General features: G+C 37.3%; 1 long non-coding RNA gene across 1 annotated transcript, besides 1 other annotated feature; it reads right to left on the bottom strand.

Annotated features, from left to right (window-relative positions):
- Window positions 1-19,527: 19,527 nt before the first annotated feature.
- On the bottom strand, window positions 19,528-30,977 carry LOC105369880 (uncharacterized). Its single transcript, XR_945160.2, has 3 exons — window positions 30,709-30,977; window positions 29,619-29,741; window positions 19,528-19,820 (listed from the first exon to the last, which is right to left on the bottom strand). It is a non-coding gene; the product is annotated as an uncharacterized LOC105369880 (long non-coding RNA).
- Window positions 37,540-38,739: an enhancer, noted in NCBI's record as "BRD4-independent group 4 enhancer chr12:87815167-87816366 (GRCh37/hg19 assembly coordinates)". NCBI's record gives its function as "activates an origin of replication core promoter dependent on BRD2, P300/CBP, MED14 and CDK7 cofactors, and independent of BRD4, by STARR-seq in HCT116 cells {active_cell/tissue: HCT116}" and the evidence as "EXISTENCE:reporter gene assay evidence [ECO:0000049][PMID:35650434]".

The raw sequence follows: 58,772 nt of genomic DNA, 5'->3' as shown, positions 1-58,772 counted from the left end.
TGATATGGTTTGGCTGTGTCCCACCCAAAATCTCATTTTGAATTGTAATCCCCATAATCACCAGGTGTCAAGGGGGAGACCAGGTGGAGGTAATGGAAACATGGGGGCAGTTTCTTGCATGCTCTTCTCATGATAGTCAATGAGTTCCCATGAGATTTGATGTCATTGTTTGGCAAGTTCCTCCTTCTGACAGTCTCTCTCCTGCCACCTTGTGAAGAAGTTGCCTGCCTTCCCTTTGCCTTCTGCCATGATTGGATTGTAAGTTTCCTGAGGCCTTCCCAGCCATATGGAACTGTGAGCCAATTAAACCTCTTTCCTTTATAAGTTACCCAGTCTTGGCAAGTTTTTTTATAGCAGTGTGAGAATGGACTAATACAGAGAATAACATCCTAAATTGCTACCATGGTTATAAGAATCAAAATAATCTAGCTCCTGCCTAATTCTTCTATATCAGTTTCTGCCAATCTCCTACTTACTTTCTCTTTTGGAGCCCCACTGGTGTTATTTTTTCCTTGAGCAGGACAAACTTATTTTCAGCTTAAGGCCTTTGAACATCCTGTTTAACTCTGCCTGCTATGCTGATATCCAGATTTCATTTGATTTTCTCCCTCACCTCATTCATGTCTCTTCTCAGAGTCCTTTTCCAGAATAACATTTATGATCACCTCACCTATAATGCACTCTGATGCCCTTATTTTATGCTTGCATTAGTCTGCATATTTTTGCTTTATAGTAAATATTTATACAAATAGTTGTTGAATGCCTGTTTTCTGTAGCTGGAAAAAGGGGGAAAAAGATTTCTATATCCTCAGAGCTAAAACAGTTCATATACCATCACATGCATTTTAAATCTTTCTTAGATTTATTCATATTTTTTCTTATTTTTATTTTTTAGCTTTTCTTTCTTTTTATTCTTATTATTCATTAGATTAATAGTTTTTTAAAATACTGGTTAGATTTTCTCTATAATAAATGACTAATTCAAGTCTGCCAAATGAATGAATCTGAGTCTTTCTTCTTGAGAATAACACAGGATATTCAAGACCTGAAAACAATTTCTATATCTGATTGTGTCAAATAATATATATATATAATTTGTTAGGCAAAATGAAGCTATTTTGATTATTGGTTATTATTACTAACTTCTATATAGAATATAACACATAGTCATATATTTCAAATATTTACATGCATGAAGATCATATGGGGAACAGTTATATAACAGATTCTTAGGCTCAAACTCCAGAAACAAACAACAAACAAAATAACAGTTGGGAGCCAAAATATCAGCATTTATCAGGAAATGTCCTTAGTGATTCTGATGTAGGTAATCCTCAAGTACAACCTGATTAGCACATATAGACTATGTATAGGGCATTACTTTTTATATAGCCAACTACTTCATCAGAGTAGTGTCTCTGCAATTTGCTTTTTACCTTGGAAACACATAAACCAATAAATGAAAGTATGAGGCTTATAAAATGTATTTTAACCAGATCTAATTAGTAGGAAATAGTAATTTCTTGACTTTTAAAAATCTGTAGTTGTATCTTCATGTAAAGTCTTGGATTTCTCTCATATTACTTAATGTTACAGAACTGCACCATCCAAAATGCTGTTAGCCACATGTGTCTAGTGGGTACTTGAGAGATGGCTGTTTCAAATTGAGATGAGCTGTAAGGGTAAATATATACATATTTATTTTAATGACAGCATAAAAAGGTAATATATATATCAACATGTAAAACATATATAACTGTAAATATTTTAAATATGAATTAAGTGGTAAAATGATGTTTTGGGTATTTTGGATAAAATAAAGTGTAGTGTTAAAATTAATTTTACCTATTTACTTTTTCAATGTGGCTCCTAGAAAATTTAAAAATAAATATAGAGCTCATATTGAACAGTGTTGTTCCAGACAATGAAAAGTTTTTATTGCTTTATATTTAGTTCAGGGAGACAGCAATTCTTTCTTTAACAATTTTAAAGAGTTTTTTTAATCCTTATAATGCTTAGGTTTTAGGTAAACTTGAAAATTTAAATCATAATTATCTCAACTTTTTCTCACTGTAGGTATACTTAAAAAAATTTTAAATTGATATGTAATAATATACATATATTCAGAGTACATGTGTTAATTTCATATGTACATATAATGTGGAAAGATCAGATCAGAGTAATTGGTATATCTATCACCTTAAATATCCTTCTTATCTTTATGCTATAAAACATTTAAATTATTCTCTTTTAGCTATTTTGAAATGTACAGTAGATTACTGTAAACTATAATCAACCAACTCATCTATTGAATACTAGGTCTTATTTCTTCTAAGTGTATATTTGTACCCATTAATTAATCTCTCTTTATTTTCCCTCTTCACTACACTTCCTGGCCTCTGGTAACTAACAACCTACTTTCTATCTTCATGAGATCCACTTTTTTATTTCTTAAGTGAATGAGAACATGCAATATTTGTGTTTTTGTGCTTGGCTTATTTCACTTAATATGATTCCCAGTTCCATCTATGCTGCTGCAAATGACAGGATTTTATTTTTCAATTCTTTGAAATAATATTTACATAATATTCCATTGTGTGTGTATACACCATATTTTCTTTATCCATTCATTCATTGATAGTTAATTTGATCCCATATTTTAGCTATTGTGAAGAGGCTTTGATTAAGACTATTTTACCTAATATAAGTATAGCTACTCATTCCATATTTTGATTTCTAACTGCATGGAATGTCATTTTGTGCTCCGTCACTTTCAGCCTGTGTGTCTTGATAGGTGAGGAGGGTTTCTTGTAGATAGCATATAGTTAGATCTTCTTTTCTTTTTTTTTTTTTTTTAAGACGAGTCTCTCTCGCCCAGCCTGGAGTGCAGTGGCACAATCTCGGCTCACTGCAAGCTCCGCCTGCCGGGTTCAAGCCATTCTCCTGCCTCAGCCTCCTGAGTAACTGGGACTACAGTTGCCCGCCACCATGCCCAGCTAATTTTTTTGTATTTTTAGTAGAGACAGGGTTTCACCATGTTAGCCAGGATGGTCTTGATCTCCTGACCTCGTGATCTGCCTGCCTCAGCCTCCCAAAGTGCTGGGATTACAGGCATGAGCCACCATGCCCGGCCAGTTAGATCTTATTTTCTTTATTCATTCAGCCTATGTATGCCCTTCAATGGGATAATCGAGCCCATTTTCATGCAATGTTATTATTGATAAGCAAGGACTTACTCCTGCCACTTTGTTCTTTGTTTTCTGATGTTTTGTAACTCTTCTTTTCTTACTTTCTTTCTTTGTAGTTAAGTGAGTTTCTCAAATAGTATGTTTTAATTGGTTTTTGCATTGTGGTTACCATGAAGCTTACAAAAAAACTTATAAGAAGTTATTTTAAAGAGATGACAAGTTGTCTTAGATCACAAAGAATAGAAACAACCCCCCAGATTTTTAAAACTCTACACTTTAACTTCATTCTCCCACATTTTGACCTTTAATTGTGTAAATTTGCATGTTGTTATATTGTCTATGCCTTAACATGTTGCAGTAGCTATTATTATTTTTGATAGAGTTATCCTTTGTGCTTCAAATAGAGTTATGAGTGGATTATACCCCTTGCTCTTGGTTGTTGCAGGAAGTCAGGGACCCCGAACAGAGCAACTGGCTGAAGCCATGGCAGAGGAACATAAATTGTAAAGATTTCATGGACATTTATCAGTTCCCCAAATTAATACTTTTATAATTTCTTATGCCTGTCTTTACTGCAATCTCTGAACATAAATTGTGAAGATTTCATGGACATTTATCAGTTCCCAAAATTAATACTCTTATAATTTCTTATGGCTGTCTTTACTTTAATCTCTTAATCCTGTTATCTTCATAAGCTGAGAATGTACGTCACCTCAGGACTACTATTGTACAAATTGATTGTAAAACGTGTATTTGAACAATATGAAATCAGTGCACCTTGAAAATGAACAGAATAACAGCGATTTTAGGGAACAAGGGAAGACAACCAAAGGTCTGACTGCCTGAGGGGTCGGGCAGAATAGACCCATATTTTTCTTATTGCAGACAGCCTGTAAATGGACGTGCAAGTAGGAGAGATATTGCTGAATTCTTTTCCCAGCAAGGAATATTAATAATTAATACCCTGGGGAAGGAATGCATTCCTGGGGGGAGGTCTATAAACGGCTGCTCTGGGAGTGTCTGTCTTATGCGGTTGAGATAAGGACTGAAATATGCCATGGTCTCCTGCAGTACCCTCAGGCTTATTACGGTGGGGAAAAGATTCCACCCTGGTAAATTTGAGGTCAGACCAGTTCTCTGCTCTTGAACCCTGTTTTCTGTTGTTTAAGATGTTTATCAAGACAATACGTGCACAGCCGAACATAGACCCTTATTAGTAATTCTAATTTTGCCCTTTGCCTTGTGATCTTTGCTTTGCCCTTTGCCCTGTGATCTTTATTGCCCTTAAAGCATGTGATCCTTGTGACCTACTCCCTGTTCATATACCCCCTCCAGTTTTAAAGTCCTTAATAAAAACCTGCTGGTTTTGCAGCTCAGGGGACATCATGGACCTCCTGATATGTGATGTCACCATCATAGGCCCAGCAGTAAAATTCCTCTCTTTGTACTCTTTCTGTTTATTTCTCAGACCGGCTGACACTTAGGGAAAATAGAAAGAACCTACATTGAAATATTGGGGGCTGGTTCTCCTGATACTTGGTCAACCCCCTCTTGAACATTAATAGTTGACTTGGACTATTAATTATCTTATCTTTTAAGGTAATTCTCCATATCTTGTAAGCAATCTTTTTTCTTTTTATTCTTTTTTTTCTCCTCTGTGCATTTTCAAATAACCTGTCTTTGGGCTTGCTGATTCTCCACTGTCTTATCCATTCTGCTATTGAAAGCCTCTAAGGAGGTTTTCAGTTCAGCAAATGTATTTCCCAATTCTAAGATTTCTGTTTGATTTTTCAATTATTTCAATCTTTTTGTTAATTTTCTCTGATAAATTTCTGGGTTGCTTTTCTGTACTATCTTGGAGATCATGGAATTTTCTTTAAACTGCTATTGTGAATTCCTGGTCAGAGAGCTCATGTATTATTGTCTTGTTAGGTTTAGTCACTGATTCCTTGCTTTCTCTGTTTGGAGAAGTCATGGTTCACTGTTTACTGTTGTTTCTTGTGGATGTATGTCTATGCCTTTGCATCAAAGAATTAGTTATTTATTCTGGTCCTTTCTGTCTGGCTTATGTTGGTTCTTCTTGGATATGTTTGCTTAGAGATTCTTTGTAATTTTTTTCTGTTAATTTCCTTTTTTTTTCTTTTTGCATGCTAGATAGCTGTCTCATTGATGGCCCTAGATGCTGCTTTAAACCTAGGTTTACCTTGGCTCTAGTAAATAATCAGAGTGCCTACTGCCCCAAAGGGGATATCTTGATAGTGTGGGAAGGCAGGCTAGGAGTTCATGCCTAAGGAACCCATGGAATAAATCTCCTACCAGCATGGTGTTGTTGAACAGTCACTCTGATATGGGGTCTACTTTAGCCAAGTTACAGAGCAGAGTTTCCAATGCAGGGAATGATAGTTCTGCCCCCTGCCTATGTATCTGGCTGTCCTCAGGAATATTTCTCCTTTCAGCCACTCCTGATACTTCCAATTGATTGTTCCTGGGACAGGTATCCTGCCAGGAAACCCAAACTGGTGGGGAAGCTGGTTGTCAACCTCAATCTCACTTTTTCCACTGTAGAAATCATGAGCTGGGAGGAAGTTTTCCATGTGCTTGTTGCCATTTAGACTTGGGGGAGAGGCATTGCAGATATGGAATTTCAATTTTCTTAATGTCTGCTCAAAGGTTTTTTTTTTACTTCTCTGTTGCCTTGGGAACTGTCTCATCCTCATATTTAAGTTCTGAGATATTGCTGGTGATAATCTCTCCACTCTATATCTGTATTTGGCTTTCTGTGGGGGGAGGGAAGTGGAGTCAGATTGCTTCTACAATGCCATTTTGGAACCAGAACAGCTTGTTTGTCCTATAGGTACACTTTTGTCATTGTTCTTTCAGTATCTGTGGAGTATCAACCTCTAGTAAAAAAAGTTATTTTTACACATAAGTAAAGTACTAAAATATATATTAAGGTATAATGGGAAGAACAGAATAAGTGATAAGAAATTTACATTAATAGTGCCAATTTTAACTTAAATATAACTCCAAATCACTAAAATTTGACTTCTACAATAATGAACTAAAGAAAAAACAGAAATATAACAAACATCTGCCCCAAATGTTAATAAGATACATTTTATAGAATATCCACAGATAAAATAAACCAAATATTTTGTTTTGTGTTTGGTTTACTCCAGATCTCAATAAAACTAGACATCAAAGTGTGATAGTTAAAAAAAATCAGTATTGATTATAATAATCATATTTTGTTTGAATAAATTAGTTATCATTCCATTATGCAACTACTTTAAACTAATTGTTTTATAAGATATTCCACAAAGGTCAAAAGATACTAATGATGTCCTGTGTAATTATCTACCTGTGAAACTGGCTCCCTGGCTAGGGTGGCACCTAAGAACAGTGTGTGATGCATGGTACTGGGTCAACAAATTGTTGAATAAATGAATTAATAAATGAAAGCATGGGTGGATAAGTGAATGTCTTTGATAGGTTAGATATATTAACCCATCAAGAATTAGGAGTCAAGAAATAGCTGGTTTGGGTGATTTCATGTTTTTATTTGTTTACCTAAGTGCTTCCAAAAACTTAGTCTCCTAAATAATTGTGACTGAAATAGACATTTGGTGTTTTGACCCTCTTAGCATCCACTTCCATTTTATTTTAGAGACACTTTCCTATGAGAAACCGATTCCATACATGTTATTTCATGTTGTTTATTTTTATTTTTCCCAGCTTTCTTGAGGTACAACTGACAAATAAATATTGTATGTACTTAAGATGTAAAAACATCATGTCTTGATATATGCTTATTCTGTGAAGTCAACACCACAATCAAGCTAATTAACATATCCATCACCTCATGTAATTTCCCTTTTTGTGTGTGCATGTTGTAAGAATAATTAAGATATAACCTCTTAGCAAATTTCAAGTATAAAATACAGTTTTATTAACTATCTTAATAAACAATTTAGTTACTATGCTGTTCATTAGGTCTTCAGAACTTATTCATCTTGTAACTGAAAGTTTGCACCCTTTAACATGTATTTCCCCATTTCACCTACCACCTGTCCCTGGTAATGACAATTCTACTCTTTCTATGAGTTCAAATTGTTTAGTTTCTACATATCAGTTAAGTCATGCAGTATTTGTCTCCGTGTGTCTGGATGTTTTCACTTAGCATGATATCCTCCTGGTTTATTCACGTTGTTGGAAATGACAGAATTTTCTTCTTTTTAAGGATGATTAATATTCCATTTGTGTGTGTGCGTGTGTGCGTGTGTGTGTGTGTGTATGTATTAGTCTGTCTTCACATTGCAGATAAAGACCTACCCAAGACTGGGAAGAGAAAAACGTTCCATGGAATTACAGTTCCACATAGCTGGGGAGGCCTCACAAACATGGCAGAAAGCAAGGAGGAGAAAGTCACAGCCAAACCATATCATTCTGCCCCTGGCACCTCCTAAATCTCATGTTCTCACATTTCAAAACCAATCATGCCTTCCCAACAGTCCTCCAAAGTCTTAACTCATTTCAGCATTAACTCAAAAGTCCACAGTCCAAAGTCTCATCTGAGACAAGGCAAGTTCCTTCTGCCTATGAGCCTGTACAATCAAAAGCAAGTTAGTTACTTCCTAGATACAGTGGGGGTACAGGTATTGGGTAAATACAGCCATTCCAAATGGGAGAAATTGGCCAAAACAAAGGGGCTACAGGCCCCATGCAAGTCTGAAAAATCAGCAGGACCGTCACATCTTAAAGCTCCAAAATGATCTCCTTTGACTACATGCCTCAAATCCAGGTCACGCTGATGCAAGAGGTGGGCTCCCATGGCCTTGGACAGTTCCACCCCTGTGACTTTGAAGGGTATAACCATCTCTCCTGGCTGCTTTCAGGGGTTGACATTGAGTATCTATGGCTTTTCCAGGTTCACGGTGCTAGCTGTCAGTGGATCTACCATTCTGGGGCCTGGATGATGGTGGCCCTCTTCTAATAGCTACACTAGGTGGTGCCCCAGTAGAGACTTGATGTGGTGGACCCAAGCCCATATTTCCCTCCTGCATTGCCCTAGCATGAGGGCTCCACCACTGCAGCAAACTTCTGCCTGGCCATCCAGGTATTTCCATACATCTTTTGAAATCTAGGTGGAAGTTCCAAAACCCCAATTCTTGACTTCTGTGCACTCGCACGCTTAACACCATGTGGAACCTGCCAAGGCTTTGGGCTTGCACCCTCTGTAGCCATGGCCCAAGCTCTACTTTGGCCCCTTTTAACCGCGGCTGGAGCAGCTGGGATGCAGGGCACCAAGTCCCTAGGCTGTACACAGTATGGGGACCCTGGGCTTCGCCCACAAAACCACTTTTTTCTCCTAGGCCTCCAGACCTGTGATGGGAGGGGCTGCCATGAAGACCCTTTGACATGCCATGGAGACATTTTTCCATTGTTTGGGGGGTTAACACTTATTTCCTCGTTACTTATGCAAATTTCTGCAGCCAGCTTGAATTTCTCCTCAGAAAATGGATTTTCTTTTCTATTGCATTGTCAGGCTGCAAATTTTCTGAACTTTTATGCTCTGTTTCCTTTATAAAACTGAATGCCTTTAACAGCACCCAAGTCACCACTTGAATGCTTTGGTGCTTAGAAATTTCTTCCACCAGATACCCTAAATCATCTCTCTCAAGTTCAAAGTTTCACAGATCTCTAGAGTAGGGGCAAAATGCCACCAGTCTCTTTGCTAAAACACAACAAGAGTAACCTTTGCTCCAGTTCCCAACAGTTCCTCATCTCCATCTGAGGCCTCCTCAGCCTGGACCTTATTATCCATGTCGCTATTAGCATTTTGGGCAAAGCCATTCAACAAGTCTTTAGGAAATTCCAAACTTCTGTACATTTTCCTGTCTTCTTATGAGCCCTCCAAACTGTTCCAAGCTCTGCCTGTTACCCAGTTCCAGAGTTACTTCCACATTTTCAGGTATCTTTTCAGCAACATCCCACTCTATTGGTACCAATTTACCATATTAGTCTGTTTTCACACTGTGGATAAAAACATACCCAAGACTGGGAAGAAAAATAGGTTTAATGGACTTACAGTTCCACATGGCTGGAGAGGCCTCACAATCATGGTGTGAGGCAAAAAGGAGCAAGTTACATCTTACATGGATGGTGGCAGGCAAAGAGAGCTTATGCAGGGAATCTCCCCTTTTTAAAACCATCAGATCCCATGTGACTTATTCACTATCATGAGAACAGCACAGGAAAGACCTGCCTCCATGATTCAATTACTTCCCACCAAGTTTCTCCCACAACACATGGGAATAAAGATGAGATGTGGGTGGGGACACAGTCAAATCATATCAGTGTGCATCTGTGTGTGTCTGTCTGTAAAATTCTATTATATATATTACATTTTCTTCATCCATCAATGAACACTTAGGTTGTCTCCATATCTTGGCTATTATAAATAATGCTGCAATGGTCATAGGACTGCAGATATCTCCTTGAGATACTGATTTCAATTACTTTGGGTCTATACCCAGAAGTGGGATTACTGAGTAACAAGGTAGTTTTAGTTTTTTGAGGACATTCATAATATTTTTTATAATGGCTGTACCAATTTACAATACCACCAACAGAAAAAGAGTTTCCTTTTTTTAACATCCTTGCCAATACTTATTATCATTAGGCTTTTTGGTAACAGCCATCCTAACAGGTGTGAAATATTTCATTGTGGTTTTTAGTTGTATTTTCCTGAGGAGTAGTGATGGTTCATTTACCTATTAGTCATTTATATGTCTTCCTTGGGAAAAATGTTTATTCAGGTGCTTTGTCCATTTCTATTCAGTCTATTCATTTTCTTACTATTGAGTTGTATAAGTTCCTTATATATTTTGGATATTAGCCCTCTATTGGAAACACCATTTGCAATTATTTTTCCATTCTGTAGGTTGTCTTTTTATCTTGTTATTTCCTTTGCTCAGCAGAGACTTTTTAGTTTGATATAATCCCACTTCTTTATCTTTGCTTTTGTTGCCTGTACTTTTGAAATCTTAGTTATAAAACTTTTGCCAAGACCAATGTCAAAAAGCTTTCCCTCTAGGTTTTCTTTTAGGATTCTTTACAGTTTCAGGCCTTATGTTTAAGTCTTTAATCCATTTTGAGTTTATTTTCGTGAATGGTATAAGGGTCCAATTTCCCTCTTCTGAATGTGAATATCCAATTTTTTCAATACCATTTATTGAAGAGACTATCTTTTCCTCACTTTTGTATTCTTTGCATCTTTGTCAAAGATCAATTGACCATATATGCATGGATTTATTTCCAGACTCTCAATTCTGTTCCATTGATCTATGTGTCTCTTCTTATGACAGTGCCATACAGTTTTGATTACTATAGCTTTGTAATATTATTTGAAATCAGGTAGTGTAATGTCTCCAGCTTTGTTCTTCTTGCTCAAGATTGCTTTGTCTATTCAGTGTCTTTGTGGTTCCATATAAATTTTAGAATTTTAAAAAATATTTCCATGAAGAATGTCATTGAAAATTTGATAGCGACTTCATAGAATTTTTAGATAACCTTGAGTACATTTTAAATTAGGTTTAGCCTACTTCAACTCCAGCTAGCTATAGGAATAGGTACATGGTCCCAGATAGGTCAACCAAAAGTTCAAGCTGATTATCACAGTTTTGAACAGTATTTTTCTTCCAGAACTGTAAGAAAATAATTTTTTTCATAATCCAGCATATAAACAGAATAAAGACAAAAACCACATGATTATCTCAATAGATGCAGAAAAGGCCTTTGACAAAATTCAACAGTCCTTCATGCTAAAAACTCTCAATAAATTAGGTATTGATGGGATGTATCTAAAAATAATAAGAGCTATTTATGACAAACCCACAGCCAATATCATACTGAGTGGGCAAAAACTGGAAGCATTCCCTTTGAAAACTGGCACAAGACAGGGATGCCCTCTCTCACCACTCCTATTCAATATAGTGTTGGAAGTTCTGGCCAGGGCAATCAGGCAGGAGAAAGAAATAAAGGGTATTCCATTAGGAAAAGAGGATGTCAAATTGTTTGCAGATGACATGATTGTATATTTAGAAAACCCCATCGTCTCAGCCCAAGAATATAATTTTTCTTTTACTTACTAAAGTGAGCCCTGCTTTATTCTTCAACATCCCAGTTATATAAACCAATATAATTATTTATGCTTAGGTTAACCTGAGATAAGTTTCTGTCACTTTTATCGTGAATGACCCTATTTAATTCTATGACAACACACACTTTGTGGGTCTATGTAGTGCTTCATTCATTCATTCGTTAAACATTTTTGAGCTCCTGCTAAGAATTAAATGTCTGGTTCTTCATGAGGTGCTAAATATACTAAAATGAATTATATTGGATCCCTGCTTTTGAAGAATGAAGGATGGAGGCATGCAGGGAAAAGGTTGGGGCTGTAATACAGAAAAAATATGCAAAATGTACAGGAACACAGAAAAAAATAGGAACTAACTTTGCATGACAGAAAGACGTCAAAGAGAAAGCATTTGAACTGTGTTTTTAATGAGAAGCTAAAGCTGTATTTCTCAGCTGCATTTTTTATTACTAAAGTTCCTTATATTTTCATGAGGATTCAGTGATGCTAGTTAATGTTGACCATATTTATTGAATAATTGGGCTTTTATTTTCTCTTCTCTATATCTCTATTACAGGATAATTAATTTACACTTAAGAAGAATTTCCCCAAAGTTGCATAATGCTCTACATTAGAAACATAGTGTATGACCTCGATAAATCTCAGACATCCATAAAGAAAAGGACAGCTTTTGGCAAGGATGCTCCATATTCCACTGCCCATATCTTTCCTTTTTATCCTCAGGTAACTTAAGTAGCAGACATGTCACCATTTGAATGGTGGTGTAGAAAGAAGCCAATTAAATTCAAAAAGCTCATAAGCTCATAGAGAAAGCAGGTTAGCATTCTGTACAACCAACAATTTTAATTGCCTTACATTGTATCTCAGTGGGTCAAATGCAAAACAAGAAAAAAAAAGAAAAAATGGAAAAAAAAAAAACAGCCACCCAATCCTTTGTTCTGCGTATTATCACTCAATACCTTAGCATGTTCAGAAGGGTACTCTTTGTGGAAGGGGACAGGCAAAGTCAAAGTTCATTACTCTTTGAGGAACAAGTCCCATGCTTTAATTAAAAGCAATTAAATAAAAAGCAAAAGAGAATTGTCTTACATTAGAGGAATATCACTGAGTTGACAATAAATCCCCACAATGCTAAAATATTTTTCCCAACTAGAAATATTATTTTGGAGTGTGGGCACTTTCTCACTCTGGATTTTAGTATACATACACACACCTGCATGCGTGCTCTTAAATACCCACACGTAATATAAGCAAATAAGCACAGTCCCAGGTATCCCCCTTCTTTCTATACATGCCATACAGAATAAGTAATTAAATTTTCTAGTTAATTAATTACATATATTACACATACACACATATACTTTTAATGCACAAATGGTAGTTTTATAAAATAATCAACTTTTTTTAAGAGGGGGTGAGGTTTACATAACAAATAATGGCATTTTGCTTTATCAGATTCAGAACTTCTTTCCATAGGACATATTGGAAAATCTTTGAACCTCAGAAAGAGTAAGCAATATGCTTTCAGGTGTACTGTTTTTACATGTGCAGCCAAGATGCAAACCCAGATTTGTCTGATGCCAAAGTCAACACTCTTTTTGCCACAAGAGATATAAAATAATCCAGTCTAGTCCGCAGGACTACTAATGAGAGTGATCTTTACCCAGAGGACTCATTTTAATATAAGGGTAAAAAATAATTTGAATTAGCAAATTAATTAGTTGTACTTAATGAATGGCAACTATCACAGATACTTTTTTCCCTAAGTATACCTATAACCATAATACCTATAACTCATACTAGCACTGTTATCTTTAACTTTTTGTTGAAATGGTTTTTCAAAGTAAATTTTAGCTTTAGTCTCATATCCTAGTGAATTTTGTGGTATTTTACTTATGGCTAAAATGAATTGCATTGTGTGAAATGTCCAAAGAGGCCATGGTCTTCTCGGCAGTGTTAAAAGTCTCAGAGTCACAATGCAAACAAAAGTGTATTTTTTTCTGGCAAAAATTTTACTCTCCAGGAATTTTGTATTGTCGGTATATCATGGGGTCTCTATTTATTTAACTTAACTAGGAAATAATGTCTATGAAAAATTAAAAATTAATATATTCATCATTAGAACCATCCAGAACTTCTTAAGCAGTGTAAAATCTAGTTGGGTATTTAAGAATACAAATAATTCATAGACTTTAAAGAAAATAATAGAAAATAGAGATGCTTGAGTCTATAATTTGATAAAAATTAGTTTATGGGTACTATCTTCCATGATATCTCTCTGGAGAATTCATCATCTCCTATAAATACTACACTAAGATCTTACACAGCTTGGTAAGTGCACATGAAAGTTACTGAATAATGCTTTCATGGGACTCCACTATCTTATGTTACTTTGTCCTAGACCTCTAGTTGCTTATATTTTAATATTGTAGTATCTATAATTAATCTCACTAGGTATACTTGCATTTTTAATAAATTAATAAATAAATCCATTCAATAATTCTCACACCAGGGTCCACATTGACAACTGCTACAAGGCAAAGGCCTGAGGAGATGGAAGTTACGCTAATATAAGTGAGACATAATCCAAGTAGGGGAAATAATCTTTTAACAAAATCATTAAAATATGGTAAGAGAGGGATAAAATAGATACGTGGAAAAGAGTGATTAGTGAGGCAATGTTAGGCAGGCTTCACGGAGAAAGTGATGTTTAAACTTGGACTTTGGGATGGTAAATGAGTTCATTGAGTAGAGGAAGTGAAAGTGGGCAATCCAGGTAAAGGGAAGAAAGTGTGAAAAGGCACAGATACTCTCCTGGAGCATGGAGTTTTATATAGCACATTAGAGATAAGTTTTTGGGTTTACACTACAATTGAGAGGGTGCATAAATATATTAAAGGATTTTAGAATAATCATACTTTTAGATATATAACTGAAAGCACTATAATGAATGAATGAGAGTAGAACATAAAGACAAGAAAATTATAGAAATAGTGTAGAAACAAGATCTTGAATACTACCTCAATTAAAGCAGTAACTAAATAGATGTCAAAGGGAGATTTACTGACAGAAAATAAAGGCAGCAAACTTTAGTTACTAATTAGATGTTTGCATTTTGGATGGTAAAGAAATGGTAGTCATGCTCTTTTGTGACTGGCTATCTTAATTCTTACATTCATTCATTCAATAAATATCTTTTGAGTATAATTGTACATCAGGTTCTGAAAAAATAGCTGAATAAGACCTGTTTTTATCATGCCTTGCAGGGAAAGGCAGACACAAACCGTCTAACGAAGAGGGATGTTTAAGGTGATCATAAACATTCAGGCATGACTATCCATTCTATTTAAATTTAGAGACTACTTCAGTCTCTTGAAATAATTTCTTATGTTACTTCATCATAGTGGTGTTTTTTTCTGGGGAGGATGCTTTCATTAATCGAACTTTGTGTTTCTTCTTGGAACTCAGTGACAATACATCACCATCACTATCCCAGAAATGTCTTCAGTTGCACATCACTGTTTACTGTCCTCATTTACTAGGCCTGCTGCAACAAATTACCTCCAACTGGGGGGCTTAAAACAACAGAATCCTATTTTCTCAAAATTTGGAGGCTAGAAGTCTGAGATCAAGGTATTGGCTAGAAGCAGGGTTGTTTCTTTCTGGAAGCTGACCAAGAAACCCTTCACACTCCCTTAACTTGGCTAACTTTAGTCAAGTTTCTTCCTGCCCTAAGGCCCAAGACTTTTCTTTTCTCAGAACATTTATTTTAAGAAAATACGTAATTGTAAATTCTTTCTCTACCACTTTGAGATGCAAATCTTTTTAAAACCTTTTCATTAATTTTATAACCTGGGAATGTTCTTCTCAAGAAACTGGGAGTCATTCCTTTGAAATATAATTAAGGAACATAGTGCTCCTATCTCCAGGCATCTGTGAGGTCTGTGAGCAGGTAGGAGCCTAATGTCTTATAAAGACATCAGTCATTGGATTCAAGCCCATCCTAATTCAGTATGATAACATCTTAATTACAGCTGCAAATGCCCTATTTCCAAAAAACATCACATTCACAGGTACCAGGGGTTAGGACTTCAACATATCTTTTTTGAGGGACACAAATCAACTCACGCATTTACAAAGAGTTTAAATGTGTTTATGGCAAAACAATTCATCCTTGAGTCTTCTCCTTAGGACTAGGCTTAAAAGAGTTTCATATATTTCCTTTAAATCCTTGGTGTGAAGGTCTACTAGCAGCACATGTTCAAGACTATTTATGTGCAAATATAACAGCGTCTCTTTTATTCTAGGTTTCTATGGTTAAATTTTCCTTCTTGCCATGCATTTGCTCTTTAGTAAATCATTCTTATATCCTCTTCCTCCTCTGACTCATTAACAGGGCAAGATTCTGGTAGTTGTTGGGTCATCCAGCTAGGGCTCATTCTTTCTTTTCACAGGAAGGTATCAAGGTTCCCATACTGGCCAATATCTCAATTGATGTAGGAAGCGTTAGAAAACAGTGGCTCATGCTCGCATAGGTCCCTAGTTTGGCACTGAATTTGCCCAACTCAGGAGATTATAGGGCCAGGCATGATGACTCACACCTGTAAGCCCAGCTCCTCAAGAGGCTGAGGTGGAAGGATCACTTGAGACCAGGAATTCAAGACCAACCTGGGCACATAGTGAGAACTTGTCTGGACGAAGAGAAAAATTAGCTGGATATCGTGGTGCATGTCTGTAGTCCCAGCTACTCAGGAGGCTAAAGCAGAAGGATTGCTTGAACCCAGGAGTTTGAGGCTGCATTGAGCTATTATTGTGCCACTGCACTCCAGTGTGGGCAATGGAGAGAGACCCTGCCTCAAAAACAATAACAACAAAACAAAACCTTTAAAATTAAGACACTGTCATAAAACATAAAAGTCTTTGGGCCAGGTGTGGTGACTCATGTCTATAATCTTAGCACTTTAGGAGGCCAAGGCAGCAGGATCACTTGAGGCCAGGAGTTTGAGACCAGCCTGGGTAACATAGCAAGACCCTGTTTCTAAAACAAAAACAAAAACAAAACAAAGTAGCCTGGCATGGTAGCACATACCTGTAGTCCTAGCTACTTGGAGGCGGGGGCAGGAGAATTGCTTGAGGCTAGGAGTTTGAGGCTACAGTGAGCTACGATCATGCCATTTCTTTGTATTCCATCTTGGGTGACAGAGCAAGACCTTGTCTCTAAAAAAAAGAAAAAAAAAAGAAAATTATAGGCTGTAGTTTTGCTAAGCCAATTCAGCATCTCTTTTCTCTCCTAAAATTTCTTCTCCACTCCTGACAATTTTTTTTTTAAGATTCACAAGTACTGGTACTATTATTGTCAGAGGTGTTCGAACCAAAGAGACTCCATTTTGAGTGAGGGCTAGGAAAATGAGGCTGAGACTCATTCTCAGCATTTCTGAGAATGATGGACTGCATTCTCAGAAAATTAGGTGTTCCTAACCTTTAGATGTTTACAGTTAAGGGAACAAATTAACAATGTTTACTAAACAGACCCAGATTTGGGAGTGTCCAGATATCCCAATATCTGGAGAACAAAGGCATTCCTAATTTTGCTTTAAAGATAATAGTATTGATTCTTGCAAAATATAGTAATTAAGAAAATTAATCCTTTATCACAAACCCTTGTAGCAGAGCACATCTCCCCATATATGAGTATTGTACCTAGGGTGGACGCATTCCACTTCTTACTTTCAGGAATGTCCTACTCTGTAGAGTAGCTGTTCTTTCACCATTTTACTTCTTAATAAACTTGCTTTTACTTTGCACTGCGGACTTGCCCTGAATTCTTTCTTGTGTGAGATCCAAGAACCCTCTCTTGGGATCTAGATTGGGATCCCTTTCCTGTAACATATTTTTGGCGACCATGAAGGGACTATAGTGAGGAAACCACCAACTTTGGGTAAGTGATGGGGCCCTGTAATGTATTTCCGGTGACCACAGAAGGGACTATAGTGCAGAAACCCTGACCAATGGCTACCTTTGGGTGAGTGGTGGGGTCCTGTAACATCTTTCTGGTGACCAAAGAAGCAATTACAGTGCAGAAACCCTGACCCAAAAGCTACCTTTGGGTAAGTGGTGGGGTCTTGTAATGCTACTGAGCTATTGGTAGTTAGAGTGGTGTTGGGGCTCAGAAAATGATACTGCAGATTGGAGGTCTCAGAAGCAAAGTTTCTTTCTGACCTTCTCTTGCCCTCCTGTCTCTTGCCCCTCATTCCTTCCTGGGTCAAGCCATAGAAACTAGAATTCCTCTTCACCAAGATGGATCATAGAAACCAGACCCCCTTTTCCCCAAAGCCAGCTGTAAAACCTAAAAATATTATTCTAAACTTCCCTAGATTTTCTATGTAACAGCTGCCCTTAAATTAATCAAGGCCTTTATTCCAGAGGAGTCCTGTCCCCTACCTAGGCGAAAGAAATGCTATAAAAAGTGACAACCAAATAGAGTGACTAGGGCATATGTTTCAATCATCAAGGTTTTTATTAAGCCATCTTTAGGGTATGTCCCAGAAAACACATGCCACAGACACATGTGTGACTGTTTTTCTAAAGATATTTTTCAGGAGGTTTAGTGTTTGCTCATTTTCTTAAAGTGGGGGAAGGCATACAGGTAGAGGAGCAGGTAGGTGGTAAAACAAATAGTTACATTCCTGGGAGACTTTATTTAGTCCCCAGTAAATACACATTTTACATGAGATAAAGTAAGTGTCTTAAGAGAAAAAGGTAGTAAAGGAAGAGTCGATTACGTAAACATCTCTGGGGAGGTGAAGGAATGAGTCTTGACTTTGTTCTGCATCTGGGAAGGTAAGCTTGTAATGGACATTTTCAGTGTGGAATTGAACAGGTTTTAGTTTTAGGAGCTAGACTTAGATTCTAGACCTAAAATTACCATTGAAATGTCCTCGTTTATGGGAGACCAACAAGGAATTTGCCTATAATTGATCTCTTGGGACAGTCCTTTGCAGATGGCCAAGATCGTTTTACCTTTCTGTGGAAATCTGGCTGATGCATAACGTTAGCAACAGCTCTTCACTTGGAAGAGGGTGTTGCAATGGCTCAGTGTCCAGGAGTAATCTTCTCTTTTGCAAAATAAGTGTGGGGGAATTCTGGTTTTTTTTTTCCTTTATGGGAGAATCAAAGAGGAATATTACTGAGCACACAGATCTTGTTGAGTTTTCCCACTCAATCTGCTTAGCTCAGACTCTTTTGTTCAATCACATATCTGCACAGTTGCCCCTGCTTCATAAAACCCAAAGTGTAAAAACTGAACAGTTTTCCCTGTATCTTTTGGGTCACTATTCTGAAGACTTTCATATCTTAGAAAGCTATTATCAAATAAATCTGCTATTCTTTTCTCTTGTTAACTGATCTTTTGTTAGAGAAGTGTTGACTGTCACCCTTTATGATAAAAGACATACCCCCTTTCCATTCCTACAAGGTCAAGATTTCTACATTTTATAGTACTCTTACCCTGTGGAAAAGAAAAGCATTTTATGTTTTCCTTTATCCTAGTTTAGGGATTATTTTTCAATATGTTGAAGAGCTACCTTGCAAACCTTCTCTGAATAGGGTCCCTTCTTTTACAGCAATGTCTACATTTTTCCTCCCAACCACCCTCTCTGTCCATTTCACAGTACACAGTGGCCTGAACACATGGGGGTGGGTAGGACAACCATTCCTAACATTTCTTGAGTTTTCCTGTGGCAAACTTCCTAAGGCAGCACCAAGGCCTTCTAGATCAAGGAATTTTTATATTATGTATTTAAATTTCTTAGAACACAAAAGCTATGTATAGTCCTTAATATTCTTTCATATCAAATATTCTTTCCTGAGTTTCCTCTGTTATATTAATGATGCTGCTAAGGTATAAAAGTAAGATAAGCTATGAACTGTAGAAGAAAAAGTACTTCTGATATTCTCTGACTAATATAAGGGGATATCATTGATTGATATGGGAAATAGGTTTGGAGGTGTAATTAGTTGTTTTAGGATGCAAATATCTGATTAGAGAGAAATATTCCACAGAGCATTCACCTTCCAATCTTCATAATGCCTATCAGCATATCCAGTTTGTCACCAAAATGTTACAGCCCAAGGAGTTTTTATTGCTCCCTGCACAAATAAAGCCAATTCATTGAGACAGTGTTTCATATAAGAGAAGGAGTTTAATTATTTCAAGGGGAGTGGAAGGATGGGAGATTTTTTTCAATTCTGCCTCTCTGAGAGCTTGGAGGCTAGGGTTTTTAAGGATAATTTGGAGGGCAGGGGGCTAGATGACAGGTGCTGCTGATTGGTTGGAGATGAAATTATAGGAATATCCAAACTGTCTTCATGTGCTGAGTCAGTTTCTGGGTGAGGTCACAGGACCAGTTGAGTGAGTTCCTTGGTATGAGTCACAAGTCTGGCTGGAGTCAGTTCATTTACCCAAATGAAAAAGCCTGAAAAATATCTCAAAGATCAGTCTTAGGTTTTGAAAATAGTGATGTTATCTATAGAAGCAATTAAGGAAACGATTAATCTTGTACCCACGGCTACATGAGTCTTGGGCAATAATAGAAAAGCAAGCTAGGGAACAATAGCTGGTTATTGTTTAACTATGCCTACATCTTAGTAGAATTGAGGCTTCTCCCATAATCTTAACCTTTGGCCTTTTGTCAGAGGCATTCCAACTAGAGATACTCCATCTTGAATGAGGGCTAGAAAATATAAGGCTGGGATTTGCTGGGCTGGGTTCCCAGGAGACTAGGCATTCCCAGCCTCTAGATGTTTATGGTTAAGGGAACTGAGCAATAATGTTTACTAAACAGACCCAGTCCCAGGAAAGTCCTGATACCCCAATATCTTGAGAACAAAAACATTCCTAATTTTGCTTTAAAGATAATATCAATTTTTGCAAAACATAGTAATTATAAAGTTAATCCTTTATCACAAACCCTTGTAGTAGAGCACATCTCCCTATGATATTTTTTTGTTATCCTATATATAAACAAGCATTGTACCTAGGGTGGGCACGTTCCTCCTCTTTTGAGAAAGCCCTGCTCTATCTATGGAGTAGCTAATCTTTCACCCTTCTACTTTCTTAATAAACTTGCTTTTGCTTTGCACTGTGGATCCACCCAGAATTCCTTCTTGAATGAGATTCAAGAATGCTCTCTTGGGGTCTGGATCAGGACCCCTTTCCAATAACACTTTCATTAGTCTTACAGAGGTGGTTTTAGTCCACAAGCAAAAAGGAAGTTAGTTTCAGGAAGGTATTACTATCATTAGTCTTTTAAAGTTAACAAAAGCAGTTAACTGGTGAGGTTAGAAGCAAGATGGAGTTAGCGATGTTAAATCTCTATCACAGTCATGATTTTTGTAAAAGTGATTTCAAAAGTGCACCTCAAACTCTAAAATTAAAACGATGCTTCTATGCTCTAGAAGAGGGATCAGTAGTCTATAGTCTGAGGACCAAACCCATGCTACCAACTGTTCTTATACGTGAAATTTTATTGAAATGCAGCCATATCTATTTACTTATGTTTTTTCTATGGCTGCTTTTTGCCTACATTGGCAGAGTTGGGTAGTTGCACCAAAGACCATTTTACTTGCAAAGCCTAAAATACTTTCTGGCTTTTCACAGAAAAGTTTGCTGACTCTTGCTCTAAACAAGGGTGTTCAATCTTCTGGCTTCCCTGAAGAAAAAATTGTCTTGGGCCACACATAAAATACACTAACACTAACAATAGCTGATGAGCTGAAAAAAATAAAAAATAAAAATAAAGGCAGTGGTGCATAATGTTTTAAGAAAGTTTACAAATTTGTGTTGGGCTATATTCAAAGCCATCCTGGGCTACATGCAGCCCACAGGCCATGGGTTGGACAAGCTTTCTCTAAACAAACTAGAGCCAGGTTATAGAGGTTATATATGTCTATTATTATTTATTCACATTGAACACTTTGCTTGAAATTTTTCTGCATTTTTCTTTGAATAAATCATTTAAGTTTAGTTGCTGAAATTCTACTTATCTTTTAAGATGTTACTCATGCTTTATTTCTTTTAGAAAGTTGTTCTTAGTACGTTTTTCTTAGGTATAACTGACCAACAACTGAGTTTGCTAAATATATCCCTCTATAGTTTTCTCAAGAACCAACATGTTTCTTATTTATCTTTATGCCATTAGTGCATATCCCAGTATCTGCCACATAGTAGAGCTTAAATATCTATTGATTACATGCAGGAATGAATGCAGTAAAGGAAATATAGACGACTAGTTTTCAATTTTTAGTGTTAAAAAGCTTTAAGTTACAAAATGTAAATGTAAATATAAATAATTACATGGAGTATACTCCATTCAAGTCTTCTCCTGTTTCCCTTTATTAAAATCAGAGGCTAAACAATAGGAAAGGCTATTAGCTATTGTTTTTTCTCTCTTCTGGCTTCATTTTCTTCCCCAATCTGAATCTTATCTGTACTCCAAGTTTGAGGAGAGGGAAATGTATTAGATATTTTTATGTTGTTATGCTGATTTTAACTACTTTTTGGCTGACTCTTGTTGGCCCTTATGCTCTCCATTGCATTGTGACAAGCATCCAAATTATTTCATACAGCATATTAGTGAGTTTTGCAGAGACACTCTCCCATGCTAAACTCAATAAAACACCAATACTTTGGCTATCTTTAATGACTGCACCCCATCTCCCATCTACCATCGCTCATAGGATTTACCCATTCCCCTTTTTCAGAAGTGCAGCTTTTTTAGATTTAATTCTCCCATATCTCTTAGCTACATACTTTTCTGCTTTCTACCTCTTAAGTAGCTCACATATTATTATAATGTCAAATGGAAGTGCAGCTTGTACAATGTTTTCCATCCTGACTCCACACCATATAACCACTGATAGCTTCAGGCAGCTTCTTAGGTTTATTTTATTTTTTTTTCTGAGGAGAAGAAAACATCAGACAGTTGATGACTGATAAATTACCAAACTCCAGGGAACTTATTTCAATTTCCTTTTAAAATTATCTCTCAATCATTTGAGATGCTTTCAACTTCAACTTTAGAGTGAAAGGAGAAGAAATAAAAGAGGAATGATTATCAGTCTTACTAACTTGCTTATATATATATGACCTGTCTGTTTTTCTCCTTAGCTTTTCCTTTACATTGTCAGTACTCTGAATCCTAATGATTCTATATATATATACACACATATATGTATATATATATATGTGTATATATATATGGATTATGGACTATACATTATCTTCTCTCTTTTATCAACAATCTTTTTCTTTTGACTTGCTCCTTCTCAAAATAATGTAACATACTTTAATTGCCTACATTTAAAAAATAAAGCAAAACAAAACAATCTCCCTTGAGAAACTCCATTACTTCTTCATATACTGGTTTACCTATCCCCTTCTAGCAACAGTAAGCACTCTTGACAAAGTAGGCTACTCTTGCTTTCTCCATTTTTTACCTCATACTCATTGCAATCTGTCACTTAACTGAAAGTGCTAAAATTACTCCATGCAATTGTAACTGATGTTAAATTTGAAGTACCTTGAAACATCAAGATAAATGCATATGGATAACCTGAAGTGAGGTACTAACCTAAAGTTAACATTGAAAAATTAAGTATGAGAGAAGGGCTTAGATGACTCTTAAAGTCCTCAAACACATGGGTATTATGAAAGGGTCTAAAGTTGAAGATTACAGAGGATCTGAAGTAAATGATTTATTTAGAGATAATTGTCACATTGATGTGATTAATGATGTCTGCCCCCATTCAAAAGAAAGGAGTAAGTTTCCTACTTCTTTATCTCAAACTAAGAAAAGCAAACTTGAAAATAGCTATTAGAGAATTTATGTGCCCACAGTGATTGGAAATGGGTTTGACTCCTACATAGTAAATCTAAAGAGGCAGAGAATAGCCTTAAGCTGAGAAACCTATCAATTTTGTTTTCTTAGATATTGTTAGAGAAAAGGGTATGAGAGAGAGAGAGAGAGAGAGAGATAGAGAAGAAAGACAAAGATAGATATACTGAGAAACTTAGACTCTATTCAATATGACTACCAAAGGAGAAAATAGGCATCAGTAAAGACAAGCTAAATATATCATCAAATTTTTAGGTAAACTAGAATATAAGAGTGGATAAACAAGAATAAATCAACTTAGAGGAACATATCTGGGACATAGGCTTTAACACCTTGGCAGATATTCCATGGGATACAGAGAATTTATGACTAGAATAGATGTTAGAAGAATGGAGTAAGTGGAGGCTAATGCTGAGCAAAAGTAAAAGATGTTTGGGTTGAAATGTCAGATAGTAGAAGAAATCATAATATGGTTTAGAAATATGGGCTAGCTGAAATAATTATATTATATGAGTCACCACAGCATTATGCTCCAGAAGAAGACCCAGAGGACACAACTTTCACCAAGATCACCAAAAACATGCTGGTGAAAAAGGTACTGGCAATTATATCATGAAGTTCACTGTTGCTTCATAGGTAAGTCAAGGCTGCCAGTAGGACAGGCAGCCTTAGAACCCAAAATTGGCTTATTAAATGGCACAATGGGGATGATGGGTCCCAAAAGAAATTGCTGTTATTGGTAGTGGTAGTATTTAACTATCCAAAGGCAGAGGGGTGATAATTTTTATAATGACTGTCAATGTCAAGGGATACTCAAGAAGTCTTGACCCACAGGTGGTTGTGTAGATAGTTAATGGAACGTGGCATCCCTAGGGACAAATAGCAGGGCAATTACCCAGTTTTCTATTTAATATCTACAATCAGAAGTCAAAAGTGAAGGAGCAATAGGTTGAGGACAATAACCCAGATATGAAGTCTCAATCTCTTGCTCAGTTTTCATGCCTGAGTCAATTTTAAAGTCTGTATACCACTGAAAAAGGAGATATCTAAGTTTACAGGAGGAACGATCCTATAATACAACAGCAAGTACATACTACAAAGATTCCTCTAGTACTTCCCCAGAGGAATCTATGGTCGTTTACTTTGTTGAGTGAGTGCTGGGGAAAGAGAAGTATCACAACATTTGAAAGACAATTAGACCCAGGTTGTTAGTTGACATTAATACTTGAAGATAAAAAGCATAATCATAACCTCCTGATTGGTGACATATGACAGCCATGTTGTAAATGGATTCCTGGCTAAAATTCAGCTTAGACCATCTCTGCAGTGTCAAGAGATCCAACAATTGATTATTTTGCCAATTTCCAATTCTATAATTGGAATGACACACTTGGCTATTGGATAACCACCATGTTGGATGCTTGGCTTCTCAGGTAAGAATGACCAAACTCTAGAAGGGTATTAAAAGAAAATCCTTAGCCAAATTAAATTTAACTGAGTTTAATTGAGCAAAGAACAGTTCACGAATTGGGCAGCCTCTCCAACCCATGTAGGCTGAGAGAGACTCCAGTGCAGCCATGTGGCAGAAGATTTATGGAGAGAAGGAAAATGATTTACAGAAAATAGAAGTGAGGTATACAAACAGCAGATGGGTTACAGCTTGGCATTTGCCTTATTTGGTTACAGTGTGAACAGCTGATTGGCCAAAACTCGGTGATTAGCAGAAGAATAGATTACAGTCTGTTACAACTATACTTAGATTATAGTTCACTATATAGAAGAAACCTTAAGGCCAAACTTAAAATACGTGAGGCAGCTTTAGGTTAAACTTAACATTTCCCCAATTTTGGTCATCCTCTAAATTTTGAGATTGACCAAAACTTTAGTTATTGATGTTACTATCACCATCGTAAATGTACTTATTGTGTCTCAAAATACTCTGTACTTATTTGGTCTCAAAACGCTCTGGAAAATAGCAGAACAGTGGGTTTTTTAAGGTGGAAACAAAGACTTCAGGTTATTCTTTTTTAACAATTATTGTACAGCATCCCTCCTTGTGTTGGAATATCCTATTTACAGGAGAAAAGCAAAAACTGGTCTGTTCTAGGATCTATCTGTTTCCTTAAAGTCTTAGTTTGACTATGTCACATATACCATAAATGATCCTATTTTAGTTTGGTCTGGTCTGTTGGGGTCTAGTGCATGAGCTCAGACAGAAACAAAGGCCTTCCACAATTTTGCTTAAAATTTCCCCCCTTTTGGTCAAGTTCTCACTTTGGTGAGCATATGGTCAAAACTTAGGGCCTTAGCAGCACTCTCAGTTACCACCATTTTGGGTTTCTGGTCTTAGCATGTCATTAATAGGTTATGGTGCCCACATGGTCACACATTTCTTTCAGGTCTTTCCATTCCAGGTGAAGATATACAGTTTGACATTCTGTAGATGGCTGCATGCAAACATTGTAGACTTTTGAGAGAATGCAGTGTACCAGAGAGACTACTATTATGACTATTGAGTTTGGAGTATGCTCCTTAGCCAAGGTACCCATGAACCCAACACACTAAAATCAAATAGATCAAATAATAAGTTAGGTAAAAGTCTACTGGCTTTATCCAACCAGTCTGTTTGCTAATTCCCTGCAATTGAATATAATACTGATGTATTTCTCCATGTGCAATGAGACATGCCAACAACTGCACAAATACATCTCTGTTTAGCCAGTAAGTAATCTAGAACAAGTCTATTATTTAGTATAACTTTCACAAGGTAATTTGAAGTCTGCTGTGTAACCATAGCCTTTATATTAAAATCTCCTACACAGCCTATCATGAGGAATTAAATTTTTAATCATTGCCTCATTTACTCCAAACCATGACATAAAGACCTAATAAATCATGTCCATCTAGAAGAACGAAGACCTCTTGGCAACCTTTGCTTTAACCCATGATGCATGTCAAGATGAGTGAGCCAATATTCTGTTTCAGACTGATTATGAGGCAACAGATATATTCTTAAGAATTTTCACATGCATTGACATTTTGTCTTCCACCTATCAGGGCAAAAGGTTGTCATGTATAAGGCTGGCTACAAAATTTTTCTTAAATAAAAGTATACCTCACAAATGCACATGAAAGACTTATTTTTCATTTCTATAGTTCATATAGGCTTAATTTTTTAAAAAAATAGAAAGATAAGTATCTCACGAGAGCAAAGATATCTTGATTCATGGTCTTGGGAAAAAAGTTGTCCATGTCAAGCGTGCCGTCTGCTTCTGGGGAGACTGGGGATAAACTTCCCTGATTAGCTTTACCTTAAGGTTTCCAATGGCTATACATTCAAGAGTGTGGAGGGAACCTTCTGAGTTGTAAGATTATGAACCCAAGGTTCAACGTTCCCAAGTTTTGCTTCAGTGTGGATGGCAAGGGCAATCTTTCTATGATGTTCTCAGAAGATTGAATCTTTGGGTTCTAGATTGTGAAGAAGTTGACTGTTCTCAGTCAGGAGACCATAAAAAGCTTTCTTAATCTGGTGAAAGTACACTTTGGTATATGAGCTAGTGTTACAACATCAGCCCTTTTGCATGGGAAAGCTTTCTTACAACCAGAAAACATGCACTGAACATGACAAAGGTTCAATTCAAATCCTTCTATAAATGTTTAAGTGGCACATTGGGTAGCAGAAATGTACCTGAAGTTTGATCGTCTTTCCAAGCATATGGGTTTGACAAACCAAACATTGGTCATAAACTATTACAGCAATTTAGAACAGTCACCACATCTATGAAGGTTAGAGCCTGTCTAACTCTCTCAAAACAGCCAGGAGACAAAACAGGAAAAGCAGGAAAGAAGGGGCCATATTGGTGAGGACTAAACTCTGATTTTTTATCTTGCCCAAATGCCAACCTAAGGGGTCTGGAGAGTCATGCCCTACAAAATCATAAATTCTCATCAGATTGGTTTTAATTGACCCTGTATGTCATGACTTACTTTCCAATCTGACTCTGGCATAATAAAGGAGAAAATCAAAATGTTTTACCCCAAATTATATTTCCTAGCTATACCTTGAAATTGCCCTGCAAAGTCTCTTGTGGGAAAAACCCACGTTCTATATCCCTTTTCCCCTTTGTTTTCCTTTCTTCTTTCCTTCCAAAACCCAGGAGATAATCAGCTATGAGCCAGGCACCCTTTTAGGTCTGATAAGAAACATTTTACAACCTACTCTCTCTCTGAAGTTCACTATCTGAGAGATTCCTCTGCACAATAAAACTTGGTCTCCACAATCCTTTACCTTAACCTAAACATTCCTTTTCATTGATCCCAGGTCTTCAGATAAGCTCAACCAATTGTCAATCAGAAAATGTTTAAATTTACCTATAGCCTGGAAGCCCCTGCTTTGAGTTGTCCCGCCTTTCTGAACTGAACCAATGTCTTCCTTCCTTCCTTCCTTCCTTCCTTCCTTCTTTCTTTTTTTTTCCCCAGCATCTCACTCTGTCACCCAGGCTGGAGTACAATGGTGCGATCTCGGCTTACTGCAATCTCTGCCTCCCAGGTTCAAGCACGATTATCCTGCCTCAGCCTCCCAAGTAGCTGGGATTACAGGCACCAGCCACCACACCCAGCTATTTTTTGTATTTTTAGTACAGACAGGGTTTCACCATGTTGGCCAGATTAGTCTCGAACTCCTGACCTTGTGATCCACCGCCTCGGCCTCCCAAAGTGCTGGGATTACAGGTGTGAGCCACCATGTCCTGCCGTATTTCTGAAATGTATTTGATTGATGTCTCATGCCTTCCTAAAATATATAAAACCAAGCTGTACCCCAACTGCCATGGGCACATGTTCTCAGGACCTCTGAGGGTTGTGTCATAGGCTATGGTCACTCATATTTGGCTCAGAATAAATCTCTTAAAATATTTTACAGAGTTTAACTTTTTTCATCAACAATCACATACACATAATATATATAGACATACAAACACACATAAGCAAATCTCATAGCTTTCATAAAGAATTATCATTAGCCAGCTGTTAGTTTTTCTTTTCTGCATTCAGACTATTAATCCTCCAATTACCCATTTCATTGCTCTAAGCAATTGTTAACTAAGGGGAAAAAAAGGCATTCCTGAAGGGACAACTCTTAAGTGAAACAAGAAATTTGTATTTCATAAATACAGAGCTAAGATTTTAGGCCTAAACAGTGTCATTTGCACAAACCAAGAGAAAAAAAGTGGTGTCAAGTAAAAGTTTCATCAAGATGAGATGGCCAGAAAAGCACCTTATACAAAGGTTTGACTTATTATATAAATTTAAAACAATGGTAAGAGTTTCTAATGCACATAGGCAGACATCCTTAAAAATGGAGATTTCCTTTGTAGATGTACATTTCTTTTACAGAATGGTTTCAAGATAGCCAATTAAATTACAAAAAGTTGTATTTTAGTTTGATAGGTGTTCTTTTTAACTTAGTTACTTTTTCTTAGTCAAAATTACTAAAATTACTGAGTTCAGGGTAGAGCCCTTTAAAGAATGGGGCAAAGAAAGCATTCTTTATGCCTGGCCTCTTCATGGATAGATCTGAAAAAGAAGCAATTTTACTTGAGGGCCTATGTTTTATAAACACTTTATTTAGAAGAGGTTTTTCTTTTCACCTTTAGGTAGAATAGCACCTAAGCCAAAAGGTTAGCAGATTTAATTTTTCTTATCAATTAGTCACTTAAGTTTTTATTTGCCTTTTATAAAGAGTCTTTAAATAAAAATACTGAAATCTTTTCAGGAGCTTCTGCATATCAACAGACATCGCTAGATGAAATTAATTCAGGAGTCCTAATTTTCAAATGCACTTCCTCAAGCACAATGTGGTTCATTTGGAATGTTCTACTTTAACTTTAAATGATCTTTAGTAAGATTTTACCATTTCTGTAAGACTTTGCTATTTCTGGGGCCTAATACTTATGCAAGTACAAGCCAGAAGGTATTCAGTTTTTCAGAAATCAAGGACCCCATTTTTACCTCAAATATTGGCTTTAGCTCTCAGATCAACTTAGCCAATGATTTTTCCCCTACATTAATATGCAAGAAAAAAATGGGGATAGAACAAAATAATCCCTGCAAATTTCCAGAAGCTGAAGTTTATACCCACTGCAATATTGCCATTTACTACTGTTTTTTGTGTTTTTTTTTTTTTTTGTCTCTGACTCAGTCAGACATAAGAGGCATCTAACTGGATCCAAGCCAGTTAACTGTTGGATCCACTCCAATCCTGGACCCAGAACAGTCCCTGTTGTAACTTTCATACCCAATTTGGATCAGAAATTTTCTCAAACTCAGGGAACTCAAAACAAAAATCTGTGGAGCTTTAAAATCTGAGAGAGCACTTACCATGATCCCCAGTTGCTGCAAGAGCACAATCCACACAGTGGGCCTGGCAGATACCTTGCCTGGTCACTCAGTGCTCCTGGAAGTTTCTGGAAGCTCTACTTCAAATCCCACTTCTGACACCACCTGTTGAAAGAAAATGCTTAGCCAAATTTAACTGAGATTAATTGAGTGAAGAACTATTCACAAATTGGGCAGTCTCTCCAACCAGAGTACATTCAGAGAGACTCCAGCACAGCCATGTTGTGGAAGATTTATGGACAGAAGAAGAAAAGTGATGTACAGAAAATGGAAGTGTGGTACACAAACAGCCAAATTGGTTACAGCTTGCCATTTGCCTTATTTGAACATGGTTTGAACAGTCGGTCCCCTTTGACTGGCCAAAACTTGGTGACTGCACAAAAGTAGGTTATACAGTCTCTTTAGACCTCCATTTAGGTTATAGTTCACTATGTACAGAGAAACTGAGAGACAGGACTAGCTGGATTTCCTAGGCCAACTAAGAATTCCTAAGCCTAGCTGGGAAGGTGAACGCACCCACCTTTAATCACCGGGCTTGTAACTAAGCTCACATCCGACCAATGAGATAGTAAAGAGGGTTCACTAAAATACAAATTAGGCTAAAAGCAGGAAGCAAATAAATAGTCAAATCATGTATCACCTGAGAGCACAGGGGGAGAGACAATGATTGGGATATAAACCCCAGGCATTTGAGCCGGGAGTGGGCAACCCCATTTGGGTCCCCTTCCATTGTATGGGAGCTCTGTTTTCACTCTATTAAATCTTGCAACTGCACACTCTTCTGGTCTGTGTTTGTTATGGCTTGAGTTGAGCTTTTGCTCATTGTCCACCACTGCTGTTTGCCGCCATCGCAGACCTGCCACTGACTTCCACCCCTCTGGATCCGGCAAAGTGTCTGCTGCATTTCTGATCCAGTGAGGCGCCCATTGCCGCTCCCGATCAGGCTAAAGGCTCACCATTGTTCCTGCATGGCTAAGTGCCCAGGTTCGTCCTAATCAAGCTGAACACTGGTCACTGGGTTCCACGGTTCTCTTCCGTGACCCACAGCTTCTAATAGAGCTGTAACACTCACCGCATGGCCCACATTTCCATTCCTTGGAATCCGTGAGTCCAAGAACCCCAGGTTGAGAACAAAAGGCTTGCCACCATCTTGGAAGCTCTAACAACAAAGACCTGCCCATAACAAAACCTTTAGGCCAAACTTAAAATATAAAAGGAGACAGCTTTAGGCTAAACTTGATTTAACAAGGCCGATTTGAAACCTCTAAAACTGTACTCAAATCTCTTTTCAGGAGAGAACTTGTCAGGGGTAACATTAGCTGTCAATATGTATTTGTAGGATTTTCCTCAGGGCCCACACCAAGATGAGTCACTCTCCAAGCTGCTGCCAGCCAATGACTGAGCACAGTGGAAAAGTTCTAGAACTGGACTATTAGTAACCAATACAGGACTCCTGTAGTGGGCAGCCTGGGTAAGACTTCACTGGTGCTGTACAACACTCTTCAACTCTTCTTAAACAATCTCCCTTTCTTCCCTCAAATGTCAGCCTTGCATTATGGTATGAAGGTTTTCCCTAACTACTATAAAGTTTTGCTGGCATTTTTGGCAATAAATCTTTTACATTTCTAATTATATCTTGGCATCTGCTTTCTGGAGTTCTTGAACTGAAACAGTATCTGTAATTTGGCCTAAAAAGGAACTTAATAATTTGACTTTTTCATTAGTGCACAGGCCTTGCCAAATGCAATTTTTTCCTTTTGATCTGTAAGAATACAGTGCTATTTTCATTTTTTATGAAGTCATGTGCTACAGGAATTTCTGATTTTAGCCCATTTTCTGTTCTGCTTGGAATCCTTTTCCTCCTCATCTCCTCACTTTAGTTATTGTGACTCTAAGAATGGGATAGATAATTTTAGGGACCCAGTACAAATAAAAATATAGGCCTTATACAGAAAATATTAAGAATTTCAAGACAATATAGCAGAGCATTAAACCAAGTGTGGGTCCTGCTAAACTCAGGATTCTGTGTAACTGCACAGGTAACATAACGATGAAGCTTGCTCTGCTTAGTGCTTATTCTTCTTTTGTGACTGAACTATGATGACATTTTATCAAGAAGTCTTGGCAGATCTTCTGCATACCAGGAGTCTGCAAATTTGAAATGAGGATTCTTTTTTTTTTTATTGAATGACAATCAAAATCCCTACTTTGTCTTTGTGAACTCTTTTAAGTATATTCAATTAATCAAATCAAAGGAAAACATATTAAAAGTTTTTAAATAAACCTGTTCTTTGTAGTGCAAAGATTCCATTTTTAAAATTGATGTAAATTTGATTTTTAAATAGCCCTAATACTTTTTTTCATTCAGTCTTTCTTCATCAGGTATTGCTGAGTAGTTTGTCCATTTACTATTCATCCCTTCAATGTGTGCTAGTTCTGACTTGCCTTAAGAACACTTATAAACTGGGTGTGGCCCTTGTATTCTCAATGTGCCCTTTCATTCCAAGGAGATGAACTGCACCAATTTAAATAGTAATCTTAATTGCTTTGCAATGTACTCCTGATAAATGTCTACTGAGACTGATTGCGCCCTTCACCTGTGGTTTGGCATTCTATCAATCTCATAAGTTCCTATTGTTAATAAAAGGCAAAGTAACTAGTGATATTGTTTGAATGGTGCTACTTTCTTTATGTCTAGTGACAGGGTAGAAAATAAAATTGCCCTCAGGTTTTTATGTGTGTTCATACATATTTTAAGATTTTATTATCAGTGACTTCAGTCTCCAAAATGGGGTTAGATAATTTAATATGCTTTTTTTGGTTTGATAGGAATGTATTTTTATAATTAGGAATATTTAAAAGGCATCTTAAATTATTAAATTTATTATCTTTAATTATTAAATAATATAGTTTCATTGTGATAAATGAGATATATAGAGAAGTGAAAATATGATGGTATATATGTCAATCATAATCACGTCCTATAGAGCTAACCACAGCCAATCATTCTTATACATTTTTTTCTGTATCTAAACCATATAATCTAGTTTACAGTGGGTTCTCCTGACTTTAAGACATAGAAAAGATTAAAAAAGATTGGCTCAAATCTCTTCCTTCTTTATCCTCTGAAAATTCAGCTTCTAGGATTTTTGGAAATTTCTATTCACTTCTGGTTCTAAGCTTATCTCTCCACTGAATTGGTAATGCTTAATGATTTGCTGCAAAATCTAACCACATTATTTCACAAAGTAACATAAGATTATGATCATTTTAAATAATGTGTAACATCTTTTAATTGCTTATTTGCCATTCATATGTTCTCTTTTGTAAAGTATCCAAACAAATGTTTTTTCCCATTTTTGTTGGATAATCTTTTTCTTTTAATTTCTGAGTTCTTTATACATGGTATAAGTCCTTTATCAGATACATTTCACAAAAATTTTCTTACCCAGTCTATGATAGTCTATTATTTTACAGTGTGTTTTGTGAACAGATATTTCTAATTTTGAGGAAGCAATAATATGTGATTTTTTATTTTGTGCTGTTCTATTTAAGAAGTCTTTACCAAAACCAAGGTTATAAAGATACTCTCTTATGTTGTCTTCTAGTCATTCTATATTTCTAGGTTTCATTATGGGTATAAGTTCTATTTTGTGTTAGCCTCTTTACAACTTTCATTTTCTTTTTATTTTCTTTTTGGTATGGAGATATCCAATTATTTTATAATAATTGGTTGAAACAACTATCATTTCTCCACTGACTTTCCCCTGCACCTTTGTAAAAAATAAATTGCCCACATATAAGTGTGTCTATTTCTGGACTCTCTATTGTGTTCATTGTTCTAGGTCACTAGCTTTATGCCAATGCCACATTGTTTTAGTAATGGTAGCTTTATAATAAGTAAAAATCAGGCAGCATTAGACTTCTAACTTTATTCTTTTTGAAAGTCATGTTGTCTATTCCAGTTCCTTTGCATTTGCATGTGAATTTTAAAATCAGATTATCAATTTCTACAAAAATCCTGGTGACATTTTTATTGGGATATATTACATCTATAGGTCAGTTTGGGTAGAATTGACATTGGAAGTAAATGCTTGATGCCACAAAGTGAAAATAGCACTCAGGCAAAGTTTTCTCAGCAAGGCAATTTTCTTCTATAGGAGAGTGCATCTCACAGATGGAGCAATGGTGAGAGCACACTGGACAAGGGAGGGGATGGGGTTCTTATTCCTGATGCAGCTAGTTCCTACTGCTGTGTCTTTCCCCTGTTAGCTAGGGTTGGACTGCACAGTCTAAGCTAATTCCAGTTGGCTACTTTAAAGAGAGAAGGGGTATGAGCCAGAGCGGTGGAGTGAGTAGTTTTGGCAGGAAGGGTGGTTACAGAGCTGGTGACTAAGGATGACTAAGGACAGAGCAGGTGATAGAAGCTAGGAGGGGGTTGTTTACTAAAACTAGGGGCAAGGAGACATAAAGAACGAGGAAGTTAAACTTTAAAATGGAGAACAAAGAAGAGGGAAGCTGAACATACTGACATATTGTTCTCTGAGGAAGAGCTCAGAACTTAACAATTTTCCCCCTCTTGAATTTTAAAGGAAGTTAACAGGCTAAAACCTTGCCCTTTTTATAGTTTTTAATTTTATATTTTATAGTTTATAATTTTTATAGTTTTTCCTCTTTAAACCTTTTTAACATGTCTTGGCTTTGAAAAGCTTATCTGAATAAGGTGGAGGAGAGCTAAGGGAGGTTTTTTGTGTCTAGTGGAAAGGTGATTTCAGTCCTCGTTACTTCATCTTCATCAGAAAGAAAAATCCTCTTGATTTCTTAATATCTATTTTTAAAATTGTCATTTATAGATTTTAAATTTTCTTCTTGTATTTTTTCAAAATATACATTTATTGAATCTTGAGAACTAAATTACATATAGTTTCATAGTTGCACATTTTTGTTGTGATGGTAGTTGTTGTTATTGTTATTGCTTGGTTTGGGGTTTTTAGATTGGGAGTTTAACATAATTCCTTCACTCTGGGAATGAGGATAATTTCCCTGTGATCTCTGTTAGCAAACAAGCAAAAATGATGGTTCATTATATCTTTATATCATGGTTTTGTTCATTATACAAATTATTCTTTCAGTATGTTCTTCTCATATTTATTTATTTATTTTGTTTTTGAGACAGAGTCTCTGTTGCCAGGCTGAAGTGCAGTGGTGTGATCTCCGCTCACTGCAACCTCTGCCTCCCTGGTTCAAGCGATTCTCCTGCCTCAGCCTCCCGAATAGCTGAGATTACAGGCATGTGCCACCACGCTCAGCTAATTTTTGTATTTTTAGTAGAGATAGGGTTTCACCATGTTGGCCAGGATGGTCTCGATCTCCTGACCTCATGATCCGCCTGCCTAGGCCTCCCAAAGTGCTGTCTTCTCATATTTTAATCAAAAGAGAAGCTACTGTAAAAAATAACTACTTTTTTACCTCAGTAATTCAACTTCCTGGGAGAAAAGTGTCTAGAACTAGATTTTTGATGTTATCAAAGGCTACACCTCAGGGTAACTTAATTTCTGCATCAGGTTTTCTATAGGTTCCATGAAGCTCTTGAACAAAAAGCCAGCTTCATGAATACCATTTCCTTTCTGCCCAGCCCAACCACCAGATGCAAGCTGGCACTGACCTACATTCTAAGTTCTTTCCATACTGTGGATATTCTCTTGGCTCTAACCATGAAACCAGTTTCAAAGCATTTTTTGCTACTGCTTTCAATTTCTACTGATCCTTAGCAGAGAAAGTGGTAAATTAGTTGTTTCTCTCTACCCAACATATTTGCTTTGCTTAAAGTGTCTTTTCCTCTAAAATGGTAAGAATTACTGAATTGTACCATCATGGATGCTGTACTTTCTCCAGCTGTATGCTTGTAGATCACCCCTTGGAGGTTTCCCACCTGCAGTGGACCCAGCAGACATCTTTGGTAAGTTTTAGCACTGAGATTACAGACCTTTTGCACAAGAGATTTCTCTGAATGAAATCCAGGAACAGAATGGTAAGAAAGCCAAATGCCTTTGTTTACATTGCTATCTTCTGCCTAAACATTTGTATGGCTTTTAAAGGTAATAACATTTGCCCACTTTTTAATGTACGTTTTGTAAATATCAAAACTTTTTAGTATGTATTTTCTAATTTGGTCCACATGATACCTGTATAAAAACATGGAAAGCATTTGTAAATCACGTTTTCCCCATCAGAAAACTTTCAGGGCAAAAAATTTATAAGTGATCTAAATGGTACACTTTATATACAACAAAGCCAGGTATAAAAGTAAGTCCACTATACATTTACATTAGTCATGGGAAATGATTGACATTTGACTAGTTTTTGAAAGTAATTGCAAATTATGTATCTATATTTAGGCTATATTCAGATCTATAACTGGTTAAAGTTTGTTAAAGGTTTAGGCAAGTATCATTTTGCTTGGAATTATATATATTTATATCAGCCATATTTTGCCCTGTTCAGTTGGGAAGAGAGTTTGTTAGTTATTAAGCTATTATCTCACATATAGAGACCCTCACTTTATTCTATGCTTTGTAATACAGGGGCTATGCTTTTTGGCAATTATGTTTTCTCTTTCCCAAGGGACTCCCTGTTACAGTTTATCAATAAGGGTTCCAGCTAAAGGGAAACTGGAAAACTAGTAATGACCTTGCCTCTTGGCAGCAGCAGTTAGTTCCCTTATTGCTCTCTTACTTTCACACTTCCAGAACTAGCCTCATTGTGTGCCCTTCAAAGAGTAACAGCACAAACCAGGCATAGACCTTTTCAAGGGCCTATGTCTCACATTTGTGGATCTTCTGATCGTCTTCTAGACTCCTTGGTTCTAACAGCACCAATTCTTTCCCTTTGTTCCCCCACCCCTTCGGTGATGGTAAATGCTTTCTGAACTTAGGAGATTTTTATTACCTCAGTGTTACTTAAAAAATATTCTTTAAAATGTATTTAATTGATTTCTTATATTAAATGATTGTAAATAAAATAACAGATGTGGTTTTTATTTCATCAACTTGTCTCTGTCTGATTGTTAAGTTAGAAGAGGGCATGCAGTTGAAAAAGAAGAGAAAATAGTATTGCAGCATATTAATTAATGGATTGATAAAATGATAAAAATTTGCAGGATGACTCTCTTCTTATATGTTCAGAAATATGTAAACATATCTATAACTCTGCCATGCTCATTTGTTTTCATGTCCTGATTTGTTGATTTTATATATTAAAAGAAAAATTTTTAAATCCCTCTCCTTTGGAAAGAGTGAAAACTTTTTCTTACTTCTATTTGCTCCTGAATCCTATGAATTAGTAAAATGAAAAAATTACTATGAGGAGAGGCTGGCAAGATGGCAGAATAGGAACAGCTCCAGTCTGCAGCTCCCAGTGAGATCAACACAGAAGGCAGGTGATTTCTGCATTTCCAACTGAGGTACCTGGCTCATCTCACTGGGACTGGTAAGACAGTGGGTGCAGGCCACGGAGGGAGAGCCAAAGCAGGGTGGGGAGTCACCTCACCTGGGAAGTGGTAGACGTTGAGGACCTCCCTCTCCTAGCCAAGGGAAGCCATGAGGAATCCTGCCGTGAGGGAGAGTGCACTCCAGCCCAGATATTACACTTTTCCCATTGTCATCACAACCCACAGACTAGGAGATTCCCTCAGGTTCCTATGCCACCAGGGCCCTGGGTTTCAAGCACAAAACTGGGCGGCCATTTGGGCAGACAACGAGCTAGCTGCAGGAGATTTTTTTTTTTTTCATACCCCAGTGCCACCTGAAATGCCAGCAAGACAGAACCATTCACTCCCCTGGAAAGGGGACTGAAGCCAGGGAGCCAAGTGGTGTTGCTCAGTGGATACTACCCCCATGGAGCCCAGAAAGCTAAGGTCCACTGGCTTGAATTCTTGCTGCCAGCACAACAGTCTGAAGTTGACCTGGGGTGATCGAGCTTGGTGGGGGGCGGGGTGTCCACCATTACTGAGGCTTGAGTACGCGGTTTTCCCCTCACAGTTTAAACAAAGCCTCTGGTAAGTTCAAACTGGGTAGAGCCCACTGCAGTTCAGCAAATCCGCTGTAGCCAGACTGCCTCTCTAGATTCTTCCTCTCTGGGTGGGTATCTCTGAAAGAAAGGCAGTAACTCCAGTAAGATGCTAATAGATAAAACTCCCAACTACCTGGGACAGAGCACCTGGGGGAAGGGCGGCTGTGGGTGAGAGGTGAAGCCAGCTGGACTTCCTGAGTCAAGTGGGGACTTGGAGAACTTTTCTGTCTTACAAGTTAATTGTAAAATTCACCAATCAGCACTCTGTAGCTTGCAAGAGGTTTGTAAAATGCACCAATCACCACATCCCAAATAGACTCTTTGGCAGCAGTGACTCTCCAAAACTGCTGAGGCCTAGACCTCCTCACTGCTGAGAAAGGAGGACTTTGCACCTTCTTAGGGGAAGAATGTTGTTTTTACACTAACTGATCAGGGATAGTATGAGATTTTGCCCAGTGTTTACAGGAAAAGGCTTCTGAAATCAGACAACGCCTTTCAAACTCTGATACCAACCTCTGGAGTTGGGCGACATGGCTTCTCCCCTTTCTAGGTCCCATGACAGCCATCTTGTGATTACTCGCCTTCCAGCCCTTTATTTTTAACCTCCTTGTCAAATTTGTTTCCTCCAGGATTGAGGCCATCAAGCTACAGATGGTCTTACAAATGGAACCCCAAATGAGCTCGACTCACAACTTCTACCAAGGACCCCTGGAATGACCCACTGGCCTTTTGACTGGCCTAGAGAGTTCCCCTCTGGAGGACACTACAACTGCAGGGTCCCTTCTTTGCCCCTCTCCAGCAGGAAGTAGCTAGAGAGGTCATCACCCAATTCCCAACAGCAATTAGGGTGTCCTGTTTTGAGGGGGGATTGAGAGGTGAAGCCAGCTGAACTTCCTGGGTAGAGTGGGGACTTGGAGAACTTCTCTGTCTTACAAGGGGATTGTAAAATGCACCAATCAGTGCTCTGCAGCTAGCAAGAGGTTTGTAAAATGCACCAGTCAGCACTCTGTAAAATGGAACAATCAGCGCTCTGTAAAATGGACCAATCGACAGGATTCCAAAAGTAGCCAATCATGGGGAGGATTGAGAAAAGGGCATTCTGATAGGACAGAAACAGGACATGGGAGGGGACAAATAAGGGAATAAAAGCTGGCCACCCCAGCCAGCAGCAGCAACCTGCTCAAGTCCCCTTCCATGCTGTGGAAGCTTTGTTCTTTTGCTCTTCACAATAACTCTTGCTACCACTCACTCATTGGGTCCGTGCCATCTTTAAGAGCTGTAACACTCACCGCGAAGGTCCACAGCTTCATTCTTGAAGTGAACAAGACCACGAACCCACCGGAAGGAACCAACTCCGGACACATAGGCACAGCTTTAGCAGACTTAAACCTTCTACCTGCCAGTTCTGAAGAGAGCAGCCAATCTTCCAGCACAGTGCTCAAACTCTGCTAAGAAACAGACTGCCGGCTGGGCACGGTGTCTCATGCTTGTAATCCCAGCACTTTGGGAGGCCGAGGTGGGTGGATCATGAGGTCAGGAGTTTGAGACCAGCCTGGCCAACACAGTAAAACTATCTCTACTAAAAATACAAAAATTAGCTGGGTGTAGTGGTGGGCACCTGCAATCCCAGGTACTTGGGAGGCTGAGGCAGGAGAATTGCTTGAACCCAGGAGGTGGAGGTTGCAGTGAGCTGAGATTGCACGACTGCACTCCACCCTGGGCTTCAGAGTTAGACTCTGTCTCAAAAAAAAAAAAAAAAAAAAAAAAGAGACTGCCTCCTCAAGTGGGTCCCTGACCCCCATGCCTCCTGACTGGGAGAAACCTCCCAGCAGGGATTGACAGACACCTCATACAGGAGAGCTCTGGCTGGCATCTGGCAGGAGCCCCTCTGGGACAAAGCTGCCAGAGGAAGGAATAGGCAGCAATCTTTGCTATTCGGCAGCCTGTGCTGGTGATACCCAGGCAAACAGGGTCTACAGCAGACCTCCAGCAAACTCCAGCAGACCTGCAGCAGAGAAACCTGACTGTTAGAAGGAAAACTAACAAAAAGAAAGGAATACCATCATCAACAAAAAGGATGTCCACGCAGAAACCTCATTTGAAAGTCACCAACATCAAAGACCAAAAGTAGATAAATCCACAAAGATGAGGAAAAACCAGTGCAAAAAGACTGAAAACTCCAAAACACAGAACACCTCTTCTCCTCCAAAGGATCACAACTCCTTGGTAGCAAGGAAACAAAACTGGACCAAGAATGAGTTTGACGAATTGACAGAAGTAGGCTTCAATATGTCGGTAATAACAAACTCCTCCAAGCTAAAGAACCATGTTCTAACCCAATGAAAGGAAGCTAAGAACCTTGAAAACAGGTTAGAGGAATTGCTAACTAGAATAACCAATTTAGAGAAGAACATAAATGACCTGATGGAGCTGAAAAACACAGCACGAGAACTTCATGAAGCATACACAAGTATCAATGGCTGAATCAATCAAGTGGAAGAAAGGATATCAGAGATTGAAGATCAACTTCATGAAATAAAGTGTGAAGACAAGATTAGAGAAAAAAGAATAAAAACCAATGAACAAACCTCGAAGAAATATGGGACAATGGAAAAGACCAAACCTATGTTTGATTGGTGTACCTGAAATTGACAGGGAGAATGGAATCAAGTTAGAAAACACGATTCAGATATTATCCAGGGGAACTTCCCCAACCTAGCAACACATGCCAACATTCAAATTCAGAAAATACAGAAAACACCACAAAGATATTCCTTGAGAAGAGCAACCCCAAGACACATAATCAGCAGATTCACCAAGGTTGAAATGGAGGAAAAAATGTTAAGGGCAGCCAGAGAGAAAGGTCAGGTTACCCACAAAGGGAAGTCCATCAGACTAACAGTGGGTCTCTCTCTCTAGAAATCCTACAAGCCAGAAGAGAGTGGGGGCCATTATTCAAAATTCTTAAAAAAATTTTTTTCAACCCAGAATTTCATATTCAGTCAAACTAAGCTTCTTAAGAGAAGAAGAAATAAAATCCTTTACAGACAAGCAAATGCTGAGAGACTTTGTCACTACCAGGCATGCCTTATAAGAACTCCTGAAGGAAGCACTAAATATGGAAAGGAAAAACAAGTACCAGCCACTGCAAGAACATACCAAATTGTAAAGGCCATAGACACTACAAAGAAACTGCATCAACTAATGGGCAAAATAACCAGCTAGCATCATAATGACAGGATCAAATTCACATATAACAATATTAACCGTAAATGTAAATGGGCTAAATGCCCCAATTAAAAGACACACAGTGGCAAATTTGATAAAGAGTCAACACTCATCGATGTGCTGTATTCAGGAGACCCATCTCATATGCAAAGACACACATAGACTCAATATAAAGGGATGGAGGAATATTTACCAAGCAAATGGAAAGGAAAAAAAGCAGAGGTTGCAATCCTAGTCCCTGATAAAACAGACTTTAAACCAACAAAGATCAAAAAAGGCAAAGAAAAGCATTATGTAATGGTAAAGGGCTCAATGCAACAAGAAGAGCTAACTATCCTAAATATATATGCACCCAATACAGAAGCACCCAGATTCATGAAACAAATTCTTAGAGACTACAAATAGACTTAGATTCCCACACAATAATAGTGGGAGACTTTGACACCCCACTGTCAATATTAGATCAATGAGACAGAAAATTAACAAGGATATTCAGGACTTGAACTCAGTTCTGGACCAAGTGAACCTAATAGACATCTACAGAACTCTCCACCCCAAATCAACAAAATATACATTATTCTCATAAAAACATTGCATTTATTCTAAAATTGACTACATAATTGGAAGTAAAGCACTCCTCAGCAAATGCAGAAGAATGGAAATCATAACAAACAGCCTCTCAGACCACAGTGCAATAAAATTAGAATTCAGGATAAAGAAACTCACTCAAAACCACACAACTACATGGAAACTGAACAACCTGCTCCTGAATGACTACTGGGTAAATAATGAAATTATGGCAGAAATAAGTAAGTTCTTTGAAACCAATGAGAAAAATGACACAAGGTACAAGAAGCTCTGGGACACAGCTAAAGCAGTGTTTACAGGGAACTTTGTAGTACTAAATGCCCACATGAGAAAGTGGGAAAGATCTAAAATCAACACCTTAACATCACAATCAAAAGAACTAGAGAAGCAAGAACAAACAAATTCAAAAGCTAGCAGAAGACAAGAAATAACTGAGATCAGAGCAGAACTGAAGGAGATAGAGACGCAAAACACCCTTAAAAAAATCAGTGAATCCAGGAGCTGCTTTTTTGACAAGATTAACAAAATAGATAGACCACTAGCCAGATTAATAAAGAAGAAAAGAGAGAAGAATCAAATAGGCACAATAACATATGATAAAGGGGATATCACAACTGATTTCACAGAAGTACAAACAACCATCAGAGAATACTCTAAATAGTTCTACACAAATAAACTAGAAAATCTAGAAGAAATGGATAAATTCCTGGACAACCACACCCTCCCAAGACTAAAGCAGCAAGACATTAAATCCTTGAATAGACCAATAGCAAATTCTGAAATTGAGGCAATAATTAATAGCCTACCAACCAAAAAAGCCCAGGACCAGATGGATTCACAGATGAATTCTAGCAGGAGTACAAAGAGGAGTTGGTACCATGCCTTCTCAAACTATTTCAAACAATAGAAAAAGAGAGACTTTTCCCTAACTCATTTTATGAGGCCAGCATTATCCTGATACCAAAACCAGGAAGAGAAAAAACAAAAAAAGAAAATTTCAGGCCAATATCCCTGATGAACATTGATGCAAAAATCCTCAATAAAACATTGGCAAACCAAATCCAACAGCACATCAAAAAGCTTGTTCACCACAATCAAGTCAGCCTCATCCCTGGGATGCAAGGCTGGTTCAACCTATGCAAATCAATAAACGTAATCCATCACATAAACAGAACCAATGACAAAAACCACATGATTATCTCAATAGATGCAGAAAAGGCCTTCAATAAAATTCAACACCCATTGATGCTAAAAACTCTCAATACATTAGGTATTGATGGAACATATCTCAAAATAATGAGAGCTATTTATGACAAGCCCACAGCCAATATCATACTGAATGGGCAAAAGCTGGAAGCATTCCCTTTGAAAACCAGCACAAGACATGGATGCCCTTTCTCACCACTACTATTTAACATAGTATTGGAAGTTCTGGACAGGGCTATCAGGCAAGAGAAAGAAATAAAGTGTATTCGAATAGGAAGGGAGGAAGTCAAAATGTCTCTGCTTGCAGATGACAAGATTGTATCTCAGCCCAAAATCACCTTAAGCTGATAAGCAATTTCAGCAAAGTCTCAGGATACAAAATCAATGTGCAAAAATCACAAGCATTCCTATACACCAATAACAGACAAACAGAGAGCTATATCATGAGTGAATACCCATTCACAATTGCAACAAAGAGAATAAAATTCCTAGGAATATGACTTACAAGGAATGTGAAGGACCTCTTCAAGGAGAACTACAAATCACTGCTCAAGAAAATAAGAGAGGACATAAACAAATGGAAAAACATTTCTTGCTCATGGATAGGAAGAATCAATATCATGAAAATAGCTATACTGCCCAAAGTAATTTGTAAATTCAATGCTGTCCCCATCAAGCTATCACCGACTTTCTTCACAGAATTAGAAAAAACTACTTTAAATTTTATATGGCCAAAAAATGGCCCATATAGCCAAGACCATCCTACACAAAAAGAACAAAGCTGGAGGCACCATGCTACCTGACTTCAAACTATACTACAAGGCTACAGTAACCAAAACAGCATGGTACTGGTACCAAAACAGATATATAGACCAATAGAACAGAACAGAGGCCTCAGAAATAATGCCACACATCTACAACCATCTGATCTTTGACAAACCTGACAAAAACAAGCAACGGGGAAAGGATTTCCTATTTAATAAATGGTTTTGGGAAAACTGGCTAGCCATAAGCAGAAAACTGAAACTGGACCCCTTCTTTACACCTTATACAAAAACTAACTGAAGATGGATTAAAGACTTAAGCGTAAGACTTAAAACCATAAAAACCCTGGAAGAAAACTGAGATAATATCATTTAGGACATAAGCATGGGCAAAGACTTCATGACTAAAACAACAAAAGCAATGGCAACAGAAGACAAAATTGACAAATGAGATCTAATTAAACTAAAGAGCTTCTGCACAGCAAAAGAAACTATCATTAGAGTGAACAGGCAACCTACAGAATGGGAGAAAATTTTTGCAATCTACCCATCTGAGAAAAGGCTAATATCCAGAATCTACAAGGAACTTAAACAAATTTACATGAAAAAAACAACCCCATCAAAAAGTGGGCAAAGGATATGATCAGACACTTCTCAAAAGAAGATATTTATACAGCCAACAAACTTATGAAAAAAAAGCTCATCATCACTGGTCATTAGAGAAATGAAAATCAACACCACAAATGAAATACCATCTCACACCAGTTAGAATGGTGATCATTAAAAAGTCAGGAAACAACAGATGTGGCAGAGGATGTGAAGAAATAGGAATGCTTTTACTCTGCTGGTGGGAGTGTAAATTAGTTCAACCATTGTGGAAGACAGTGTGGTGATTCCACAAGTATCTAGAACCAGAAATACCATTTGACCCCGCAATCCCATTACTGGGTATATATCCAAATAATTATAAATCATTCTACTATAAAGACACATGCACACGTATGTTTATTGCAGCACTGTTCACAATAGCAAAGACTTGGAACCAACCCAAATGCCCACCAAGTATAGACTGGGTAAAGAAAACATGATACATATACACCATGGACTACTATGCGGCCATAAAAATGGATGAGTTCCTGTCCTTTGCAAGGACATGGATAAAGCTGGAAGCCATCATTCTCAGCAAACTAACACAGGAACAGAAAAGCAAACACTGCATGTTCTCACTCATAAGTGGGAGCTGAACAATGAGAACACATGGACACAGGGAGGGGAACATCACACACCGGGGCTGTCGGAGTGTCGGAGGGTAGAGGAGGCATAGCATCAGGAGGAATGCCTAATGTAGATGACAAGTTGATGGGTGCAGCGAACCACCATGTCATGTGTATACCTATGTAACAAACCTATATGTTCTGCACATGTATCCCAGAACTTAAAGTATAATAAAAAAAAGATTATTAGCAGAATACGTTTTCATGACATTTGTTTTCTTTTCCTGATGCAATAGAAATTCCCAAAGTGAAATTTTATTCTATAAAAATAATCTCTTCTTTCTAGGCTCTTTGTAGTTAGTGTGTGGTATTGTGCCTGAGGCTCTACAGAACTGATGCATCTGCTGGCACACTTTGAACATAAGTTAATGATACAAAGGAGCAGGAACTACACAGAAACTATCAAATTAAGGGTAAGAGCAGTCATCAATCTTTTTATTTCCAAATGGAGCCAACTTTGCAAATCAATAGACAGTATAGTGTCCAGCTCTTGCAGTTTAGTGGCAATGTGGGTGTCAGTAGCTGCAGTATTAGTCTTCAGAACGAGTGCCATGGTATAATTTGAGCTGTTTTTCCTCCATATTCCGCCAGTTACCCAGTATTTTTGTAATGTGTTCTTTTTTTCTTATTTGGGGGGAAGTTAAATATACTAATTTACTTCTGTTGCATGCAACTAAGAAATATTAATGATATGTTCAATTTGGGCTGTCACCAAGATGGGAGATGAAAAAAATTAAAATGATTTTATAATTAAAACCTATATTATATATGTAAATTTAAGCAATAGCATGTAAATAGTATATATAATATAGTATCCATAATATATATAGCATCTACACATATATACATAGGTGTATATGTACATATATATTTTAAAATACACATATATGTATAATGTGGGTGCCCATACATGTATACACTGACAAACACAATCACACACACATACACACACACACAGACAAATTATGAGTTAACTATGGTCAAGTTCAAATATTTCATACATTTCATAGTTGTTACTTTTATAAAAGAACTTATATGCTTTTTTAAGGAAAATATACTTAATTCCTATTTTGCATTTCTTTTCTTTTCCCATTTTTTTCCAAGTTTACATTAGAAACTTAGACAATTAAATTGGCTGGGCCCAGTATGGAGACTAAGGAGCATCTACTAAATAAAATTTGTGATTTATAATTTAAGTGAAGCATGCTTTCTTATATCTGTAACCAAGATAACATTTTTCTTTTTTAACTAAGACAACTTTTTCCTATTTTTCCTGACATAGCAAGAGCATTATATATCAAAATCTGAGACTCTCAGTTGGAAACAGACATTGGTAGACGGAAAGCAGATGTAAGAAGTGGGCATTCTGCCAAAGTTGAAATACCAGTAAGAATGCAAAGTATTTTTTTATGTCTGACAATGCCAAGAAAAAAATTGGGGGCTGTCATCAGCACTTTGGATTCCAGGGAGTAGCTTGATAAGGTGAGCCTGTGTAATGCTAGATAGAATTATAATAATTTTCAGCGACCTATTAGTATCAGTTATAGCATAATAGATTTGCCATAAAAGCAATACTTCTAGTATTAATTAAAGATGAAGAAACATCCCACTACCTTCAGGCACCAAGTTTATGAAGCTGGGACAAATACAAATGATTACTTTTATTCCCACCCCTAATCACCATATTTTATTTCAGAATTCTGTTTCAATTTTAGCCTGAAGAAAAAAAAATGCTATCATATAATTTTCAGATTCTGTATGATTAACTTGATAAAACTTTGACTTATTTGATGTCTTTCGTTCTTGTATCCATCAACTCCTTCTTGTATTTAAGTCCTAATCCCAGTGTTTACCACTTTAATGCACTTTTGCTGATATCTTACATTTTTTCTGCCTCCCCGCCTTTTCCCCTTTTCCTTTGTTTTCTTTTTGTGGCGAAAATGCTAACACAACAATCGATTGTTTTCTCTGCTCCTACACCTGGGTGTTGTGCTGAAATAATTCACGTATTCTCTCAGGTTGGTGTCGCTACTTGTCTCTCCCCTCAATTGGGTTATCAGTTTCTGCTATAAAATTATTTAAATTTCTTCAGTAAGTTGTTCCCACCAGCAACTGTTTTAAACCTTTTACCTTCAGCCTGCTAACAATTTATCTTTCTCTTCATACAGTGGCTTACACTTACTTAGTGAAATGCCCTCTGTAAACATGTCCTCGAATTACAGCCCATTCATCATTTCTTCCTAACATTTTATAAAAATGAATAGATTTCTTTCGTCAAATCCAAAGTCAACATTCCACCTATGTCCTGAATGGCACCTCCTTTTCCTAATTCTATTAAATTTACACTTACTTTCATCTGTTAGCTACATTTTTTGTCTATTATTTACTTTCAGTCTTTGTTTAAACAGACTTGAGTGTCTTCCATTATAAAATACCCTTTCTACTTGACATCACTTCTTCTCTAAGGCCCTCTATCTCCCTTCCTCTTTACGGTTAAGTAATCTAAATGTGTGTTTTTCCCTATCTTACCTAATATTTACTAAGATATGTTCTGAAATCTGTGTTCTACTTCTATCTACTCCCCATAGCGACCTCTCAACTACTAAAAAGAATGGAAACGGCTCGGCGCGGTGGCTCACGCCTGTAATTCCAGCACTTTGGAAGGCCAAGGCGGGCGGATCACGAGGTCAGGAGATCGAGACCATCCTGGCTAACATGGTGAAACCCCATCTCTACTAAAAATACAAAAAGAAATTAGCCGGGCCTGGTGGTGGGCACAGTGGCGGGGGCCTGTAGTCCCAGCTACTCAGGAGGCTGAGGCAGGAGAATGGCGGAAACCCAGGAGGCGGAGCTTGCAGTGAGTGGAGATCGCGCCACTCACTCCAGCCTGGGCGACAGAGCAATACTCCGTCTCAAAAAAAAAAAAAAAAATGAAAACCTATGTTCCCGTCCTTTTTTCACTTTCTGCCTCTTTTGACTCTATTGACCACTCCTTCTTTCTTAAAATTGTCTCTTTTTAAATTTTCTTTTTCTTAGTGTCTTTTGTGAGCTTCTTGTTCTTTCCCAATTCCTTAGGTGTCTGTGCTTTTTTGAATATTGCCTTTAGATCTCTCTTTTCTCTTTACTTATTCTCTTTGGGATAAGATATCACTTCCAATGGCTTCAGTTACCAGCTCTATGTTCATGATACCCAAATATATATTTCTAGTCTGAGATTTTCCTCCCAAACTCCTGTCTTATTTATCCAACTGTTTGTTGTTATTTCCTGCCTCTCTTGAAATGCGGTATGACCCAAACACTCAAACCTCCCCTAATGAAGTAATGCCTCCTGGTTTTTGGATCTTAGTAAAAGATTCCCACCACCAGTGCAACTACTTAAGCTAAATGCTGAGTATACATTGATGACTTTTTCTAGTTCAGTGTCTACTCTAACTCCAGATCAGTTAATCACAAATTATTTTTAAATGTCTCCAGGATATGACTCCTTTGCCACTGCCATTATCTTTATCTAGGCTCCCTCCTCTCTTGCCTGTATTATTGCCCCAGTCTTTTTACCTAGGCACTCTGGATTAGTCCATTTTCACACTATTGTAAAGAACTTCCCGAGACGGTAATTTATAAAGGAAAAAGGTTTAATTGACTCACAGTTCTGCAGGGCTGGGGAGGCCTTAGGAAACTTACAATCATGGTGGAAGGGGAAGCAGGCAGGTCCTTCCTCACATGGCTGCAGGAAAGAGAAGTGCTGATCAAAGGGGGCAAAGCCCCTTATAAAGCTCACTTACTATCACGAGAACAGCATGGGAGTAACCATCTCCATGATTCAATTACCTCCCACCGAGCCCTCCCACAACACAGGAGGATTATGAAAACTGCAATTCAAGATAAGATTTGGGTGGGGAAACAGCCAAACCATAACATGCCCTGACTGTAATTTTACTCTCTAGCCGTGGTCATCTTTTAGAAATAAAAATCTGATCAAGTCTCATTCCTGCAGAAGATTTTTTTAGTGCACCACTTCCTCAAAAGGTAAACTTCTTGACTCAAAACACAAAATCATTTAATATACGTAACTCTTGCTTATATCTCCACCCTAATTTGTTGATTTCTTCAACAAACGTGTTTATTAATTATTTCAACAAATATGTGCTTGTTTATTCATTAATTCATCAAAGTGGTCTTGACATGCATTATGTTTTAGGCATTGTTATATATACTGAGGATATAGCACTGTAAAAAAATAGACAAAGTTTCTACCCTTATGACAATCATATCAAGGATGGTATATTAGTCCATTCTCTCATTGCTACAAAGAAATACCTGATACTGGGTAATTTATAAAGAAAAGAGGATTAATTGGCTCACAGTTCTGCAGGCTGTATAGGAAGCGTGGCTGGGGAAATCTCAGGAAACTTACAATCATAGTAGAAGGCAAAAGGAAAGCAGACACATCTTATGTGGTTGGAGAAGGATGAATAGATAAAGGGGGAAGGTGCTACACACTTTTAAACAACCAAATCTCATGAGCACCCACTTACTTACTATCATCAGAGCAGGCCTGAGGGGAAATCCACCACTATGATCCAATCACCTCCGACCAGGCCCCATCTCCAACACCAGGGATTACAATTTTGTAATTGTAATTGTTTGTGATTACAATTTTGTAATTGCAAGCCAGGTCTCATTAACAACTGTTTCAGTACTGACTGAGTGGTTAAGTTAAATAGTAGAAGCCCATGCCCTTATACAATGGCTGGGATGTAACAAAAGCCCATCAAGACTTTTGCCTTGGCCTTTCCTGGTCCTTAAAGCATGAAAAAGTACCTAAGGAATTCTTAAGAGGACCCAGTTAGAATTGAACAAGATTCATTGTGGGTCTGAAGACACTTCCCAGGCCTCCACAAACAAGTTTATTGGGGGTCTGAAGGAACTCTACAAACCTCTGTGATTTAGCAGGAGACAAGATAAGAGTAATCACCCCAGCACCTAGACCCATTTACATTAAGTAAATTTACTGAGGCTCTAGAGGAAGGTCTTCAGGACTCAGACCTTAGTTATCATTTAAAAGAAGTTAATCACTTAGGTCTTTAGATGAATGCAAATTTACATGGAGACATATAGCTTAGAAGATATGTAAGCTCTGGAAAACTTTGTAATTTTGAGTTGATCTGGTGATAATCTCCAGGTCTTCTCCCTGTAACTGGGTAGAGAAATAAAAACTCTCTTCCTCCCCAGTTCATCTGCCTCTCATTATTGGGCCATGAGAAATAGCAGCCTGACCCTCTGTTGGGTCTTGGAACAATTTGACATGAGATTTGGGTGAGGATGCAGACCCAAACCATATCATTCTGCCCCTGGGCCCTTCCAAATCTTATGTCCTTCTTGCATTTCAAAATATAATCATGCCTTCCCAATGGTCTCCCAAAGTGTTAAATCATTCCAGCATTAACTCAGAAGTCCAAAGTCTTATCTGAAATGAAACTAGTCCCTTCTGCCTGTTAACCCACAAAATTAAAACAAAACAAAACAAAAACAAACAAAAGTCAGTTACTTCCAAGATACAATGGGGCTACAGGCATTGGGTAAATGCTTTCATTCTAAAAGGGAGAAATTGACCAAAAGAAAGGGGCTATAGGCTCCATGCAAGTCCAAAACCCAGCAGAGCAGTCATTAAATCTTAAAGCTCCAAAATAATCTCCTTTGACTCCATATCTCACATCCAGGCCACACTGACACAAGGGGTGGTCTCTCAAGGCCATGGGAAGGTTCACCCCTGTGCCTCTGCAGGGCTGTTCCCATGGTTGCTCTCAAGGGCTGGCATTGATTGACATCACTTTTCCACGTGCACGGGGCAGGCTGTCAATGAATCTCCCATTCTGGGGTCTGGAAGACAGTGGCTGTCTTCCCACAATTCCACTAGGTAGTGCTCTAGTGGGGACTCTGTATGGGGGCTCCAATCCCACAATTTCCTTCCACATTGCCCTAGTAGTGGTTCTCCATGGGGGCTCTGCCCTTGCCGCAGTCTTTTACCTGTACATCCAGATTTTTCTATACATCTTCTGAAATCTAGTGGAGGCTCCCAAGCTTAAACTTTTATACTCTGTGTACCTGCAAGCTTGATATTAAAGCCACCAAGGCTTATGGCTCACACCCGTTGAAGCAGCAGCCTGATTCTCCGGGCCCCTTTAAGCCTAGGCTGGAGCTGGAGCAGCTGGAATGCAGGAAGCACTGTCCCAAGACTGCGCAGGGCAGCAGGGCCCTGAGCCTGGCCCATGAAACCACTCTGTCCCCCTATGCTTCTGGGAAGAAGCCTGTGATGAGAGTGTCTGTGATGGGAGTGTCTGGCCCAAAAGTCTCTGAAGTGCCTCCAGGGCTTTTTTATCATTGTCTTGACCATTAGTACTTGCCTTTTTTAGTTATGCAAGTTTCTGGAGCCTGCTTCAATTTCTTCTGTGAAAATGGGTCTTTTGTTTCTACCACAGGACCAGTTTGCAAATTTTCCAAACCTTTACCTTCTGCTTCCCTTTGAAATGTAAGTTTCAGTTCCAGATCATTTCTTTGTTCAGGCATATGAGCATAGGCTTTTAGAAGCAGCCTGCCTACTTTTGAAACACTTTGCTGCTTAGAAATTTCTTCGACCAGATACCCTAAATCATTTCTCTCAAGTTCAAAGTTACACATATCCCTAGAGCCAGGGCACAATGCTGCCAGGTTATTTGCTAATGCATAACAAAAGTGACTTTTGCCCCAGTTCCCAATAAGTTCTTCATCTCCATCTGAGACCTCATCAGCCAAGCCATCTCTGTCCATATCACTATCAACATTTTTGTCAAAACCATTCAATGAGTCTCTAGGAAGTTCCAAACTTTCTTCTGAGCCCTCCAAAGTGTGCCAAGCTCTACTGATTACCCAGTTTCAAAACTGCTTCCACATTTTAGGCATCTTTACAGCAATGCCCCACTCCTGGGTACAAATTTTATATATTAGTCCCTTTTTGCATTGCTATAAAGAACTATCTGAGACTGGGTAATTTATAAAGCAAAGAGGTCTAATTGGCCTATGGTTCTGTAGGCTATACAGGAAGCATGGCTGGGGAGGCCTCATGAAACTTACAATTATGACAGAAGATGAAGGGGAAGGAGGCACATCTTACATGGCTGGAGCAGAGGGAAGCAAGGGAGGAGGAAGGTGCTACATGATTTTAAATAACCAAATCTCACGAGAACTCACTCACTATCATGAGAGCAGCACTAAGGAGGAAATCCACCCCCATGAATCAATCATCTCCCACCAGCCCCATCTCCAACATTGGGGATTAGAATTTGACATGAGATTTGGGTGGGGACACAGACCCAAACCATATCAGAATGAATACAGACAGAGACAGCCACAGGTGATGCAGTGATAAGAGGATGGGAGAGGGTGGCCATTTTAGATAGGCTTGTCAGTTGAGGCCACTTTGAGGAGTTACCATTTAAACAGAGAATGAAGTAAAAGAGTAACCCATGGAAAAATTCATGGTAATATTCAGAAGAAAACAACTGGTGCCAAGCCTCTGTGTGATGTATGCTTGATGTGTTCAGGGAAAAGATATGGAGGCCAATGTGGCTGGAGTGTTTACCAGAGTTTTTAATGAAGGTAATGGTATGATATGATCTACTTTTTAGAATAATTACTGTGGTTGCCAAGTGGAACGTAGACATTAGGGGAGAAAAAGTGGAAACAGAGACATAAGTTGTGACATAATAACAGATAATAGTTGATTTTTAATGCCTGTTTTTTCCAGAAATAGTTTCAGGGTGATCTCTACATGTAAATACAGACAAACTTGCCATGTTCCAGCTATTGTGTAGTTTTTGCATGAACCATATTGCCTCCCACCTTTCAATCTTCTTCTATTCTGTCAAATGTTCTTGCATCATTTGCTTATAATATCAACTCATCACTAGGATGCAGCCTAGATGATAGCTTTTCTCACTTTTAAAGCTTGGATAATATGTAATTCCTATATGCTCTCAGTTCATACCCATATTATAGGAATTATATTATAACATGCATCTGGTTACTTATTTACTTTCCAATTTACTCCACTAGATGAAGGATCTTACTGGATGTAGTATTTCCTGTATCTTATCACAGTGGTTAGGTGATACTTGAGTAAGTTTATAAAGAGCCGTTTGTGTAGATAAATTAGGAAATTTAATAAAGCAAGTAGAAATATAGCAGCTGCAAAGACTTTGAGGTCAAGTTGGAGTTTGGTGTCTCTCCAGAGCAACAATAAACTAGTGTGGTTAACAGGAAATGAGGCAGAGAAGAGAAATATGAGGTGAGGTGCTTACTGGCCAAAAAAAAATATATAGTTTTTTAAAAAATGCTTTTATCCCTATGTGTAATTTATTCTATTGCATTTGTATAAGGCATTTTAGATTACAAAATAATTTTTCACACACAATAGTTTTATTTTCTCCTACTTAGTATTCTAAGAACATTCCTAAACATTTTTTGTCTGCCTCTATACTTGAAACCTTCCCAAATCCAGGCCCATTCCCATACACACATACCTTGTTTCTAGTTGTCTTTCCTTTGTGAATAAATACTTTCAAATTCTCTCATTTTTGTCTTTAAAATCATTCTTATTTCTTCATATCACTACTAAAATTTTACTTTCCTCTAAAAATTCTCTTGAAATAAGTAAGATATAGCATTCCAACCTTTATTTCAAAAGAAGATCAGAATTTACGTTATTTCTCACTGCCATTTGTCTAGTTTTGTTCTGTTACCATAATTCTCAATTATTGCCTCTCAAATATTCACCCAAAGTGCCAATCCCCTTTTTTATCCATTCTCAATACCATTATTGTGATGCTATGGGAATATTTATCTAGGCTTCAATGAAATGAATAATAATGGCACTAGGTTTCTGAGTTCCTTTACTACATATACTTGAATTACCTTCTTTTACATTCTACATATTCATACATGTTGCCACTTTATATAATATTTTATTACAAAAATCTTATCCACTATCAAGAACTGGGTCATAACTCTGATTATATTTTCCTTAATCATAGCTAATCTTAAATTTACTTTTTGTTTCTTTCTTCATCTGTTTTCTGACATATAGTTCCCCAAATCAGCTCTAATTTCCCAATCCATCATGCTTTATCTGTCTCTTTAGCCAGATCAAAATGCAATGATTCATCATACAAAATATGTTCCCTGAAGTTTTTTCTAGAATTGATTTTATTTCCAGCTTGAGAGGAACTGTGTCCATTCATTTCAACAGACATATAATGAGCATTCACTATTTCTTAGGTACTATTCTAGGTACATATGACAGAGCAATGAATCAGACAGTGATTCTGCTCTTTGATTCTAGTTGGGGAAGATAGACAATAAGAAAATAAGTGAGTATGCATGTGAAGTAAATAGATATATGGTGGTAAAATGTGCTGCAAAGAGAAGCAAAGAACGATAAAATGATGGAGAGAAAATATGCCCATATTTAAAATCACAGGTTGGCTCTATGAGACTTTCTGGTAAGGGGACATTTGAACAGAGAACTTGAGAATACTATTCAGATCTTTGAGGGAAATACTCTTTTGGACACAGGAACAACAAATACAAAGAAAAAGAATTATATTCAGCTTTCATGAAGATGAGCAAAGGTGTAAATGTGATTGGAACAGAGTGGGCAAAGAGGAGTGTAGTATAATAGACAATAAGTTCTGAGAGATAACATGTTTTATTTGTTTATTGTTTTTGAGACTGAGTCTCATTCTGTCACCAAGGCTGAAGCTCAGTGGAGCAATCTCAGCTCACTGCAACCTCCGCCTCCCATGTTCAAGCAATTCTCGTGCCTCAGCCTCCTGAGTAGCTGGGATTACAGGCATGTAGCCCCATGCCCAGCTAATTTTTGTATTTTTAGTAGAGACAGGGTTTCACCATGTTGGCGAGGCTGGTCTCAAACTCCTGACCTCAAGTGATCCACCCGCCTCAGCCTCCCAAAGTCCTGGGATTACAGGAATGAGCCATCGCACCTGGCGCATGTTTTCTTTTATGCTATGTGTTTCTTCTTTGCCATAGCCAACGTGACACTATTCCATAATTCAATTTTCCCCTTATTTTTAGTTTGTTATCATTGATTTTTCATTAAATTCACTGGAAAGTTATGTCTTTCCTCCAAGCATATATGTAGCCAAATATTTTACAGTGAAAAATGTAAAAGAGCCACAGAGAGTTCCATTTAAAATTTGTATCTATGTGCTCCTACTTCGTTTCTACCTCTGTTCTAAATGAAGTATTAAAAGTGTTCAAAAAGGAAAGAAGGAAAGAAGGAGAAAAACTAACATTCCAATTTGGCTTATTCCTACTTTGGGTTCTAGTAACAACCTGTGCATTTTGTGTAACTGAACCTATACCATTCATTACAATATTTTATTTATATCTTATTTATATTGTCTACTTTTTCAGAAAATATGCACATTGTTGGTCAGTACTCAATGTTTTTCTTTTCTATATTCTGATCTCAGAGCATGATGTTTAACAAATGTTCATTATATTTTCCTTAATCATAGCTATTCTTAAACTTACTTTTTGTTTCTTTCTTCATCTGTTTTGTGACATATAGTTCCCCAAATCAGCTCATATGTGGTTATAAATTGTTTGTTTGATGAACTCATCCAGTGATGGAGTAATTGTTTCCAAAGACAATCCATTGTGTTTTTAATCTTTGTATCAGAAAATGTTTCTCATATTAAGAAACTAACTCCATTTTTGCATATGGAGAAGCAATTATTTTTTAATACAAAGATAACATTTAGAATCATTGATTAAAGAACAAAAAGTCACATGCCATATGACATACATGTTTACGCCATTTCTTTGACACATGTAAGGCCTCAAATATTTTCAAGATAAAACCTAGGACTCAAAGACGTGAAAGCAGACATAGTGGCTTATGCAGAAATATATTGGTGTTGTGGAAGAGGCTTTATATGAGTGACAACAGTTTTAAAAGAAGATAGTTTTTTTGTTTGTATGTCAAACCTGACATTCTAAGAATTATGAATTCTTGAATCCTGGGTTATAGAACTAATCAGGTTTATTTAATAGTATGTTGAAATTTAGAGATATCATTTTAATTGGTTTCTCTCCAAACTATTTTACAATTCCATCATTTCATTACTTACTACATAGATCCAATAAAATAAGTGTTCTTTGCTTCTTCAGTTGCTTGCAAAGCATATTGCTATTCACAGTTCTCATGAACTCATGGTCAAAAGAAAGACTTACTCAAAAGTAATAAAAGTATTGTTCAAACAAAAATTGTATTCAAATATCTTCAAGCTATAAACTGATTGCACAGTCATTTAAAATGATATGGTTCCAGGACAACAAAATATATACAAACTGTTCCTTGAAGTTGTAATGAATTTGACTTGTAATACAACACTTCATTGGAGCACTCAAAATTAGTAAGTTTTCTGATATCGTTGACTAAAAGTTCATGGCAAGGGCCCAGACTTTTAATTAGCCCCTATGTAGAATTTGGCTTAATAATTATAACAATTTTGATAATAATATCAATAGTAATAAGTGTAGCATTGTTTCCAATCACTATTACTTAATAAATAATACAAAATTCACTTTGAAGATTATACTTTTCAAGGGTCCTGGTAAATATCAAGAATTTTTTTTTCTAATATGACTATTACCACTTATTAAAAATAACATGGTAGGCCAGGCGCAATGGCTCATGCCTGTAATCCCAGCACTTTGGGAGGCCGAGGTGGGCAGATCACAAGGTCAGAAGATGGAGACCATCCTGATCAACATGGTGAAACCCTGTCTCTACTGAAAATACAAAAATTAGCTGGGCATAGTGGCACGCACCTGTAGTCCCAGCTACTCGGGAGGCTAAGGCAGGAGAATCGCTTGAACCTGGGATGTGGAGGTTGCAGTGAGCCGAGATTGTGCCACTGCACTCCAGTCTGGTGACAGAGCAAGACCCCATCTCCAATAATAATAATAATAATAAGATAACATGGTAATAAAAGTATTCTGTATGATACTGTAATGGTGGATGCATGATGTTATGTATTTGTTCAAACTGGTAGAACTTTACAACACAAAGAGTGAGCCTTAATATATGTAAATTTAAAAAAATCCTTAGGAGGTTGGGGAACCCCAGAAAAGAATGCAGACTGTGATGATGTAATCTAACTGTATTACAAATGTATGAACCAATCTCACCAAAGTGGGAAGATAAAAAGGTGCCAATCTAACTAACTTTGGAAATGATTAAAGACAAAATAAACTGTGCATAAGCATTGTATTCTAGTTGGTAAAGTTGTTTTTGATGAGTGTATGGGTTAAAAACTCTTATGCTGCTATCCATGTATATTTAAATTGAAAAATTATGTAAATGGATAGTGGGAATCAGGTTTCTTATTTTTAGTGTGGAAATTTACAGATAGTAAAGGGGAGAAGGCTAGAGTGATCAATGTGGGTGTGTATTAGAGTTGGAGACAACAATATAAACATATCTTACTTAATATAAATATAAATAGTTACATATAAAAATGCCTACAAATATTTGTATATACACCAGTTAATGACACATGCATGTTTCTTTTCTTTCAACTGAGACGGCCTAACAAAAATGACCCAGCAGTATCCATGAGCACACCTAGCAACCAGATATTGCTTTCTAATACCATTCTCCACAAAAGAAATCAGGACTTACTGGAGAAATGCCTAAGTCTAGGACTGGGGCAGGAAATACACCATATGAACATAAAGACTCTTGCTTGTGATGCCAGAAAGTGCTGAAAACAAACAAAATATCCATTTATAGAAATACATTAAAGGAGCACTGGAACTAATTGAAAGAGCTCCCCAAAACCAAACATAGACCAATTTAAGCAACAAAATAAAATACTGGATTATAGCCCAAAGTATAAATATTTCTATATTTATATAGCCCATATATATAAATATAGCTTATTTCTATACATATTCATGAGTCCATATTGATAAATGATAAAAATAACTAAATAAATATAAAGAGACAACTCTCCTTTGCAAAAGAATTCCAAATAAATTTTGTAGATACCTCACTCTGAAAGAGAGGGAACTTAACTCCCCAGTCCTATGTGTGGACTTTGTGTAGTAACTTCCTTCCAATAAGCTGACTGTGGAAAGGAATAGGAGGGAAGAGTAACTTTACAGTAGAGAAACATTACAAACTCCACTTAGCCAAGTGATCAAGGTCAACATCAAAAGTCATAAATCATGTTGATAGATGTACCCTTGATATGATGTGATGAAAATGCCACTTTGCCTCAGTGATCGTCTCCCCTCAAATCTATAATCCCACTCTGATCATAAAAGCAGCACATCAAAAATTCTATCAAAGAGACATCTTAAGCAATATACTTAACCAGATCTCTTAAAAATCATCAAGATCATAAAAAACAAGGAGAGTTTGAAAAAATGCAACAGCCAATATTAGTCTAAGGAGACATATGGCCAAATGTATCATCATAGTTTGGGTGGGATACTGAAACAGAAAAAAAAATAAGTAGAAAAGAAGGAAATCTTAATTAACTATGTACTCTAGTAAAAAGCATGGTATAAATATTGGTTCTTAATTGTAACAAATCTATTATAGTAACATAAGATGCTAATAATAGGGAAAACTGTGTGCGGGTGTGTGAATAACATGAGGATTCTGTATTGTCTGCCCAGTTTTTCTGTAAATCTTAAACTGCTCTAAACGATAAAGTCTATGAATAAAAAATATATTGAATAGTATTTATAACATTCATTTTAATATTTCTAATTCCTTTTTCTTTGTCCTGAGAGAGTTTACACAGATATTTAAAGTTTATAACTTACTTTTGAAAGTTTTCCCATGGTGGATAATATCTGGCTTCATATTTATAAAAGACATAAGCAGCATTACTGTGTTTAATACCTAAGCAGGCACAGCTACACAAATTTGG

The sequence above is a fragment of the Homo sapiens genome, chromosome 12 (assembly GCF_000001405.40).
Source record: "Homo sapiens chromosome 12, GRCh38.p14 Primary Assembly".
NCBI classification, from domain to species: domain Eukaryota; kingdom Metazoa; phylum Chordata; class Mammalia; order Primates; family Hominidae; genus Homo; species Homo sapiens.
The sequence above is the reverse complement of the archived record's forward strand: the minus strand, read 5'-3'. Positions and strand labels throughout refer to the sequence as shown.